Source organism: Silene latifolia, chromosome X (genome assembly GCF_048544455.1).
Source record: "Silene latifolia isolate original U9 population chromosome X, ASM4854445v1, whole genome shotgun sequence".
NCBI lineage: Eukaryota > Viridiplantae > Streptophyta > Magnoliopsida > Caryophyllales > Caryophyllaceae > Silene > Silene latifolia.
Genome location: NC_133537.1, coordinates 269,257,017 through 269,329,105, shown reverse-complemented (window position 1 = coordinate 269,329,105; position 72,089 = coordinate 269,257,017). Strand labels below are relative to the sequence as shown.

General features: G+C 40.5%; 1 protein-coding gene and 1 non-coding gene across 2 annotated transcripts; both read right to left on the bottom strand.

Annotated features, from left to right (window-relative positions):
• Positions 1–5,683: 5,683 nt before the first annotated feature.
• Positions 5,684–5,790, bottom strand: LOC141625026 (small nucleolar RNA R71). Its single transcript, XR_012534825.1, has one exon. It is a non-coding gene; the product is annotated as a small nucleolar RNA R71 (small nucleolar RNA).
• A 41,695-nt stretch (positions 5,791–47,485) lies between these two features.
• Positions 47,486–50,900, bottom strand: LOC141621802 (uncharacterized). Its single transcript, XM_074438020.1, has 3 exons — positions 50,800–50,900; positions 47,819–48,742; positions 47,486–47,717 (listed from the first exon to the last, which is right to left on the bottom strand). The coding sequence occupies exons 2-3, from the start codon at positions 48,726–48,728 to the stop codon at positions 47,683–47,685; spliced, it is 945 nt and encodes a 314-aa protein (XP_074294121.1). The 5' UTR covers positions 48,729–48,742; positions 50,800–50,900; the 3' UTR covers positions 47,486–47,682.
• Between the last annotated feature and the right edge of the window lie 21,189 nt (positions 50,901–72,089).

Here is a 72,089-nt window from a genome sequence, read left to right as displayed (position 1 = left end):
CTCGTTAAGAGCAGAATGTCATCTATGTCATGTTCCTTGACCATACCAATGTATCTGTACGGAGGAATAGAGACTCTACCCGACCTCCTAGGTTCCTCAGGAATACTAACCGCAGCCGGGATTGAAGGAACTGGTTCCTCCAATGGTTGCTCGGCATTTGGTTCTGGAATCTCCGACAATTCGAAGGTTCTATTACTCCTCGCGTTCTCGAGAAACTCCTTCTCTAAGAATGTCGCACTAGCCATAACAAATACACGTTGTTCGGTTGGCGAATAGAAGTAATGACCAAATGTTCCTTTAGGATAACCTATAAAGTACGTCTTGACCGATCGCGGGCCGAGCTTATCCTCCTGTCTCCACTTGACATAAGCCTCGCAGCCCCAAACCCGTATAAAGGACAAGTTAGGGATCGTTCCTTTCCATAGTTCGTATGGAGTCTTGTCAACAGCTTTAGACGGACTTCGGTTAATTATTAGAGCAGCTGACAGAAGAGCATAACCCCACAATGAATCAGGCAATACGGTGTGACTCATCATGGATCGAACCATATCAAGTAGTGTTCGATTTCTCCGTTCGGACACACCATTCAACTGAGGTGTTCCAGGTGGAGTTAACTGTAAGACAATCCCACAGTCCTTAAGTTGTTGATCAAACTCGTGTGAAAGATACTCGCCACCACGATCTGATCGTAGTGTTTTAATCTTTCCACCCATTTGGTTCTGTACCCGATTCTGGTATTCTTTGAATTTCTCAAAGGACTCACTTTTATGCTTCATTAAGTAGACATAGCCATATCTACGTAAATCGTCCGTGAAAGTGATGAAATACCTATAGCCTTCTCGTGCGGTGATTGACATAGGTCCACACACATCCGTATGTATGAGTCCTAATAGGTCAGCAACGCGCATTCCAACACCTTTGAAGGAAATACGAGTCATCTTACCAATGAGACATGATTCACACGTGCCAAATGATTCAAAATCAAAGGCCGAGATAGCTCCATTCTGTATGAGCTGTTTAACGCGTTTCTCATTAATGTGTCCCATACGGAAGTGCCATAGATAAGTTTGATCTTTGTCACCAACCTTTAACATCTTATTCATTACGTGCAATATTTCGGTGGTCTGATCTAAAACATAAATTCCATTCATGGAGACTGCCTTGTCGTAAATCATATCGTGTAACGAGAAAATGCAGCTATTATTCTCTATTACAAATGAAAAAGCAAGTTTGTCAAGTGCAGAAACTGAAATAATGTTTTTAGATAAACTGGGTACATAATAGCAGTTATATAAAAATAACTCAAATCCGCTAGGAAGCTGGATCACATATGTTCCCCTCGAGACAACAGCCACTCGTGCTCCATTCCCGACACGCAGGTCCACCTCACCCTTTACGAGGGGTTCGATGTTTCGGAGCCCCTGCACATGATTGCATAGATGAGAACCACAACCAGTATCTAGTACCCAAGTTCCGTAACTTGCGTGGTTAATCTCAATCATATGAATAAAAGAAGAAGAAGAAGACATACCAACAGGAGTAACGCGACCTGCTTTTATGTCCTCACGGTATACAGGACATGTACGCCTCCAATGCCCAGTCTTGTGGCAATGATGGCATTCCATGTCATCGACCTTGCTCTTTGTCGCGCCTGGTGAGGTGCTCGACTCACCAGGCCCACTCTTACCTGATCCCGACTTCTTAAACTTCGGCTTACCTACTGCTAGGTCTGCCTGAGCTTTGCCCTTACCCTTGCCCTTGTTTGACACAACGAGAACATCTTGTTTCAGGCTCCCACTAAACCTCATGTCCTTCTCGGTCTGTACGAGAAGGGAGTGTAGTGCATGAGGACTTTTCTTCAAATCATTCATATAGTAATTGGCTCTAAAGAGCGCAAAACCATCGTGGAGTGAATGAAGCATGCGGTCAATCACGATGTTCTCACTGATCTTACAATCAAGTGCCTCCAGTTTCTCGATATTTTTAATCATGCTGAGAATGTGTGGGCTAACCGGTTGGCCCTTCTGGACTTTCGCCTCAAAGAAGCGACAGGTATGCTCATAGGTCACGATTCTCGGTGCTTTCGAGAATTCCTTAGTGAGCGTGGTGAAAATCTTGTTTGCACCTTGGGCTATGAAGCGTTTCTGCAAATTGGATTCCATTGCAAAAATGAGTACGTTCTTTATCGCACCCGCTTCCATGACGAAATCGCTATACGTGGCGATCTCGTTAGCTCCAGCCGTGGGGCCTGGGTTTGGCGGGATGGGCTCAGTCAGATATTTAAGCTTCCCGTCAGCAATGGCAGCATTCCGTAATGCCGCCTCCCAGTCCGCGAAGTTTGATCCATCATTCTTCAGTCGAGTAGACTGATTCATCTGATTCATGAAGATCCGAAGCCAGGACTCACGGTCCAATGTGGCACTTGGCATTGGGTCGTCCGTACGGCCAGCCATTTTGTTATTAGCAGTTTAAAAGATCGTGTTCTTCACTGAAAAAGAAGGAAAAACAAAACGAAATAAGCAACTCATCGAGGTGATTTAAGTCTATTTAAAATTCATTTTAACGCGTAGACTCATTGCACTTGTATAATCAATCTACCTCAAGAATTATACAAATGATCCCAAGACTCAATTTCCGTAAATTGATAAGCCAACTGTTTGGCTAGTTCTACCGTTAGAACTCTTGGTCGATAGATTTCCGTAAATCCTATCTTTAGTCCACCATAATCACAGGATCGTACGAGTGACCATAGTGTTGAGATACAATAGGTCAATCAGTTCCAACTTACCCGACGTAGAAGGGGTCATATTATGCCTACCGACGAAGAAGGGATTCATTGGAGTTTGACCTAAAAAGACTATTCTCAATTTTTGGTTATACGAGGAAGATCCCATCAACTTATTTTTAATTCATTTTAAGTGAACGAAAAACTAGCATTACGTGAATGAATTAACTTAGGCGATGGCTTATAAAGACCGTGTGACATCTGTATGTCAAAGAAAACTAACGCGTAACCTCTATATGAGTCAGTTTTCATGCAAATAATAGGTGGTTTGGTTTTAGGCGGAATATGATGCAAACTATCGTTACGATGAAAAACATAAAAGGAATGCAAAACGTAAATACAAGTCCTAGTGTGGCCTGTCCTAGCAAAATGAACATAATACAACTTTGGAATCCACCGTTGGACCCGAGAAGCTTGTCTTGATGTTCCAACTTGGTCCATGCAGCGGGAGTGAGCATCCGATCCCCATCTTTGGTCTTCTCAAAATTACAATTTAAAATTTACAAAATATAAACCTATTTACATTCTAAATTAAAACTGTAATTACAAGGAAAAATCCAAAACGGAGATGCGAGATCTCAAAATACAACCAAGACCGTGTTCCATCATTACGGTAACACGTTCTACTAAGGCCACACTAAGATACAACCGTTTGTAAAATTAAATACGTAATAAAAACATTCATGGCATTCAAAAGTAACGATAAATAAAAGATGCAACAACTAAAACAAAAATTTATTCGTGACATAATTCCGTAATTATGTTAAATTTATCCAAACCACCTTTTAACGATTAAATTATGTGACAAAACCGCTTTTATCAACTTAATTTTAATCCATAACAATTCGTTACTTTAAACCGCTTTAAAATAACTAAATGGTACGTGTGTGAACCGTTTCACAATCAAGCGAGTGTACAAAATCCGTATAATGTACATTTTATGGCCAAAAGAAAAATTAAAACACGGAAAAATAATTTTAAGCGCAGCCAAAACACATTTCCGCGATCGAGACACTAAAGTCCTCGATCGAAGAACAAAAAGGCTCGATCGACTGATACTGCCAGTCGATCGAGTGGTTTGCCAAACAGAAATTGCTCGATCGACTGATCTCGTGGTCGATCGAAGATTTTTATTAGCAACGCTGTTCGATTGAGTACGAGGACTTCTCGATCGAACAGTTAGGGTTTTAAAAAAGGTTGATCAAGTACTGCGATTACTCAATCGAGTAAAACAACACAGAAAAGCTCTCGATCGAGTAGTATTACGCTCGACTGAGAGCAAAACAATTCTGAAACATTAATACCTTCGTGAAAACGATTTGACAAAACAAAACCAATTGTATATTTGACCTAATCCGTATAAAATTAAATCTACAATTGACAAAACCTTAACATATTGCTATAATGACCGTTTAAAATAACAATATGCAAAAACAAATCGAAAACAAAACCAATCGATCGAGACACTAAAGTCCTCGATCGACTGATCAGCCGTGAACAACATATCACGGTATCCAAGGCAGAAAAATCGATTCAAATCGTTTTATGAAAATCACGATGAAAAAAAAATTACGTAACCTGGCTCTGATACCACTTGTGGGGAAATATCCGTATAAAACCCCTTAAAATTAAGGACTATAACGTAATTTATCATGTGATTAATGGTCATGAACGAAAAACAAGAGAAACGATAAAAGATTAAGAATCAACCTCGGGTCATGTGCAAAAATCGGCCTAAGAACAGAAATCAACGCAGATTTCCTCCTAATCGTTGCACCCAAGATCGTCTGAGACTATGCCCCTTGTGCTAGAAATTGCTCTCTGATTGCCTTGCAATATTGAGAGAGCTTTTGTGAGTTATTGATGTGAGATCTAGAATTTCAGAGAAAAAGACTCCAAAACCTTAATTTTTACTTCAACTGAGAAGGATTAGGTCAAAAGGAGAGAAGGACTCTCCTTTTGTTCTATTCGGTCGATCGACCGGTTGCTCAGGGAGGGAGTGGGCTTTCCACTTTCTCCTTATTTAACTCGTGGTCCGACTCGTTTTGCTAAATGTATATGACGGGTTTTAATTATAAATCATCATCCGTTATCGGATATTAAAATATCGACTAGTAACATGAATCAGTCGACATATTAATACTTGTCCGACAATGACAATATTGTATAATTAATTAATTCAATATACATTAATTAAATACAACCGTTTATATTCAATTTACGAATTAACCGCTTAATTCACCTTAGCCAGTATTATTTAATCCGTATTAAATAATAATCTCAACATCGCGTTTGACTAATTATTAGTCAATAACTCCGACTAACCGCTTAGTCATATTAGGCATCAAACTGACTGTATTTTCATACCGTCACATCTCTCAAACGTATCCTATAGGTGTTACTTTTAGGGACCAGTTGATCACCGTCATCTGTATGACAATAACGTCAAACTTATCTAGCAAGCCAATCGTTATTGATAAACGTGGACCAACTGATAATAATACGAAAGTATACCCTTTGATCCTTTTAGAGATTTATATGTCATTGCACTAACTGTGGAGGACACCAGCCCCAAACAGCAATCCGATTAACTTTGGCACCTTGGCCCCAAACAACTTTGAAATGCATCCCGCTCAAGTTGGCCTTATTGAGAAGGATAGTTTTGGTGGACATATTGATGAAGATGCTCATGCCCATCTAAGGAAGTTCAAAAACAAGGTTGCCATGATGAAGCGGAATAGAGTGTCCGAAGACACATTAAGATTAATGTTGTTTCCATTTTCTTTAAGAGATAAGGGGGACCGGTGGTTGAACATTCATCCACCAAATACCTTCATCACATGGGATGACTTGGCCAAAGCATTCCTTGCCAAGTATTATCCTTCTTCAAAGACCGCTATGCTCCGGAATGAGATCCATACATTCCAACATGAAAATGGGGAGTCCTTGGGTGAAGCATGGGATAGATACCAATATTTGATTTCTAGTTATCCTCACCATGGAATACCGGCTTAGTATATCACTCAAAACTTTTTCCACACTCAGAGATTCCGATGGCAACGCTTTGATCAAGAAAATGGTGGCCTCTGAGGCAAATTATGGCACAAGAGGGAATGTCTTGAGAAAAAGTAAACCCCCTTCCGAATTCCTAGTGAATGTGGAGACTAATGCCAAGCTTGACATGGTCAACAAGAAGCTTGAGGAGTTAAGTAAGAGGAAGTGAACCAAGTAAACCAAGCTACCACATCTCAAGGGCCACACATGGAGGAAGTGATGCAAATACCAACATGTGAGTCATGTGGATGGATGGGGCACATTTATGAAGTATGTGCAAATAACCATTATAACAACTTTGATGGGAACAATGTGCAAGAGGTGAATGCTTTCCAAGCATTTAAAAAATTCTCCAACCGTCCACCTAGGCCCTCATTCAACAACAACCAAGGATCCAACCAAAGCCTTGGCAACCAACCTCAAGCATACCAAGAATATGGGGGTAACCAAGAGAACCAAGGTAATCAAAACTTTTACCAAGGAAACCAAGCCAACCAAGAGTTTGGTCAAGGGTTCAACCAAGGATACAATCAAAGCCAAAATCAATGTTTTAACAACAACTATCAAGGGTACAACAATAAGCAAAGGTACAACCAAGGGCAAAATCATGGATTTAACCAAGGGTACCAAGGGAACAACCAAACTTCCAACTTTAGAGATCAAGGATATGGCTTTCCTCTTCCAATTTCCAACCAAACCTTCAACCAAGAGCCACCACCCCAAGCAAGTAATTCCATGGGAGATGCTAAATATAACAACGTACGTGGTAAAGTTGATAGGGGATTTGGCAAGTAATATCCAACAACAATTGAAGAACCTTGAAGCTAAAGTGGCTTCTAAAACTCTCATTAATCCTCAAAGACCGCCAGGTGGATTTTTACGATAAGGGCAAAATTCAAGGGACACTAGCTATGAAGGCAAAGGAATTTAATGCTATCATGGTGGGAATTGAAGAGAAACAGAAAAGTCATATGGTTTGCCAAGGCATGAAGAGTCATCAAATGCTACATCTCTTTCAATGGCAAAAGAAACATTTCAAGAAATTGACCATGAGCCCAAAGAAGAAAGCATCGGAGATCACCTTGTGATTGAGCAAATAATGACAATTCATGATACAAGCTCGGATGTTGAAGTTGACCCGGATAGGGGTGGGATTATAACGACTCTACCAACCACTCCCAAAGTTGGTGAATCAAAGATGTGTGATATGAATGAAGAATTTGTGCTTGAGGAAATTGTGGAAGAACCAAATGTGAGGGTAGAAGTTGAGAGGAATCCGGAAAAAGAAGAGATGATCATAGTGGAAGAACACACTTTGGCCAAGCAAAAAGGGGCCAATGATACTTTAAGGTATGACAAGTTTATGAACTTGGTAATGAAAATGGAGACCTCCAATCCCCTTTGGTAGATATGTCTCATTACTCCGAGTTTCTAGAAGAAGTCATTTCAAGAAGAGTGAATATTGGTGACCGTGAGCTTGTTGCCTGAAGTGAGGGGTGTAGCTTGATCAAAGCTAGTGAAATCCCCATCAAACTTGAGGATCCCGAGAGTTTCTCAATCCCATGCACCGTTGGTGACCAAAAGGTGGATAGTGCTTTGTTTGACTTAGGAGCAAGCGTTAGCGTCGTACCGCTTTCCGTTGTGAAGAGGTTGAAATTTAAAAGCCTAGCCCACACTTCTATTACAATCAAGCTTCCCGACGGGACAATCAAATCTCTGATTGGGATTCTCAAAGATATCATGGTTCAAATTGGCAGTCTTTCAATCCCTACCGATTTTGTGGTGTTGGACATCCCTATGGGAAGACGCTCTCGTATCATCCTTGGTAGGCTATGCTTGGCCATGGGAGGAGCCATCATAGATGTTAAAAAGGGACGATTGTTATTCAAAGTCGAGAAGGAAAAAGTTGAACTCAAGCTACCACATTGCTCCAAAGAAGATCGTCAAACAAAGCATCTTTGTCGTTGAAACTTTAGAGCTCTACATGGAAGAGGAGGAGGAAGGAGATAGTGCTATCTTGATGATGTCTGATGACAAAGGTGAGAGGGAGTTGAACATCAAGGTTGGAGATACTCACCCCGACATCCTCCCTCCCGGGCTTGGTCCATGCACCGATTTTTCCCCAAAGAAAGTGCCCAAATCCGACAAGAAGAAACCAAAAATATGGAGAACGAAGTCCAAGTGAAAGAAGGGATGTGACCCTAAGCTTGACAAGAAAGAAGAGCCGGTAAATGAGGCTAAAGAGAAGCTTGAAGAAGAAATGAACCAAAAATTGCAAGAGATTCAAGATGCCATGAGTATGTTACATGATTTGATGATGAAGATTAAGGGTTCGTGTTGTTGATTCTTGTGTTATGGAAGGTTGGTGAGATCTCGGGATGTTGACCTCGGTTGAACGAAGTCTTTAAATGAAGAGGTTTTGTGGAGTTACTTAAGAACCAACACAATGTATATATTTTCCTTCTCTTTAATTAAGTTTTTACCGCATTTTGCATTAAGTGACATGATCCGAATAGGAGTTAATCTAAATTAGCTATCTTTGCATTCATATAGTGTAGTTCACATTGTACTTTCAATTTTGCATTTAGAATTGAACATGCATTCCATTATTTAACTAAAAACCATTAAAAATTTGAAAAATAAAAAAAAAACCTTCAAAAACTTGTATTTCATTTCCGAATTTACTCCACACATTTATTTCCATTGGAAATAAGTAAATAAATAAATGTGTGGAGGAAATTCGGAAATGAAATACATGTTTTTGAAGATTTTTTTTGTTGATTCTTGATGAGTCATAATTATATGCATATCTATGCCTCCCCTTAATTAGTTTTGATACGGTTTTCGTGCTAGTTTATATTAATTACATGCCTTTTATGTTAAAATGTCGATACTTTTGCTTTTTGATGTTTAATGCAGGAATGATACATTTGAGAAGCAAAGGAATGAAATGGGCATCGCGGAGCAGGCATAAAGGAACACACTAAGCACGGCACGGAAATCCATAAGAATTAAGGGAGAGAAATAAAGAAGACAACACGGAGAAAGTGGATATTGAGCAAGTGCCTCGATCGAGTACCGTGAGGATTGATCGAGGAACTAGGTGCTCGATCGAGTGATAATGAGGATTGATCGAGGATGTGTACTCGATCGAGTATCTTTGGGCTCGATCGAGGAACCTAATATTTCCAACTTTTCCGCAACTTTTCTTAGGTCGGTTAGGTAATATTATAAATACCTAAATCGTACCCGACGCTTGATTACGCTTTATTTTCCGAAGGTTTAGTATAGCTACTCTAAAAACTCTCTAAAATACTTAGTTTAGTTTATATTAATTGTTCTTCCTTCCGGATCTAAACATTGCTATTTTACGGTATTGTTCTAATCTTTCAAAAATTATTATTTCAATTACTTTTTCGTCTTTTATATTCTTAATTATAAATTCTATTATTGTTATTGTTGTTATTGTTATTAGTATGAGTAACCTTATCAAATTTGGCGCCGTCGCCGGGGAGGCAACAATTTTTCTGTTTGTTTTTAGTTTAGTTTTGTCTTTTGTTTCAGGGAACTTCAGTTCCTTGAGACAGTTTTTTCTTTTCTTGTTGTTTTCGTGTATGCCCCGGTCTCATAGGTCGGAGATTGTACCTTCTGATCCCGAGCCAGAGAAGACATTTCGCTACAGAAGAAAATTTCAAAGAGAAGTAAGTCATGTGGAAGACTTGAGTACACTTGACTACGAGCGGTATAATTTGCAGAAGATTTATCCGTAGAAGAGGATACACTTATATCTCCAGCTGTGACTTCTACAACAGCAAAGATGCCTACATTAGCAAGTCACTCCGAACCCACGGTTGCTTCTATTCCTAAAGGCTTCAAGCTCCCTACTACTGATAAAGGGACTTTTGAGATCAAGCCTTCTTACATAAGCTTGGTAGAGAGGAATATGTTTGGAGGAAAAGCTGGAGAGGACCCCGCAAAGCATATGGAGAAATTCGTTATTTATTGCTGTTCTATCCCTTTAACAGCTGGGGTGACCCAAGATCAGGTGAAACAAAGTCTCTTTCCTTTTTATTTGAGAGATGATGCAGCTGAGTGGTTAAGGGACTTAAACATGGAAACCGATGCAGTTACTAATTGGATTCTCTAGCTCTTGCATTATACAAGAGGTACTTTCCACCACAGAAAACCAATGCACTGAGAAGTCAGATTACAAGTTTTAATCAAGGTCCTACTGAGGATTTTAATGAAGCTTGTATACGGTTCAAAAGACTAATTCGGTCCGTCCCTCACCACGGTTTTGATATTTGGTTCCTTTGCAACCAGTTTTACAATGAGTTGTATGATGATCATCATAGAGCTTTGCTTGATTCAGCTGCCAATGGGAGATTCTAAGATAACAGTAATGGCGGTAATGCTTGGAAGTTGATTGATCAAATAGCTACTCACATAGCTGAGTATGGTAACCCAGAGGAAGTAAGAGAGGAAGTGGGTCAGAAAGTGCGGTCGCGGAACAGTTGGAAGCCATACTTGCTCAAATAGCAGAATTGAAGACTACCCTGTCTTTGGGAAAGCAAGAACAGTTCACATGGTTCAACAAGAAGTGTCCTGCGAGAGACGTGGGATATATGGCCACACTGCGGCCAAGTGTATGAGTACAATTGATCTAGTTCATGCCTTCCAATCTTTTAAGCAAGGTACTCCTTGATACGTGCAATTTATATAGGTATTTTGTACTTCATTTGCACGCATTTCAATGCATTTTTTGTGGTGTTTGGCTACAAATGTCCCCCGAATTGTCTACTTTGGTTTCTCTTGTATTATTTGCAGGTATGAACCGGAAAGTGCAATCAAGCCTAAAACATGTCCCTATGCATGCATTTAGGAGATGAGTTGATTCGGAGCTTGTAAACTACTAATTATGATGCGCAAAGAAGTAAGATAGCTAGGCGAGCAAAGGAAGAACTTCAAATTTATAGTGCCTACTTTGAAGAGCCATATCTCGAGTTCCACAACTTATTTTCAGGTGATTCTAATTGGAGATGAAAGCTTGTCCTCTTAGATTCCCAACGCCACCGGAAACGCCCTGTTTGCCTAAGTAACGAAGAAATGGCAGCCGTTTGAAGTTCAGTGCGCGAAGCAGGAATTGTGCGCTGGAAAGTACTCGATCGAGTACAATTGTATTCGATCGACTCCTTTTAGCTTGGATTTGTTCGATCGAGTGATATAAAGTTACTCGATCGAGTGATTAGCTTATATACGCGGGATTTTTAACCCATGTTAGGTTTATTTTATTGGAATAATGACTTCCTTATATAAAGGAAGTCGGGATTAGGTCAAAAACTCTCTTTTTCTCATACACTCTTCACCGTTAATCACTTTTTCTCTTCCCTTTAATCTCTTGCTTTGCTATTGGATTGATCTTTACGCCGGATTGCTTTAAATTGTAATCACTTTTCTCTCTTAATCTTAATCTTTTTGTTTGTTTGCTTTAAATTCTTGCTTTCTCTCTTTAATATTTCTGCCCTAATTTAGTTTATGCTTAATCGTCTTTATTCCATCATGCTTTTGATTAGTATGCTCATTATTATTATTGTTGACACCATTAGTAGTATGAGTAGCTAATTTCTTGTATGTTAGGAGTAGGGAATCCATGGTAGGATTGTGACGATGTAGCGAGTAGACTAGATGGTTTACTTGTGAGAATCTGTCCCATAGCAATATAATTGTACACCAATTTAGTTGAATGCATGCTTCTAAATTACATTAATCTGGTTAATTTCGTTCCTGGATCGGAAGATTGGAATGAACAGACCTGCTATGAACACTAGACTATCCTAATGAGGACAGAAGTTAAGTTAGCGGAAATCTCGGATAGAAAGTGGACCGGAAGGACCTTTCCTGTATCCTTATCACAGTAGATTGTCTAGGCTATTTGCAACTGAGTCGATAAACTGCCATGGTGAACCGAAATCCTGACATACTCTCTTTTATCTGATCACATCTATCATTTTCTTCCTTTACTGCTCTTACTTTATTTCTCTTACCCTTTGACTTCCAGTAGTTTAGAAAATTAGATATAAAAACCCCATTTGTGACTTAGATAGACGGATTACAGATAGATACCTTGCCTCCCTGTGGAGATCGACTCTACTTATCACTAGCTTCTGTTAGTTATATTTAGGTTTATTTTTGGTACAGAAACGACCGTATCAAATTTTGGCGCCGTTGCCGGGGAGGCAATTGGCCTATTTATCTTTTTAATTTGTCTTCCGCCTCAAGGGATTTATTCCTTGAGGCAGTTTTTATCTTTTTCCTTCAGTGTTGTTTTGATAGGTCCTACCTAGACAGGATTCTAGGAGAAAGATCGTCAAAGGGAAGGCTTGAGTATCTTTGACCCTTCTACCAAGATGTCTAGTGTCTCCCAAATTATAGCACAGTTTGAAGCTCAAAACGCAAGATCTGGCAAGCTGGAGAGTAGACAGTCTTGGAGTGGTCCACCTCAGCTCCCTACTACGGCACAACGGGTGGTCCACTATAAGAGATGTGGTACTGCAGGGCACGAAGCTGTCATTTGTCTAGCTGATGATGATGTAGTCTATGCATTTAGGCGGCATAGACAAGCTAGTCATTCTTTCGCATATGTGCCGCCACATCCATTTCAGCAAAGAGGCTATCAAGAGTCTCCATTTGTTTGCCCGCCGCCACAACAAACTCCTCCTCTTAATAAGCAGAAAGAACTAATTGCTGAGTTGACATCTATAGTGAAGACACTAGCACTGCAAGTGCAAGAAGTTATTCAAACTAAAGACGCCACTATCAAGTCACTTAAAGCTCAGTTGGCTCAAGTATTGGCCGAGCAAATTTCTAGGCGGTCCGAGACCGTCTGTGATATGCACGCCCGGACTGAAACTCCCTGCGAAGGGCCGGTTCTGCCTACTAATGTTGCAAACACTGTTCAAGAGGAAGGATACAAAGCAGTCCCGCCTGCCACTATTCAAACACTTGATTGAGAGCCTTACTATACTCGATCGAGTGAAATTACTTAGGAAGTACTCGATCGAGAGGGTGAAAGCTCTCGATCGACCAATGAGGAAAATCAAGTCCTCGATCGAGTGACACAATTTGCTCGATCGAGTACAAATGCTGAAAAAATACTTCGATCGGGTTACATAAGTGCTCGAACGAGTAATTTTTTGGCTAATAACAATGAATGGTCGTTTAAATTTATTTCAGACGATCTTTCTGCAATAAAGGTTAATTCCTTTGTTACTTCTTCTGCAGGTACTGATAGGTTGACGGACCCGGATGCTGGGCATCATACGTTAACTTTGGAGACTGGAACGGTGTGGATTGATGACCCAGGCAGAGGATTGGACGAGGCTAGGTCGTACAAGAAGAAAGCGCGCAAGAGGGCAAAAAATGGAGGCCAATACGCCGCAATAAGTTGTTGTTCTCCTGTTGCTCGGATGGTATGGATACCTAAGGTCAAGCTGATGGATGCTGAGAGAACCTCATTCAGTTAAAAACCTTGTAGCGGGCCATTAATTTCTGTCGGTGGATGATAAGAAGAAGGTCGAGCTGGGACCTATCTGAAACTAGCGCTGTCCGGGAGGCAACCCGGAGTTCAAACTATTTAGTTGTTTTTTTCAAACAATTTAGTTTTGTTGTGTGCCTAAATAATTAGCCTACTCGGCTATAGACTGTGAACAATTTAGCCCTCTTTGCTTTGGCAGTATTTTTGTGCGGTTGCTATTTGCGAATTTGCAGGTACTCTTGCATTCTGTTCGCAATTTAGCATCTCTGAAGCCGCTAGCTGTGACCTCCCATGTTGCTGGCTAGTTTGGGGGGGGGGGGGGTCCCTTCTTCGCGTTATCTTGTAAGTTTTCCGCTTCTACACTCTCTGTCCTTTTTAGTTTGCATTTCCTTTCCCTGTTTTAGGTACAATGAGGGCATTGTACGGTTTGGTTTGGGGGAGGTTATGCATCCATATCTGCGTCTGCATCTTATTTTATTGCATTTCTGCTATCACGTTTAATTTCCGTATGCATTGTTGTTTATTTTCATAAAAATCAAAAATCTCAAAATAATAGAAAATTTCAAAAAAAAAAAAAATTCAAAAAATTCACGTTTATGTTTGCATATAGGTTGAGTCAGAATGGTAGATTTCCGTGATGAAATTGCACTTTAACTTGTCATTTTTACGTAAGCTTTGCATCTAATTGATAGTTATTAGTTGAGTCTTGCGCATATCTACGAGTTTTTGTTCAAATTTAGCTGATTGTGTAGACTTGACCTGATAAATTGGCAACCTACTTACAATTTCTGAGATTTAGAGCCTTATAACTGGTAACATTCATGACCGGTTTACATAGGAATTGAGAGTAGTATTCCTTGCATAGCATGTTTATCAATTTTGCACATTTATGACATTCGATTTCTTGTCAAATGCATACATTCGGGTTTGTGGTCGGTGTCACATGCATGGAGATGCTTGCAAATTTCCTTTTCTTACATTTTTCACCCATCTAGCTCCACTTAAGCCAAATTTAGCCTTTTTGACCCATTAGCTACATCCATAATTAGCCTGCCTTGTCAAGCTAGTTTAGTGTGACTGTTATGGTATTTTGATCCATGTTGCGAGTTTGGCTCATTTTTATTGTCTGGAGTTGGTAGGAAAATGAGAAAGGATGAAGAAAAGAAAAAAAGAAAGAAAGGAAAAAAACGTGAAAAAAAGAAAAAAAAAAGAAAAGGACACGTGAGAAAAAATCAGAAAAAAGAGTTGGAAAAAAATTTAAAAAAATGTGTGAAAATCCCACGTGAAATCAGAAGAGAAAAAGTTTGGAAAATTTTGAGTTTGGTTGAATAATAGACACCGACTGTGCTTATTTTTATCTTGTGACGGTCTCACTCCTCCGTTTTGTTCCTATATTTTTGAGGAGATAGTATATTTGGTTAGTGAGTTATGTGCCATGAAGGGCACTTGTGTTTATTTTTCAGTCAGTTGAGATTCAGACGGTCTTATATGGTCTTGTTTAGGAGTTAGCTTGACGCTTTACCTTCACATTCCCATAATTTATTTTGCCTTTTCTCGCCTGTAGCCTCACTTTCCCATACTATTTGTAAGCCCTCGGCTGTGACGGACATTGTTGATTGGAGTGTATGCATAGTAATTGAATCGTCTATCATTTTTGTTGCATGCATGCTATGTAGGTCGCAGTTCAGGTGAGTGACTGTATTCTCTTTCTCTCTTACATACATATTCACCCTTTGCTTCATGAGAGACGAGTGACCCGTGAGAGTCTGATTTTATCGGTCTTGCAAGGTCGATAGGCCAGCTTTATTTATGAATATCATACAACTCGTTTGCGTATTGACTACTGTGGCTATGGTTGTTGATTTTTGTTTGCATTAAATGGGATCGAGTAGACAGGTTATAGCTAGCTCTGAGTTTTCATATCCATTCCATTAGTTTGCATTTAGTTTGCTTGGAGACAAGCAAAGGTTTAGTTTGGGGAGATTTGATACGTGCATTTTATATAGGTATTTTGTACTTCATTTGCACGCATTTCAATGCATTTTGTGTGGTGTTTGGCTACAAATGTCCCCCGAATTGTCTACTGTGGTTTCTCTTGTATTATTTGCAGGTATGAACCGGAAAGGAGTGTAATTAAGCCTAAAACATGTCCTTATGCATGCATTTAGGAGATGAGTTGAGTCGTAGCTTGAAAACTACTAATTATGATGCGCAAAGAAGTAAGTAGCTAGGCGAGCAAAGGAAGAACTTCAAATTGCTAGTGCCTATTTTAAAGAGCCATATCTCGCGTTCTACAACTTATTTTTAGGAGATTACAATTGGAGATGAAAGCGTGTCCTCTTAGCTTTCCAACGCCACCGGAAATGCCCTGTTTGCCCAAGTAACGAAGAAATGGCAGCCATTTGAAGTTCAGTGTGCGAAGCAGGAATTGCGCGCTGGAAAGTACTCGATTGAGTACAATTGTGTTCGATCGACTCCTTTTTCTACTTGATCGAGTAGTGCCTATTTAATAAGTGTTCGATCGAGAGGTTTTAGCTTGGATTTGTTTGATCGAGTGATATAAAGTTACTCGATCGAGTGATTAGCTTATATACGCGGGATTGTTAACCCGTGTTAGGTTTATTTTATGTGAATAATGACGTCCCTATATAAAGGAAGTCGGGATTAGGTCAAAAAATCTCTTTTTCTCATACACTCTTCACTGTTAATCACTTTTTCTCTTCCCTTTAATCTCTTGCTTTGCTATTGGATTGATCTTTACGCCGGATTGCTTTAGGTTGTAATCACTTTTCTCTCTTAATCTTAATCTTTTTGTTTGTTTGCTTTAAATTCTTGCTTTCTCTCTTTAATATTTTTGCCCTAATTTAGTTTATGCTTAATCATCTTTATTCCATCATGCTTTTGATTAGTATGCTCATTATTATTATTGTTGACACCATTAGTAGTATGAGTAGCTAATTTCTTGTATGTTAAGACTAGGGAATCCATGGTAGGATTGTGACGATGTAGCGAGTAGACTAGATTGTTTACTTGTGAGAATCTGTCCCATAGCAATATAACTGTACACCAATTTAGTTGAATGCATGCTTCTAAATTACATTAATTTGGTTAATTTCGTTCCTGGATCGGAAGATTGGAATGAACAGTCTTGCTATGAACAGTAGACTACCCTAATGAGGACGGAAGTTAAGTTAGCGGAAATCTGGGATAGAAAGTTGACCGGAAGGACCTTTCCTGTATCCTTCTCACAGTAGATTGTCTAGGCTATTTGCAACTGAGTCGATAAACTGCCATGGTGAACCGGAATCCTGACATACTCTCTTTTTTCTGATCACACCTATCATTTTCTTCCTCTACTACTCTTACTTTATTTCTCTTACCCTTTGACTGCCAGTAGTTTAGAAAATCAAATATAAAAACCCCATTTGTGACTTAAATAGACGGATTACAGATAGATACCTTGCCTCCCTGTGGAGATCGACCCTACTTATCACTAGCTTCTGTTAGTTATATTTAGGTTTATTTTGGTACATAAACGACCGTATCACTCCTTATTCTAACTTCTTCCCTGAAAGGAGTCAGAATGCTTATGCTCAAGCTCCGTCGCAAGGTACTTATGTTATTTCTCCTAATCGTGGTAACCAACCACAAGGAAGTTTTGTTCGGCAAAATCTAGGAGGTTTTCAACAAATGCAACCTCCTCCTCAAGCTCGTATTAATGAGATGGCCGAGTTCAGAGCCCTCTTACATCAAACTTTGTCAATGCAACAAAAGCAAACGGCTCAAATCTCTGAACTCATGGCTCATAACAAGATGTTGGATACCCAAGTTGCTCACATGGCGGCTCAAAATCCTTCAAAACAGTCTGGTCTTCCTCCTCAAGGTAAACAAGCACATGAGCAAGTTAATTCTATTTCTTTGAGGAGCGGTACTTCTTATAACGGTCCGGACATGCCCATTAATGATTACGAAGTTCCCTACATGCATCCTAAGGGATTGAGAAATCTGGAGCTAAGTGACGATGAAAAAGAAATTAACGAAAGTGAAACACGGGATTTGAAGAAAAGCAAGTAAAGCAAAAAAGATGGGTCTGACATGGTGACTCGATTGAGTAGGACAAGGCTCGATCGAGGAGCCAAGCCACTCGATCGAGTACACCTTGGGCTCGATCGAGAAACCCCCCCTGTTGATGATTTTTCGCCGTTTCAGCTACAACATTGGAAAAAAGTGGCTTCCTTGATCGAGTGGCTACTGGGATCGATCGAGGCACTCCTACAACTGACGTTAATACTTTCAAACCGTCTCCGAATGCAAAAGAAGCCGAGCCAATCAGAATTTAACTACCTTTTCCCTGAAGATTGCAGAAATCCAAACTTGAACAACAGTTTAGAAGGTTCTTGGAGGTAGTAAAGAATATTCAAGTGACAATGCCATTTACTGAATTGGTAACACAAGTGTCGGTTTATGCTAAGATCTTAAGAGAAATTTTTTTAAAGAAGCGGTCTTTTGATGAAGAGGATACTGTCGCATTCACTCACGAATGCCACGCCGCGTTACAAGCTAATTCTCCACCTAAGCTTAAGGATCCAGGGAGTTTTTCTATTCCTTGTACTATAGGCTATTTAAATATTGACAATGCTTTATGTGATTTAGGAGCAAGCGTCAGTGTCATGCCGTATAAAATTTACAATCAATTAAATATGACTAAGCTTAAATGTACTAAAATGACTATTCAATTTGCTGACAGATCCATTAAACATCCTATGGGTATCTTTGAAGATGTACCAGTTAAGATAGGAAAATTTTTCATTCCAGTCGGCTTTGTAGTGATAGATATAGCTGAATATTCTCGTGTTCCTATTATTCTAGGACGATCATTCTTGCATACTGCGGGGGCGGTTATAGATGTTAGACATGGGAGTCTTATGTTTAACATTGGAGATGATACTATCACTTTCGGTCTTGACAAAGCATTACGTCCTCCTGATTTAAAATCTTCTTGTCATATGATTAATCCTCTTGATTCTACTTTTGACAATTGTCTTGCTTTGTGTTTTGACAGGAATCTACCTGACGCCCCTGCTGCTGCGTCATATGCATGGAGCAAGGAAGTGGATGAAATTGAAAAGTTGATTTATGGAGATGAGCCTCCTCCTGAGATGGTTTACAATTATGATGGGAGTGTTGACATAGAAGCTGAGTTGGATGCTTTAGAGGCAGAAATATTCGAAGAGGAGCCAGTCAAAGTCCCTGATGAAGATCTTATGACGGATGAAGTGCCCTATCTCCTACCAAGTGATGATGACTTGAAGAACAATGAACATTGCTCATATTTTACATTAGACTTTGAGTTTGATGAGCAAGAACTCTATTTGTCATTTAATTTCTCTTGGACTATTTATTGGTGCTACTTATGCTTGTGTTTAGCACATGCGCTACTTTTTGATTTAGTGTTACGAGCTTTAAGTTATATTGATTGTAATTTGTGTGCGCATTTATTTTAAATGCAGGAATCTGCTCGACAGGATGGTGACTCGATCGAGTGCTGGCAGGCTCGATCGAGTAACCAGGTTTTTTGGCTCGGTGACGTAGCCAGACGATGATAGGATTTGCGTGGTTGATTATTTTCCCCTGTTTTGCAGCTGGTTTGGGGGAATTTCTATGCTCTTACCCGATATTCTCTTCCCTTGTACCTTCTTTTATTGTATTATTTCTTTTTCTTTCCCTATTGCCTTTGTTAGTAGTGTCCTTTAGGTTGCTGGATTTGTGTGTGATTGTTATGCTGTAGGCGTCACAATGAGGACACTATGACATTTAGGTTTGAGGGAGGAGTTTAATTATGTTGTGTGCTTTATTTATTGTTTTGTGCTTTTATATCAAAAATATCCATAAAAATTAAAAATTCAAAACACAAAAACATGTTTTTCGTTTGTTTTAGGTCGAGTCTTAGTGAATTTCATAGCAATGATGTTAAATTGCATTGTTTTTGCATTTGAATCCCAAATAGTTGTCTATGTACATTGTTTTGACTCGTTAACCATGAAAACAAAGCTCATAATTCAAGTCTTAACCATATTGACATGCCTTATATTGATTAGATTTGACGATATTATGTTGGTAAACTGCTTAAATTCTGAGGTCTATAGAGCTTCCTTGGCCAGGAACATCAATAAACTGGTCTCATTGTCAATTAGGCTTGGGTGTGGTTTCTCCTTACGGAATATGTAATATCAAACTGCATAAGTGTGATATTAATTTCTTGATACTTTTATTGCTTTCATTTGACTAAGTACATGTGGATAGGCGATTCTTACCGTTCAAATAAGTCTTACATTATCCTTTTGTTAGCCCGTTTGAACCCTTGTAGCCGTTTTATATCCTACATTTATTAGCTAAAATCCAAGAATTTGCCTACCTTATCGGGACAGTCGCAGTTGCTTGTTTATCGTGTCTATTTTACTACTATGGTTGGCATTGGGACTTTTATTGTCAATTGTGGGTGTAGTAGAATTATTTAGCAATTGTGTTGTATCCTTGTGTTAGAAAAAGGAAAATATGAAGCAAAAGAAAATAGGAAAAAAAAAGGAAATAATCGAAAAAGATAGAAAAAGAAAAGAAAAGAGAAAAGAGATTTCTTCATTTGGTTTTGTCAAGGATCAAAAAGATGATTGTTAGAGTCTAATGCATATTTGGAGAGTACTTCATTCGTTCTTATATGTTGTAAAGTTGAGATCATTTCTCTAAGTTGGGTTTATTTGTTATTTTATGAATTGGTTTTGGTTTAGCGCTGCGACTACCGTCTTAGCTCCACATATCCATAATGTGCTTTGGCACAAACAATTTCTATCCCTTTAACCCATTTGCCACCCTTATTGTCCTTGATACATGTACTTTTGTCTACATATGGTGATTGCGTATTAGTTAAGGAAATCTCTCTCCCATTAGATTGCATGCATGTTTCATAAGTCGAGTGAGTGTTCTACTTCTTTCTATCTTCACATATAACTCACCCTTACATACTTATGAGTGCATGAGTGAAATCCGCGAGAATCTGACTAATTTGTCTTGGAAGATCAAAACGTATTCGGCATTTGTCTCTAGTATGGTGACTTGAGACTTGAGCTACGTTTTCTATTTCCCGTACCTTTGAATTTGTTTTATTGGTACAATTTGGTCATTGCTTTGTTACAGATATGGATAGCTTGGGATTTGTATGTGCATCAACATTAGCTCTGAGTTGTTTATTCGCCATTTGTATGATTGCCCTTTTTGTATTGTGTATTGCTTTGCTTGAGGACAGGCAAAGAGATGGTTTGGGGGAGTTTGGTGAGTCATAATTATATGCACATTTATGCATCCCCTTAATTACTTTTGATACGATTTTCATGCTAGTTTATATTAATTACATGCCTTTTATGTTAGAATGTCGATACTTTCGCTTTTTGATGTTTAATGCAAGAATGATGCATTTGAGGAGCAAAGGAATAAAATGGGCATCGCGGAGTAGGTATGAAGGAACACACGAAGCACGGCACGGAAATCCATAAGAATGAAGGAAGAGAAGTTAAGAAGAAAACACGAAGAAAAGAGCTAAAGACAAGTGATGCCTCGATCGAGTACAATGAGGCTCGATCGAGGAACTAGCATGCTCGATCAAGTGCACCAAGGGCTCGATCGAGGAACCAATATGTTCTATAATTTCCGCAATTTTCCTTAAGTCGGTTATATTTTACTATAAATACCTAAACTCGTACCATATCTAGGTTATTTACGCTTTATTACGCTTTATTTTACGTAGGTTTAGTAGAATTCCTCTAAAACTCTCTTAGAAAACTTAGTTTAGTTCAATTATTATACTTACTTTTGGATCTATCAATCTTTCCTCATTAATTGTTAAGGTATTTAATCGTTCCTCATTAATTATTATTCAAGTTTATGCTTTTAATTCATTGTTATTATTTCATGTCTTCAATCATGCTTTCATCTACCTTTATTGTCGTTATCGTTATTAATATGGGTAGCTAAATTTATTATCTAGGGTGAAGGGGAATCTAGGTTGTTAGAGAAGGGTTTATTATGTATTTATTGTTAAATTGCTTTCTATTGTTGTTCAATTATTGTTCTACTTCTAATTAGTTGATTACTTATCAGAATTGATTAATTAGTATCGCATAAACTAGGATTATCACCGACATGGTTAAGACTAGTATTGGTCACGATAATTGAATTAGACCGACTTAATGATGGCGAATGCATGTTAATTTAGATCTAAAAAGACATATTAGAATCGACCGATCATATGACTTTCAACAATATAAATTGCTCAATCAATGAATTAAATCCTACCCTTCGATGACTACCTAGTGAACCCGAATCCCTAGACTCTTTAATATTATTTTTATTCATCTTTTATTTACATGCAATTAGTTGTTAGATATCAAATAAAAAAAACCCCCAAAATTGTTACTTTAAGACAATCTAAATATAATTAAACTAGAATAATTACCTAGCGTCTCTGTGGATTCGACCCTGACTTACCGCTAGCTGTTTTGTTAGTAGTAGTATAGGATTTATTTTGACTAAGGCAAACGACCAAAAATAACCTTGTCAATTCTTGTGTTATAGATGGAAGGTTGCTTGGATGTCGGGATGTTGACCCCGGTTGAATGAAGTCTTTGAATGAAGAGGTTTGGTGGAGTTACTTAAGAACCACCGCAATGTATATATCTCCTTCTCTTAATTAAGTTTTTACCGCATTTTGCATTATATATTCTCCTCTCTTATTCTCTTCACTTTCTTCACCTAAAATCACATTTAATCAGCATTTCCATCATCAATATTCAAGGGTTGTTCTTCAATCATAAACAACAAGTATGTTTTCATCTCATTTATCTTTCATTTCATCCAATTTAATCAATTAAAACCCAATTTCTCAAACCCTAACTCAATTTGGGGGAATTTGATTTGTCACTTACCTAAGCTAGAAATTGGTTTTATTGAGTTCTATTATTGATATTAGGATTAATTAACTTGCTAATATGTTCTATTATGCTTGTTTGGATAATTTTTTTTGTTTGCGTTAAGATAAACTTTTTGTCTTAAATTTCAGAAATTCCATGGCACCTAAGAAAGATAGCTTGCAAGGACCTTCTAAGAGGAAAAAGGGTGAAGCGGAGGCCTCCAATGCTGCGGACGATGTCAAAATGAGAGACACACCGAAATGGCTAATCCAACATTTCCCAAAGTCATCTTTAGTACTAAGAAGCAATGGGAAAATTGGGTTTGTTTGAGAGCCAAAGGTATGAAGGCCACCAATTTATCAATCATGATTCTTTGAAACATATTGGTCTTGAAAAACATGTCAAATCTTTGTTTAAGGGTCTTGATATGAAGTTTGCCTAAACTATGAATTACAAAACCTTCCCCGAACTCGCCCTTGAGTTCTTGAGTTCATTTGTGTTTCACAAGTCTAAGAAGAAGGATTTTATTTATGGTTTAAGTTTCCGGTTGTTTAATAATGACTATAGGTTGAGTCTTGGAGAATTTGCGGAAATTTTCCAATTGAAACATGAGAAGTTCCATGTTGAGTAACCCAATACTTTTAACCCCAAAAATACATGGCAAGCAGTTTCTAAATTCCCATTTGTTGATTGGAACCATGTACCCCACCAATACATTGACTATCCCGGTATTCGTATATGGCAACGATTCATGGGTTGGACATTCTTGGGTAGAAATAAACCTCATTCGGTGAGGTTGTTGGAGGTTGAAATTTTGGGTACCTTTTTGAATGTTGATGGTGATGAGAAATGGGGGATTAACATCCCTTACCACTTTGCTACTCATTTGACCAAACAAAGTAACCCTTCCACTAGTGTAATTGTCTTGGGTGGGTTGGTAACTAAGATTGCAAATAAGGTATGTCGTTTTAACCAAGAGACCACACATTTGCAACCTTTGCTTTCTTCGGGGGAGGCCGGTGACGTACTTGACTATGAATACTTTCTATCCTTGAATTGGTTTAGAAACTCTCATCCTCACATGATTTGGAAAATTGGTAGACAAGATTCAATTAGTCTACCGGATGAGGTTTCCGAACTAAAAGCCTTAGTCCACACCAAAAACCGTAGATCGGATGCCCCCTTTGAACCCGTTACCTACCATTTGACTTTGAGGGGTGAGACACCCAATGCACCTATCATTGAGCGATGTGAGAGAGATCAATCCTCTTAAGCTCGTCATTCTACCTCTAGCATTGATATGATAGATATGATGAGAGACCTTAGCCTTAATGTGGCCGCCATTCGTGACGACCAAAGACTTGCCCTACACCCCATTAATGATCATTTTGCTAGGCAAGGGGTTATCCAACCCGAGGGCCCTCACCCATCATTCTATAATTATCCTCGGGTGGGTTCCCTTCTTCTTCTTTTGGTTATCATGCAGGTACTTATGCTCCCGATCCGGATTATTGTGGTTCGGATTATGGAGTGGAAGCTTTTAGTGGTGGCTATGGAGTATATGGTGGTTTTGGAGGCTATGGTAGCTATCAAGTGCGATTCTCAACATGATGGTGCGTCAAGATCCGGTGAGAGTCAAGTACCAAAAGGTAGGAAAGGCTTCAATTTTTGGCCCTTTTCTTGAATTGATGATGAATGGAAGAATCCCCCGTATACATACTAGCTTGGGGGGAGGCTAGCTAGTCTAGTAAGCATGCTTTCCTTTGCATTTTAGTTATATTTCCCACAACCCATTAGATATAACTTCTTGTCTTACTTGTTTATGTGCTTTAAGCCGTTTTTACAATTTAGTTGGATGCTTTATATGTTGACACATTGAGGATAATGTTGAGTTTACCTCTTTTTTTTTGGGGGGGGGGTAGATTGCATTTACATTTTAGTGTAGTTTGCATTATAGAAAATCTGAAAATTTTGAGAAAATTGTGTTGCTTTTTGCTTCTTATGCTTGGTTTTGCCTACTTTTTGTCATGATAATATGCTTATGCCCTCTTGCTTATCCTAATGATAGCTAATAGCTAATGATTCTTTCTTATTTGATGGGATAATTGCTTCATGAGGATATCTTGACATAGTAGATGGAAGATGAAAATTGAACCAATTAGGCTTGATCTTGACTTTGGGAAGCCACAAAATGGTAAAGTAGAGCCTCCTTGGACAGGTACATCTTTTTCCAGTCTCACATAGTTGAGTGTAGGTCTCCTTATGGTGTGTGTTATATCAATAACGCACAAGTATGGTCTTTGTTTCATCTCTTTCAGCATTACTTTCATAATTTGTTATGCATTTGAAGCCATTCACATTGACTTTGTTGCCCATTTCTAGCCCCTTGTTACACATGTTTGCAATTCATCTATCTACATTATACACTTGCCTACCTTGTTAAGCTAGTAGCTATGTCATTGGTGTTAGGATGCTCATTTGGGATATGCTTTATTTTGAGTCTTTGTGAGCTTGGTTATGCCGGAATTGATATTTTCCGGAATTGGTTTATGAAAGAAAGAAGTGAAAAAGAAAATTGAGAAAGAAAGAAGAGTAATGAAAAAATGCTGAAAAAAAAAAGATGTGAAAAAAGAATGAAAAGAATGAAGAAAAAAAAAGAAGAAGCATGAATTGAATTGAGAAAAAGAAGAAGTTAAATTAAGAAAACTCTCATATTTTATCATGAATTTTTGGGAGAGTATTCTTATGATTTGTATTGAAATTTTGGGTCTATTGTTGCTAGCTTGACTTAGCTTCACATACCATAATTCATATGATCCCCTTTTTTACCCATTACATATTTTTTTTTCTTACCCATTGGTTTCTTTTATATGCTTGCATTTTGATTGTTTTTTACTTATGATTTGAAATAACTACCCATATTAGATTGCGGGCACACTCTCATGAGTCAAGGATAGGTGAGTGCTGCACACATAAAAATCCTTTCACATATAATTGAGTATTGAGTGAATCGTGTGTAATACCCGCCCCGTTAGGGACCCGTTGACTAGCTGTTGACTGACCTTAGACTCATGTTTGACCTACTAAAACCATTACTATTTCGGTCTTGCGTTATAGTAACCTTTGGGATGTGGGAACTCGATCTAGCGTAGGCTACTCGATCGAGTAGTCTAGTGACTCGATTGAGTAGAGGCTACTTGATCGAGTAAGTCACATACTCGATCAAGTATGGCGAGTTCAGCGTAAGTATATAAGTCGTGAGTGGTAAACCCAAATCAGTTTTCCTTTTCTTTCTCCCTAAACCTAATCAACGGTACACTTTCTCCCTCACATTCCTTCACCCTTTTGAGATCCCTTACACTTGGTGACACCATGGAGATAGAGACTTGAATCAAGTCGCGGTCTTGTCGCTGAAGTGCCGAGCATAGGTAAGTCATCATCATCATCCTCAGGTTCCTTTGTGGTTATTGTTGTTAGTAATAGAGTTTTCCCTACTGGTTGTAATAGATATGGATGGAGGTTGTCTTGTCTTCGTATGGATGTATGCGGTGTTGCTACTGATTGCTAAAGGTAGGTTTTCCTACTCAGTACTGTTGATTAGTTGCCAAGTGTGATGCGTGGTGTTTCTGTTTGTGATTGGTTGTAATTGTCTGTGGTTCGCGAGGTGACCCCTCGGCTGACTGGAGTCACTTGCGGGAGTAGCTTCACGCCCTTGATTAGCCCCTTGTGGTTCCCTTCACAAGGGGGATGTGCACATTAATGGACATGGTTATTCGCTCGATAGTGTTGAGCGGGGCATAGGTGGTAATGTTGCGGTCCCCACCGACGGTGTGGAATATCTATTGCGATTGATATTCTGGCAGGACTTTACCTTCAGGTTAGTCAGGTGTTTGATGGAGTATTGGAGGTAGAGATTGGTGTGTGTGTGTGTGTGTGTGTGTGTGTGTGTGTGTGTGTGTGTGTGTGTGTGTGTGTGTGTGTGTGTGTGTGTGTGTGTGTGTGTGTGTGTGTGTGTGTTGTTCCTTGTCTTGTGTTGTGTGGTGTGGTGTTGTCTATGTTTCTTTCTTGTTATGTGTTTGTCGTGATTCATTATGGTGAGAAGTCCATCTTACCAGTTGCTGATACGTAGAGCTTATCGGGGTGCGTTGGAGGGACGAGTCTTTCACCGAGTCTTGGCATGGATAGTATCACCGTAGTTGGTTGTTTATCAGTTGTATCTTTCTTTTGAGTTAAACTTGTAATAAACCTTAAATAATTCTTTTATTGACATTATAATATACTGTTCCTCGGGCAACCGAGATGGTAATGCCCGTATATGCTGGGGAAGGTCTTGTTAAGGCTCCTTCGTAGATGGGGGTGTTACATCGTGAGAGTCCAAAGTCAAAAAGATCATGCAAGGACCGAAAAATCCATTTGAAGTCATTCATGCTACGCCACCATGTAAATCTCATCCATGTTTTTGCATTATCCTTATGCCCATGTTATTTCGGGATTTGAATCATGATGCTTATAGCTTGTTTTGGGATTATGCAATTGATGGGATATGTTTGCTTGCTTGAGGACAAGCAAGGGTTTAGATTGGGGGAGTTTGATGTGTCCATTTTATATATGATTTTATCCGTTATTCTAGCTCGGTTTTGATTGAATATCACACTTTTATTAGTGTATTTGTGACCTAATTCCGTGTTCTAGTGTCTTTGCTTGTTTTTATTGTATTTTGTAGAAAATGTAGCTTTTATAAGCTTTTTCTTGTTGAATCCGCAAGCACTAAGAGTTCACGAGGCTAAAAGAGATGAGATCATACAAAAGGAAGGGCATATTAGAGAAAACCGAGTAAAGGAATCCCGATCATAAAGAAATGTGAGCATAGGTTGATACAAATGAAGAAATGAAAGTCAAGCCCAAACAAAGTCCAAAGACCAAGTCAAGCTTGGAAGCATAGGATGTCAAATGATGCTCTAAACCGGAAGATTTAAGGAGCTTAATGACGCAACATTGGATACCATATGCCATTTAATCAAGCAATTTAAGGGAATTAACTCGAAATCCTGCATCCCCGATCGAGGTGGCCTGTCCTCGATCGGGGTTATTATCCCCAGGAATTTTACGGTTCACCCTTATTTTACTATAAATAGGGGCTTTAAGCCGTCATTAGGGGATTTATTTTACCATCCTTTACACTCTCCATATACTCTTAAGCACAGAATTCTCTTAGTTTTTCATATTAGTTTACATTTTGTTAAGCATTTCCTTTGTTACAAACAATTTACTTAAGCATTTGGTTCTTTATAATACAATCTTCCCTTTGAAGTTACTTGGGTTTGTCACCTGTGTTCTTCTTATTCAAGTTCTAATTTTCTTGTTACGGTAATTTTGATTCTCGTTTATTTCGTTATTGCATTCTTCATTATCGTTATTTCATAGTTTATATTTTAGTTATTAGTAATTCCATATTAGTTTGTTATATTTCATTATCAAGTCATTAGCATCATTAGTTTACTTCTAGCATTTTATTTACATTTCTCATCATTAGCAATTCTCTTTTACTAATATCTTCTCATTATTTAGTATATTCATAATTCTTATAATTTCATTAAGTTATAATTCCATTGTTATCATGTTTATCATTTCATATATTGTTATTAGTTTAATTTCCATCATGAGTGAGTAGTCTATTTTGTCTAGGGATTAGGGAAGCCATGCATAATAGTATTTGTAAATGTTAAAATAGGAATATGTAATATTGTTTGATAAGTTTCTATCACATGCTTGTTTTATTTGCTAATCTTTGATAATTGATCACTATATTTGATTAATTTGTTAATTCACTTTTATAAGTCGAGAGGCACGAAAATGAATTAGACTAAGCATGTTATAGTAGACCGATCTACCCATAGGAGAGCTCGTTAGGACCCGTTCCATGGTTGACAATAAGGGCGAGAGGTGATAGTCATAAGACTTAAACAAATGAAATGTCTAATCTATTTCTAGTTTAATATGAACATCTATATATTTGCATGTGTTACCCGACTCCCCTAGACTCTTTTATCATAATGAATTCACGTCATTTTAATTTCAAATTATCAAACCAAACCAATCAACCAATTGAATCGACCTAGATAGATTTCTACTCATAGCAATTCACTACGCAATTCCCGTCTCCTTGTATTCGACCCCTACCTTACTTCAGTAATTTGTTAGCCAAGTTTAGGGTATCTTTGATTAGGTTGCAACATCCTATGAGGGTGTCATGAGATTAGGCAAGAAAGAGATGTTGAGCCAGAAGTACATTGGACCGTATGAGATTCTTGATCGTGTAGGCGAGGAGTCCTATCGATTGGCCTTGCCACCGGCGCTTGATCGGGTGCATAACATTTTTCATGTGTCTCAACTTCGGAAGTATGTGACTGATCCTTCTCACGTACATCAGGTTAAACATATTGAATTGAATGAAGCACTTACTTATGTCAAAACACCGAAAAAGATATTGGATAGAAAAGTACGCAAGACAAGGGAGGGCGAAACTGTGTTACTTAAGGTGTTGTGGTCTAGTCATAAAGTTGAAGAGGCTACATGGGAAGCGGAGGTGGCTATGAGGGAGCATTATCCTCATCTTTTTGATCAGGTATGGTTGGTTACGGGGTGGTAACCTGTTTCTTTTGGGGGGGGGGGGGGGGGGTATGAGATAACCGCATGAGTTTTAGGACAATTTTGGGATGTTTATTGATGTTTATAAGTTTTCGAGTTAGTTGTGGGTTGTATTTTGAGTCGTTTTAAGTTGTTTTGTTTTGTGGTTTTTGCGTTTGCGTCGGACTTAGGTGAACTTCGGGGACGAAGTTCGTTTTTAAGGAGGAAAAACTATAATACGACATGTTTCTGACCGTGGGGTACTCGGTCGAGTAGAGCTTATTCGGCCGAGTAGGCTGTCGGGTGTGCTAAGGTTGGGTTCTGGAACGTCAGTACTCGATCGAGTATGTTGGCACTCGGTCGAGTTGGGCTTACTCGGTCAAGTAACCGGTCTGAAGAGGTTAAATCCCCGGTTTTGATTAAAATAATGGGAGAAGTATATAAAGAGGTGTTAACGGTTTCTTAATCATTCTTTTGAAACCTAAACTACGTACAACTTCTCCAACTATTCTAATCCCTGCTAGTGCTAGATTGAATGGTTTTACATCTTTCGTTCGCGTAGATTTCGTAGGTAAGCATCGTAGTGTTATTATTATTGTCATGAAATTATTGTTAAACCCTACTCAGATTTATTGGGAGGTTTAGGGTAGATTTTGATTATATGATATGATTATAGGGGACGGGTTCGTAGAGGAGCCTTTCTGATTTGTTGTTGTGATTGATTTGGACTGCGAATAAGTTAGGGTTTCCCTAATTAGTTGGTTTTATAATTGATTGGTTTCTTGCGATTGATTGTTGGTTTGTTATCCTTGATTGGGATTATTGGAGGTTAATTGGATTATATTGTTGGTTGGTTGATTGTTGTGGAACTATGTCGGGAGATGGTTTCATACCCATGTTCGCCCCTTGTGACTCCCGTCACAAGGGAGATGTGAACATTAAGGAGGTGGGATCACTCGTTGCGATGAGTGGGCTTAGGCGGTACGGCTGTGGTCCCTACTGGCGGTGTGGGTTACCTGTTGCGATGGGTAACGTGGCAGGGCTACACACTTTAGTGTGTAGTCAGTGATTGGTAATTGTTGGAGGTGGATATGGACTGATTGTGTTTTTATATTTGTTTCCACTGCGTATATTGATTTAGTTATACAGTTGACTGACCCCGTTTTATGTTTTCAAAACTGTGGTGATCCATTCGGAAATGTTGAGCAGTTGAATAGCAGGTGATGGATGTTATGATAGCTCGCGGGATATGGACGGGCGGAGTAATCACTGTTTTGTCGATTAGTTGTAGCCAAGTTAGCTTTACGACTTTGTTTGGTTGTACCGTTTGGAGTTTTGGACTTGCAACCTTTTCTTTAGAATTGTTTTTAATAAAGTTGTTTCATTATGGTTTCTATGATGCATACTACCTCGGGTAACCGAGATGTTAGCACCCTTATGCACGCCCCTAAATCCTAGCCCATAGCCCACTCCTTGAAAAATTGTCGGGAGGGGACCCCATAAGCACCTGAGCCTCAAATGCCCTTGTTTGGCCAATTTATGTCAGATTTTTGCCGGGTTCATTGAAAAGTCACAGCAAGTTTGGTCAAATCAGTACAGAAGTCACTAAATGCTGAAAAAACTCCGCTTTCATTAAAAAGTTTTGTTCGAGAGTCCATTTTCTAAGGAAAAGGCTGTTTAGTCGTCAAAACACCGCTTTGATTAAATAAAGATTTTCTTTTTACCATTTCTGAAGGCAAAAGCGCTTTTGTCAGAAAAAATACCGGTTTCATTGACCTTTTTCATCGTCCTTCTATCCATTTTATTTTATATAAGCTATCACCTACACCTAAAAGGAACCAAGCATCCAAAGTTCAAAGGGAGCTTCGCTTCCTTCTTTCTTTCCAGTTTCCAGAATCGGACGACGAGGCAGAAAGAGAACGAGCCGAAGCTTTAGCTGCTGCTGTTGGAGATCGAGGTACCACATATCTATAAAAAAGGATATCTGGGAATCTACATCTTGACTTTTCCTGTCCTTGAGATTAGGGTTGAGCAATACCGGGTACCCGACCCGGTTTTGAAAACCTGTTCTGTCCCCGGTTTTAAAAAACCTTAAATTTCTTAAACCTCACCCGCACCTCTTTTAATTTGGGTAACCGATTTTTCTGGAATTTTCAAACCGGATTTGAAAACCGGTTACCCGAACCGGTTTTCGAACCTGGTTTTTGGTTGAATGCTCTTGATTTGCACAATAACCATGCTGTCATTTTGAATATTTGAAGACCTTGGTTGTCAAATGTTAAAATTACTTCATAAAGAAGTCATACATATTAAAGTTCAAAGAATCATAGACATGTAAATGATGTTCAAAACTACAATTAAAGAGTCACAGACATCTAAAATTACTTCAAAGATTTTTTGGTTTTTTTAGAGATGATAGAGAGGGGTTGAGAGACTGAAGGGCAGGAGATGAACGAGAGAAATAAGGTTTTGATGTTTTGGGCTTATGTCTTGGCTTGGGTGTGTTTGATTCATAGATGAAATTATGTTTTTCAGAAAAAAGTCAATCCATTTTTAAAAGCGGTCTCCAGTTTGGTTTTATTTAGACCTCCACCTGCACCTCATTTGTGCTTAAAAATTCGGTTCAGGTCCCGCACCAGAAAAAACCTGAATTTTTCGGTCTCCATTTTTTTTTTGGGAAAATGTAAGCTTCTCATTAAAGATCATAATCTCCAATCACATACAATTAGAAGCCATAGTGATACTAACTTCCTTCATGACTTCACAAATGCATCTAACCAATTCAAAACATTAGCCGACTGACACTTAGACTGGAATTTTTTAACTCTATTACAAACATCAATCTGAACAAGTTTAACAAGCTTTTCTGGACGTAGCAAGGCCTGATCCACCCTGCACTTGTTCCTAGCCATCCACAAGTGATAAATCAACCCTGCCAAAATAACCCCAACAATTTTCTTCTTACTGAGACTCCTGTAGCGTTTACTGCACCACCATCTGATGCAGTCTTCATCAGGTAACACCTCAGCACACCAATCTGAAACCATTCTACAGCATCGTCTACTGTACTCACACTTTAAGAACAAATGAGTATGAGTTTCCTGCTATACCCCACATAAGAAACACAAATTAGACTGAATAACCTTCATGCTCATCAATCTATCTTGAGTAAGGAGTCTATTATGACCCATTAGCCAACTGATAAACCCATGTTTGGGAACTACCCACGCATTAAGAATCAAGGGGTACCAATCACAAACAACATCCTGAGATTGTAACCATTTATAACTCAAAGCAGTAGAATAAGGTGCAGTCACTCCAGAGCTAGGCATTAAAAGCTCCTTGAAAATAGATTTAATCTGGCAAACTTTTCTCCATGCCCAGCTCGAATTAGAAGTTGGTTCATAATCCTTCCAAGCCCTGTCCTTTATATAAATTGCGTGCACCCACTTCACCCACAGGTGATCAACTTTAATCTCAATCCACCATACATACTTTGCAACAGCTGCCACATTCCAAATCATCAAATTATGCAACCCACACCCTCCTTGTCTCTTAGGCCTACAGACTCTGTCCCAAGCTACTAGGGCTGGGCTAGCACTGTCTGTTTGCCCATGCCAGAGATACTCTCTACAAATGGAGTCAATCTTTTTCAGAACAGTTTTGGGGAGAATGAAAATACGAGCCCGGTAGTTATGAAGAGTGCTAAGGACAGCCCTAATAAGAACTAACCTGCCAGCATAAGAAAGATGTTTGGCCCCCAGACCTCGTATCCTATCCACAACATTATCAACCAATCTAGAACAATCCAGTACAGATAGCCTCTTGGGTGATACAGTCACCCCCAGATACTTAAATGGAATAGTACCCAGTTGCATGCCAGTAGCCCTGCCTATCTCATTCACCAACCAGTCATCCATACCATTACAATAATAATTGGATTTCCCCTTATTCATTTTTAAACCCGAAGCCTTGGAGAAGAAACTGAAGGCTTGCAACAATAATTCAATAGACACCCTTTCTCCTTTACAAAACAAAATCAAATCATCTGCAAAGCATAAATGTGAAAGCTCAATTCTTTTGCAAAGAGGGTGAAACCTGAACTTTGAATGCCTCTGAGTTACCATCAAAGTCCTACACAAATATTCTAAGCACAAGGTAAAAATCAAGGGGGATAAGGGGTCTCCCTGCCTCAGCCCACGCTTGCCTGGAAAAAAAACTAAAGACCTCCCTATTTAAGGCAATAGAAAATGAAGGGGTAGTGATGCAATTCATAAGCAAGGTTATCATGTGCTGAGGGAAATCAAGTGCTCTCAACATTTCCTCCACAAAAACCCACTCAATACTATCATAAGCCTTCTGGAGATCTAACTTCATTAGCATTCTGGGTGAGCAACTTTTTCTCTTGTATAACCTGATGAGGTCCTAACAAATGAGTATGTTTCCCACAATATCTCTCCCCTGAACAAATGCACTCTGGGAAGGATTGACAATATCTGGAAGCACCCTACTCAATCTGTTACAAAGCACTTTGGAAACACACTTATAAATAGTATTACAGCAGGCTATGGGCCTACCTATAATACAGTCTCAGGGATCTCCACTTTGGGCACAAGGGTAAGAATAGTATTATTGCATTGCCTAAGGAGCTGCTCAGACTGGAATATATTTTGAACTGCTGTAATGACCTCCTGCCCCACAATGGGCCAACAGTCTTTAAAGAACTGACTGATGTACCCATCTGAACCAGGGGCCTTAGTCCCTGGAATAGAGAAAACAGCTCTCCTAATCTCTTCCCCAGTTACAAGTTCCATCAAAACCTCACAGTGATGCATTGTAAGGCATTTTCCTGACTTGACAATCTTCTTATTCACATGGGAGACTGGCAGAGAGGTGCCCAAAAGAGAGACATAATACTCCTCAAAAGCCTGCTTAATCTCATCACCTTTAGAACACATCCTGCCCCTCATGTCCTTCACCTAGAACACCTTATTCTTCCTCCTTCTCTTTTTTATACTAACATGAAAGAAAGCAGAGTTTTCATCACCATCCAAGGCCCAAGAAATCTTAGCTTTCTGTTGCAAGTACTCAGTTCTAGCCTGTTGCAGCAATCTGGCCTCCTTGGCACAGTCACTCTCAGCCTGGCATACCCTCACATTGAACGGGTCATCTATGAGCAATTTTTGAAAATGCTCCAAGGATAGTTCAGCAAATCGAGTAAGGTTCTCTATGTCACTAAACTGTTCTTTGTTCAATGCCTTCAAGTCTTTTTTCAACCTCTTGAGTTTTGTCACCACTTTAAACATGGCAGTACCCCTGACTTCAGGTCCCCAACTATGTTGCACAGTTTCCAGAAAATCAGGTGCCCTTGCCCACATATTAAAGTATTTAAAAGGAAGCTTTCTATTATGAAGAGTCTCCTCAAGACTAATCAGGCATGGGCAGTGATCAAACAACCCTTCAGGAAGGAAGTTTGCATAGCTGCCAGGGAAAATGTTCAACCAATCTTCATCAATAAACACCATATCAATCATACTATACACCTTGTCCCCAACTTCATGTTTGTTTGTCCAAGTATAGAAGGAACCACAACCCTTAAGCTCATACAAATCACAATCCTGCACCAATTGTTTAAGGGGTCTGATGTCAGCCAAAGTAACTGGTGCCCCTCCAATTCTTTCATCAATTGCCATCAAAGCATTAAAATCCCCACAAGTAATCCAGGGCCCCCTAATGCTCTGATGATACTTCCTAAGCCTATGCCATAAACTTTCCCTCTCAGCAGGTTTATTTAGGCCATAGATCATGGTTAACCAAAAAGAGATATTCCTTCCCCTATCAAGAATATGGGCATGAATACATTGATCAGTAATCTCCTGAATAGACACCAAAATCATGCCAGGATCCCAGATCAGCCAAACTCTACCACCTTTATGACAGCTATAATTAGTGCACACCGACCAGTCCTCACATAAACTACTCCTAACTTTATTCCAGTTCAGAGACTTAACCTTAGTTTCTAATAAACCAAACAACCCTACTTTATTGTGGTTCAGAAACCATTTTATTTCATTCTGCTTACTAGTCTTATTCATACCTCGGACATTCCAAAAACCCAAACTACCCATTATCAGTATGATGATGACTAGATTCTCCTTTTTCAGACAACACCCTTTCAATCAACCCAGCTTTAGACTTTTGAAGAGATAAAGTAAGGTACTCCATGAAAGATAGCCCCCCTAGAGTAAACATCCTTTTTTCACCATTGTCTCCCCTCATCAATCTAGTCAACATTTTCCTGGGCATAGATGGCTCAGTGACAGGTCCCTTAGATAACACCACAGGAGGAGCCCTCTGAACCACATGAGTAACCACTGGAGTGGTGACACTTGGTGTTGTAGATACCCAGTATCTGCTGAGACTCCAACAAACACCCGATGATTATCGGACTACAACATGTTTTGGAATCGCGGCGTTTGATCGACAGTTTGTGTACAACTTTACGTCGGAAAACTTAAAACGATTTCGAAAATAAAACATTTCAAAAATACCTGGAGTGTTTAATGCACGACGACGGGGTCGCAATGACACTAACTAGAGTCAAAACCGACACCGGACCAAAAACCGACTCAAAAATTCAAATCCCGACTCCAACAACGAGTCAAACCGAGTCAAACACAAAAACCAAACATTTCAAACCTTCTACCTTAAGTTTTCCCAGATTCATGTTGGTCAAGTACCAAACATGTGACTACAAAACCTAGGATAGAACAAATCATGATTGCGTCTGTTGTGAAAGTGACAACACAGCTCGAAGACCCGCGACGTGGCTCGCGCCTCTTTGAGCAGCCCAAGTGGCCACGTCGCTCAAAACTCACACAACCACTCATTCTCCTATAAATACCCCTCAAATGCCACCCATTTGAGACTTACGCGAGTGTCCGCCCTCTCTTTTCTCCCTTAAAATTCTCGACTCGACTTCTTAAGTCACAATCCGACGCGTATTTACGACCTACCGATCGTAAACACGAGCCTTACACATTGTTTGGTACCGTCATCGTGCATTAAACCACTTGACCGACCACGTCGACCACTACACCATCACTTAACTTTTAAAACACTCTTTTTACTTACCAAAACGGTATTAAACCGAGTTTTTTCCGATCAAACGAGTTATTACACTTACGTCGGTCACTCGCCATAACCAAACATGTAAGTATGAGGGTGTAAAAATCCTCTTTTATTATGTTTTCATTCGTTTCATGACTATAACATGCTAAAACATGCATAACATGAACCAAAACATGGAATAAACGAGCCAAAACAGATTTTTGGTATGAGGCAGAAGCCCCTAAGATCGCCAACTAGCTCGCGCCTAAATGGGGTATTCAGACCAGAGATCAACCGTGTTTGTTCTCGTTATTTCCCTTAATCCATTTTTCATATTTGTAATCGGTTTTCACTATTTCAAGTATTTTCGAACCTTTGTTATTTTATTTCACATATTTTAACCATAAAGCATTTTTAACCCTTGGTTCCTCATACCATGACGGTTATGTGACACCCTCATTTTTAACGATAAATAAACACGTAAATTCTACAGAAAAACTGACAGGATATGTTTGTAATTGGTTCAACTAGATAAAACCTGTAATTTTAAAAACTTTTCTAAACCATTCACAAACATTTCCAAATGAAGAGTGCCAAAACCTGCAAAAACTAACAAACTAATTTACATAACATAGCTAAAGTCGCGAGAATAAAGTGATACAAACCAAAGTAAGAGAGGGAGACATATGTCCCTCCAAAATATAAACACAACCATAAGTTTAAAGGTTTACTACAAAATATAACCAAACTAGGTCCAAGGTTCTTTTGCTCGCTAGCTCGTCCATGTACCCCATCTAAACATCATCAACCCACAATCGCATTTTATACAAACACGAAAGCCACAATTCAAAGGTGGGGAGTAACTTGAGTTCTCCCCTACCACGAAATATCATAATTAATATAACATGTAAACATAAGAATATAAATATGAAAACACATAGCCTTAGTATATAGATGCTAGACAATCATGCTTATCATGTGAACAACAATATAACAACACGTAGTCCTAGCATGCGAATACTAGACCGACTCATACTACACTATCATGTGAATCACATAACATCCAGGAATCCAAACTCTATCAACCATAGCCGGCTTGCATCTCACCTTCTATGATTCATAGAATCATCAAACAAGAAAGGACAATATATCAAAGACAGGCATAAGTTCTTAGCACGGTCAATAGTCACTCTGTAACTCGAGTCTATACCACGAGGTAGGGAAGGTAATCGAACCGGTATCTTGGCTCAGAGGTTCTATCAAAACATGGCCAAGACACAACACAACCCTAACCTAAAATCTGCGCAGACCTAGACATGCGGATACACACCACCGCACCCAAGACCCACAATTTTTTTTAAAACAAAGTGAATACCCTAAGGAGTCCACCAAAGGGTTGGCTAGTATTTAAGCTGACCACTTACTCTCAAAATAAGTAACGAGGTCATGCCCCAACTTGGATATAAACCCACCAAGTCAGGAACACAAAGGCTATTGAGCAGTGAACATATACTCGTCAAAGACTATAAAGACCTATCTATGACAAACACAACAATACCACACATATAAGCAGCAGACCAACAACACAATCCCCAGTATTAATGGTACTCATAACCTTTATATATTCAATTACCCAAATTATAAGAATGAGAAATCAACCTGCAAGAAGTATTCAATACCAGTTTCATTTCAAGCACTATTAACAATATTAAAGGTTTCAGGGAATCTAGGGCCGTTTTTACAATATAAGAAACCATTCAAATCAACCAAAAACACATGTGAAATAAAAACATAATAAATGGCCTAAAACAAGAATAAGGCCAATTATCCATTTCACACAATAATTTCATCCAACCGAATTTTTACCCGCAACCCCACCTGCGGCAGTGCGGGTTCAATCGCGGTGACCAATCACACAATTGATCGACATCGATTCACAAAGGGACCAAGGCTCGGTTTTAGCATAATCATCCAAACATTGCAATTATCGCTATAAAATTCATTTTAAGCCTATTCATTACAATTTTCATATCATAACCTATCCTAACATGTGCCAACTACCAATATAAGCATAACTTTACCATCAACATTATATTTACTATTAACATTATTCAATTCATAAGACTACCCATATGTTACTTATACTAAATATAACGTTAATAAACCCGAAACTACGAACAACGCATGAAAAATCGCGAAGACAAGCAACGGGCCGACCCGGGCCAACCTGTGGCTACCGTGGGCTGCACGGCTCTTAGCCAAATGGGCCGCCACCCCCAAACCCTCCATTTCTCCATTTTTGTTCATTTTAACATCGATTTAAGCATCAATTATTCATTCCCATTTCATTTCCATACTAATATGTGAACTTAAACTTACACAAGACATAATTTTAACCCATATTTTCATGTGAAATAAACCACTCAAATAACATTCACAAAATCATACAAAAAGCAAAGAATGTGACATTTATTCGTCGAGTAACTCGAAATATGTTACCTTAAGCTAGAAAAAGGCAAAATAACCCTTGAGAAAACCCTAAAAACAGTAGCTACCCATCATCCTCTACTATATAGGAGTCCCCTATATCATCCTCATAATCTTCACCTATTAAAAACAACAAAAACACCATAATAATTACTAAAACCGAAATTATGCCCAAAATCATCTTAAATCGACATAATGAAAACTGAAATTAAAACATACTAGGATGTAGATCTTGAAGAGAGGATTCCGAAAATATAAATTTTGCGAAAATCGGATTAGAAACGAAGAAGTTATGATGAAATTACGATTGTAAGTTTATTTGTTTTTTTTTTGTGGATTTCGGTCAAGAGGCAAAGGAAGCCTTAGGAAGAAATAGGAAGGAGGGGGAAGAAGGTAGGCCGTGGAAGGGGAGAAAGGAGCGGGAATTTGGCGGAATTTCATTAGTCGGTTTTGGCTCGTTTCGACGATAATTTCGACGATAATTAGAACCGTTTGTCAAATGCAAATTTCGACAATGCCAAAGTTCTTAAACACGAGATTACAAGAAGATTGAGTACTCATATGACCCATTTCCAAAATCGTTTGCCCAATTTTCACAAGAATTTCCATTTTCCCCGATATGCCCTTATTTCGAAATAAAAGGTTTTTACATGGTTTAAACTATTTTTAAACATTTCGAAACTATCAAAATAAATAATTTACTTCAAAATATAATAGAATTATATTTCATTGAATTATTATTACTTCATATACATTAATATTAAATTCAACTTGATTAATAAATTACTTTCGCAATATAATAACGGTCCGAAATTACGGGGTGTTACAGTTAAATCCGTGTTTCGGTGATAATATTTGGTTAATGACATTTAGAAGGTATTTTAAAGCCTTTTATTTCATTTCTTTACATTTTTCAAACAAACATATTAGTCACCAACACAAAGTCATCCTTGGTTCTACATACTATGCCGGATTTTAACCCGGGTACGATGACGAGTATCGACTAATAACATTCAAATGGACTTAAAATAATTAGTCCATAATCATTTTCAAAACTATTCATGTTAAGTTTGTCAAAACGAACCCGACACCGAATATTATCAAAATAATGATGATTATTCGAGTCTAGTTCTTCAAATCAACAAATGCGGTCTAAACGACCCCTTCAAGTCAAACCGGGTTCAAATACCCATTTCCAACACGTTTTATAACGTTTTCTAAAAGGTCAGAGCACGGCACATAAACCGTGGGCTAACCCGCGCCTAAGCAGGCTCTCCTTTTCTCATTTTCAAAACCAGAGGGAGGCCCCTTACACCGCTGGCTGGCTCGCGCCTCATATAGCCGTCTGGTACAGGGCCTGTTCCTTTCCAGCATTAGTCTAAGACGATCCCGACTCCGGTTAACCCGGATATAGGATGGATCAGATGACTATTTGATTATCCAAAACCATATTTGCAAAATGCCTTACTAAGACAAATGGATCATGTTATGCACCCTAAACCTAATACGGTAAATGGATGTTTAATTTCCGTCTTGCATACAAATCAACCATTAATCCAACCCGATATCTTATACTTGATACTTGGATTAAATCAACCGACTTAGAAAGCTCTCACATGGATGCACATTCATGCATTTAAACCGTTTTATCAACTTTTGCATTCAACCAACCAAGATCGATCAGTAGAGGCCGCTAAACGCGGGCGGGATTGGGTGTCTGATTAAAGGGCTTCCCAATACGTACCTTCACCTCTTATTCAGAAACTTTGGATAGTAGACGACCTTATCCAGGGCGTACGAGATTCATTCTAGAGATATGATGCTAAAGAGGGACGATTTCCTTATCTTTTGTACCTATGTCAAATGCTGCTTTGTGCTTCGAAATGACCGAGGTATAAAGTGGAATTCGAACGGGTTCCAGGCATCCCACAAATGCTTGATGGCGACTCCGAATATCTCTAATCGTTTCGAGACCCTTACCGAGACGAAACCGACCGATCTAAAACGATCCGGTCAAAAGCATCTTTACGCCGCCGAGCGTGGCTTTCAAAAGACCGCTGCATGTCCACAGATTGGCTTGGCGTGCAGGTAGCCCGTGACTACGGACCGGTAGGTGGCCCAAATCCACAGACCGAGACGTGGCCCATGTCCACTGATACGTGCATTTTGTATAGTCTTTTTAGCCTATTTCAGCACGTATTTCCATGCATTTTTATACTGTTTTTATAGTATTTTGCCCCGAATTGGCTACTTTGTTTCGTTTTGTCCATTTTGTAGAAATGAACGCGAAAGTAGTGGAATCGTACCCTTTTTCGTCCTTTTTGCATGCATTTAGAGGAGACGTGATTTTCCAGAGTGAGATACTGCGTTGGGAAGCGTCAAGGCACGGTTTACGAGGCAGTGGGGCATGGACTTGAGCTGATTTGAAGACAGAAGACTCGATCGAGCAGTTTTACCACTCGATCGAGTGGTTTTTACGTCCCCAGTTGGTCAATCGAGTAGTTTTCTACTCGATCCAGAAGTTGCGGAAAAGAGAGTTACTCGATCGACTAACTAGTCTACTCGATCGAGTAGATATTGCTGAGGTCTGCTTGATTGAGTGGTTTTAGTCCACTTGATCGAGTGGTTTCTGCTGTTATGGGCTTTAATTAGCCCGTGATTTGTTTTATTTCGCAAAACTTATCTATTTTCCAATTTAGGCACGCTTTACTAGGTCATTAGGATGGATCTTTTTTATCATTCTACACATCAAACTTTACTGCGTACTACATTCTCCTTCACTGTAACCTTGTTCTCGGGATTGTTTTGCTCGGATTTTGTGTTCTTTACGCCGGATTCGCACGATTGTAATCCCTTTCTCTTTCCTTAATAATAATCTCTCTTTTGTTTGCTTTAATTCTTCGTTTAGTCATACTTAATTTCTGCCCTAATTTACTTTTATGCATCTTATTTGTTATTTCATAATGTTTATTGTTAATTCGTTATTTGTTATTAGTTTTGATATTAATAGCAATATGAGTAGCTAAATTTAATGCATGTTGGGATTAGGGGATCTGCGGTAGGACTGTGACGATGTAGTAAATGAAATAGATGGATTAATTGTGAGATTCTATCACCATAGCAATTTAATTGTATTTATCGACTTAGTTGAGTGCACGCTTCTGAGTCATCTCTTTAATCTGGCTAAAATTAATACTAGATCGAAAGATTGGACTAAATAGCCCTGCTATGAACAGTAGACTACCCTGACGAGAATGAAAGTTAAGTTAGTGGTATTTTAGGATAGAAAGTGGACCGAAAGGACCTTTCCACATCCGTCTTGCATTGATTCATCTGAGTTGTTTACAGCTGAGTCACTGGACTACCGTAGTGAACCGAATTCCCGACATGTCCTTCTCTATCTGATAGTTTAATCCTATTTTCTCGCTTTACTACTCTTGTCTTTATTCTCTTCCTTTAAACTTTGTAGTTTAGAAATCAATTCAAACAACCCCCCCATTTGTGACCAAATAGACGGACTTCTACAGATATCTTGCCTCCCTGAGGAGATCGACCTGACTTCCTTAGCTATATAGTTAGTTTAGTTAGTTTATTTTTGATAGGTACACGACAGACATATCAAATTTTGGTGCCGTTGCCGAGGAGGCAATTTCCCTATTTGTCTTTGCTTCGTTTATTTTATCCGTCTCAGGGAATTTTTATTCCTTGAGGCAGTTCTTACTTATTTTCCTTCAGTCTTGTTTATGCCCAGGTCAAACAGGTTTGAGTTAGTTTCAGCTGATTCAGAACCAGAGAGATTGTTCAGGCATAGACTCCGTCTGCAGAGAAAATCACGAAAGGAAGACTTGAGTACTTTCGAGCCAGAGCTAGATCATTCTCTTTTCGCAGAAGACATTCCTATTTTTGCCGATCAACCAGTAAAGATGCCAAAGCTTTCTAGTCATTCGGTACCTAAAGCAACCTCGATTCCAAAGGGTTTCAATCTCCAGACTGAGGATGGGAATACATTCGACATCCGTCCTTCCTACATCAATCTGGTGGAGAGAAATCTTTATAGAGGTGTGGCAGGTGAAGACCCGAGGAAGCACATGGAGGTCTTTACAGACTACTGCTCTACTTGAAAGATCATAGATCCATATTAGACTCTCTAATAAAATAAATTTATCTCATAAATTGTTGTTTATGTGATCTATGTAACATGCATGCTAATATGAAAGCATAAAAAACAAAGTATAAGGAAAAACAATTTCCTTACATTGAATATGAGGTAAAATGGGCACAAATTAGTTCTCCTTACTAATTTGTTCTTGAGCTAAAATGATGTGGATGATCCTCCTTGAAAAACCTTCAAATAGAAAGTCTCCTCCAAGTAGCACCCAAGAACTACCCAACAATATTAATAAGTATGAACTAGTAACTTATTAATATGTGCCCTTGATAATAATACTAGTAATATTACTAACTATTCTTAGTAATAATTGTATACTAGAGAAATGTTGTAGAGAGATGGAAGAGGTTTTTGTTCACATGCAAAATGAATAATTTTTGTGTAAGTAAGGTGGAGTGAACAAATGACCAAATATATGGAGTGTAGAATTGGGAAAGGAAGTGGCGGGTGGGTTGGTGCTCTAGTGGACAATTTTTGTTTTATATTTTTATCTTACATCACATGCAAAATGTAGTATAAGACATATATTATGGTAGTATACAAAATAAGGTAAAAATGATTATGTGAGTAATCATCCATTACACTTATTTTACACGGTCCACATGACCATATACGGGTCCATGTTGGTTTTTATATTTGTCGCACAAATCCGTGTAATTTTCATTTTAAACATCGTATCATGTTTAAATGCTTCCATAATAAATTCGTCCAATTCACTCCGTAAATATAAGTGTACCACTACACATATTATTTACGTACTAATATTAATCACATTAATCAATTAGTATAATTTTAGTAAATTAACAGTTAATTAACTAAAACCCGTTTCCCAGAACTTATTATTTAATTATCGCATAATTAAATAATAACTGCCGCTCCTCGAGTTCGCAACTCGAAATCTCTCTAATAATAATCGACTAACCTCTTAGTCTATAAATCAAGGGACTAAATGAATTGTATCTCATACAATTAATTAGTTATCAATTGGGGTTCGTTCCTTTAGGTGTGACCGAAAGGGGTCAGTTGATCACCGCTGTCTCACGACAATAACGTCAAACTCTAGTCAGCCAACCGTTATCGATTTACGTTAATCAACTGACGAGGATCAAATAATTAAATATCTGATGATATTCTATTAATGAGATTTATTATGTTAACGCACTATTGTGGAGGACACTAACTCCAACAATCTCCCACTTGTCCGACACAAGGTGTGCGCTACCAATTCTCTTGTCCGTTTTAATCTCCCACTCAATGCAAGGTGTCTTTCAGGTCGCACTTGCACATGAACACATCGCGAGTGGTTTTCTCGATCGGGAGTGTGACTACCTGACCGGAAAAATCTCTCACAGACATTTCTTCGAGCGTGGCCACGCATTTGTAGTCATTAACTCCTCGAGTGGCCTTGAGATATAGTTACCCAACGTGGGTGGACAATTTCTGTATGCCCTATCTATCCTATTGCACAATACAGCTCACCATGACCTAGTAAATGCCCTTTTGGCCTCCTTTCACGGCACGACGTAGGACAAAACCAAAGTCACTCGAAACGCACTGCTCGTATAATAGTCTCCAATCAAAAGAATCGACTCATTAGAACATCTTAGAGATCCCCGCCACGACCAGGCGCCTATAATAGAAATTAGGGACTCTCTAAATGGTCACTGTCCGGCAAAGTGTCACACACTCTGCCTATGTAATCGACCAGTCATCACATATGACCTTATGGTGTTGAACAACCATCAATCGACTCACAATCTAGTCACTCCGAGACGTCACCTCATTAAGTGACTAGGGACAAGATACAATGTTCATCTTATTCACTTGAATAGTGTTCAACATTGTCTCCACAACTTATTCAGATAAACAAGGTATTAAAATTTAGTCACACTAAATAAAAATTCATAAAAGAATTAATACGAAAACAATGAATGTGATTATCATATATATAATAAAAGATACACTATCCAATTATTACATATCCATAATCTAAAGAAAATCCGGTACTCGTCTCAATCCCATAGAGACGACATGACCATCATGCTTGGCCTTTGATAAATGCTTGGTTAAAGGATCAGCAATGTTGTCATCTGTCCCAACCTTACAAATGTCAATTTCCTTCCTTTCCACATAATCTCTAATTACATGGTATTTCCTTTCAATGTGTCTAGATTTGTTACTAGACTTAGGCTCTTTGGCTTGAAAAATAGCTCCACTGTTATCACAATATAGAGTGATAGGATCTTTGGCGGAATGGACTACTCCTAGCCCCTTCATGAATTGCCTAATCCAAACAGCTTCCTTGGCAGCCTCAGACGCTGCAAGGTACTCATCCTCTGTTGTAGAATCCGCAGTAACACTTTGCTTGAAGCTCTTCCAGCAAACAGCTCCTCCATTTAGCATAAACACGTAGCCGGATTGGGATTTCATGTCATCCCTATCGGTTTGGAAACTTGCGTCCGTATAACCTCTTACACACAACTCAGTTTCTCCTCCAAACACTAAGAACGAATCCTTAATTCTTCTCAAGTACTTAAGGATGTTCTTTACGGCTATCCAGTGACTCTCACCAGGCTTGGCTTGATACCGACTTGTCATGCTCAAGGCATACGCAACGTCGGGACGAGTGCAAATCATAGCATACATGATAGACCCAACAACGGAAGCATAAGGGACGGTCTTCATGTGTTCAATTTCCTTAGGGGTAGAGGGAGACTGTGACTTGCTCAAAGTAATCCCTTGGCCCATAGGTAGAAATCCTCTCTTGGAGTCTTTCATATTGAACCGGTCAAGAACTTTGTCAATATAAGCTTCTTGACTCAATGCTAGTATCCTCTTGGACCTATCCCTATAGATCCTGATACCTAAGATTCGTTGTGCCTCTCCCAAGTCCTTCATTTGGAAGTGTTTCCCTAGCCACTCCTTAACGGAAGTGAGCGCTGGAATATCATTCCCAATGAGCAATATGTCATCCACATATAGGACAAGGAATGCAACCTTACTCCCACTAAACTTCATGTATAAACACGGTTCTTCCACACTTCTAGTGAAACCGTATTGTTTAATGACATGATCAAAGCGATGATTCCAACTCCTAGATGCTTGCTTAAGACCATAAATGGACTTCTTGAGCTTACACACCTTCTTAGGGTTAGATGTATCCACAAAACCTTCGGGTTGTATCATGTACACCTCTTCTTCTAGAATCCCATTCAAGAAGGCGGTTTTGACATCCATTTGCCATATCTCATAATCATGAAATGCGGCAACCGCTAAGATTATCCTAATGGACCTTAGCATAGCGACTGGAGCAAAGGTTTCGTCATAGTGTAAACCATGAACTTGGGTGAAACCTTTTGCCACCAATCTAGCTTTGTAAACATCCACATGTTTATCCACGCCGAGTTTAATTTTGTATATCCATTTACACTGAAGAGGTCGCACTCCCTCAGGTAAATCCACCAAGTCGCATACTTGGTTCTCATACATGGAATCCATTTCGGACCGCATGGCTTCTAGCCAAAGCGAGGAGTCGGGACTAGACGTGGCCGATTTGTAGGTAGTGGGTTCATAACTCTCAAGAAGTAACAAAACACCATCCTCTTCGATGTTACCAAGGTAGCGATCAGGTGGATTAGAAATCCTACTGGACTTTCTAGGAATAATTACCGTTTCAGAGGAAGAGGGAATGCTTTCCTCCACGTTCTCCTCTACCTCATTCTCGGTTTGTGGCTCTCGAACTTCTTCAAGTTCAAATTTTCTCCCACTCTGTCTCCTAGAAATAAATTCCTTTTCTAGGAAGACAGCATCACGAGCCACAAACACTTTGTTCTCGTGTTTATTGTAGAACTAATAGCCACGTGTTTCCCTTGGATATCCTACAAAAAGACATTTGTCAGACCTAGGTGCAAGCTTATTGTCAGACTTGATCTTAACGTACGCTTCGCAACCCCAAATACGCATGAATGACAAATGAGGGACTCTCCCTGTCCATATCTCATATGGAGTCTTATCGGCCGCTTTAGTCGGGCTTCGATTTAGTGAAAATACTGCAGACAAGAGGGCAAAACCCCAAAATGAACTAGGAAGCTCAGTTAGACTCATCATTGACCGAACCATATCAAGTAAAGTTCGGTTTCTCCTTTCGGCCACACCATTTAATTGCGGTGTGCCAGGAGGAGTCCATTGTGATACTATACCACAATCTTTTAGGTGTGAATCAAATTCAATATTTAGATACTCACCACCACGGTCGGACCGTAGAGTCTTTATCTTTTTATCCAATTGGTTCTCTACTTCCTTTTGAAACTCTTTGAACTTGTCAAAGGCTTCACTTTTGTTCTTCATTAAGTAGACATACCCATATCTACTTAAGTCATCAGTAAAAGTAATGAAGTAGAGAAAACCTCCTCTAGCGGTGATGGTTAATGGTCCACACACATCCGTGTGTATGAGAGCCAAAACCTCACTAGCTCGTGTCCCTTTTCCCGCAAAAGGTGCACGAGTCATCTTGCCTAAAAGGCAAGACTCGCATGTACCATAAGATTCGAAACCAAATGGTTTGAGCACTTTTGATGAAGCAAGTCTCTTAATGCGTCTTTCGTTTATGTGGCCTAAACGACAATGCCAAAGGTAGGATTCATTTGGATCACCCTTTTTGAGCTTTTTAGTTTCCATATGATAAACGTCATTAACATCATTTAAAACATAAATGCCTCCAATTGAAATGGCCTTGCCATAAACCACATCATTTAAAGAAAAAGTACAACACTTGTCCTTAATCATAAAACAAAAGCCTTCCGCGTCTAACGCGGAAATGGAGATGATGTTCTTAGTTAAAGTTGGTACAAAATAACACTTATTTAAATACAACTCTAAACCACTAGCTAAAGTGAGCGCATAGGTCCCTACGGCAACGGCGGCTACTCTAGCTCCATTGCCCATGCGGAGATCCACATCACCTTTTCCTAGTGCTTGCACGTCCCTTATACCCTGCAAATGGTTACAAAGGTGAGAGCCACATCCGGTATCAAGTACCCAAGTGGAAGTACAAGCATAATTAACGTCTATCACATAGAGAGAGGAAATCATACCAATAGGCGTCACACGCCCTTCCTTGAGATCCTCCAAGTATTTGGGACAACTCCTCCTATAATGCCCCTTCCCATTACAATGGAAACATTCGGCCTCGGAGAGCTTGACACTTTTTGCCTTGGGATTGCTATTCTCAACGGCCTTCCCCTTTCCCTTGTCAATTTTCTTTGACGATTTCTTGAATTGGGACTTTTCTTTTCCCTTTCCTTTCTTGACTCCAAGAGACATGTTCTTTAACTTCATGGTTAAAACATCTCCCTTTTCACTCCCACTTGCCTCCATATCCCTCTCCGCTTGGGTGAGGAGTGCATGAATTTCATGGTAACTCTTATCCATGTCATTCATATTGTAGTTTACCCTAAAGTGGGCAAACTTGGTGGGGAGTGAGTGAAGGATACGATCCACCACAAGAGTCTTAGGAATCTTACACCCTAGACGCTCTAGGATGTCAACATATTCGACCATTTTAAGGACATGGGGACCAACCTTTTGGCCCCTCTCAAGCTTAGCTTCAAAGAAGCGTGCCGCCGCATCGTATTGACGGACTTTTGGTGTTTGTGAAGACATAGTGATCATACGAGTGAATATCTCGTAAGCATTTAAAGAAATGCATGAAAGCTTGAGCTTTGGCGATATTGACCATATCAACACATTCTTGATATCATTCAACATCCTCACATAGTCATCATAGGCGGTCCGCACCGCCGATGAAGCTCTTGCACCGGGCTCAATAGGAGGAGCATCGGTCAAGTAAGTGAGCACATTGTCGGACAACGCGGCACTTTTGATGTTGGATTCCCATTCAAGAAAGTTACTACCGTCATCTTTTAAAATACATTTGTCCATTACGGACCTTAGCCATGAATCTTTGCCTAGTGAAGTAGTCGATGGAGTTGATGAAGTTGCCATTGCGAATTAAAATGCTACAACAAAAAGGAAAAATTAACATTCATTTTTTTAAAAATTACTTGTAAAAACATGTTTAGCAAGTTTTAGCATTTATATAATGACCTCCCACTAAATTATATAAATGATTCCAAGACCCAAATATTAAACAAAAATGAGCATCGCTTGGGCGAAACATCCCATAATTGCGTAAATTCGGTAAGTCACGTTGACTAATTCTACCTCTAGAACTCTTGGTCGACAAATTTCCTCAAATTCATCTACTAGCCCCGGAACACAAGACCGTCTTATATCCCGTTGAGTCCAACCAATTTTGGCGTGTGATAACCGCTTACCACCCTACTTACCCAAGGTAAAAAGAGAACACCCCGCTTGGGCGAGCGTGGCTCTAATGAACAAGAGATTCATAGGTGTTACTAATTGGTAAGGCTAATCTCAATTTTAGTTATGTGAGAGATCTTGTCAATTTAGTCATAAATTCCTTATAAGTGAATTAATTCGGTGAATGTAAATGACGTGAATTGACAACCGCGAAAATAAAATAAAATGCATGTGAGTGGCGATTTTGGCATGCGCGAAAATAAAACAAGCAAACATGCAAGCATATGAATAAATCCTAGTATGGCCTCCTAGTTAATAAAAACTAGTCTATTACATTTTGGAAACCACCTCCTTGGTCCCTTGCCTCTTCATTGTGGGATTTGGAACACCTTCCAAAAATAGACTCCGTCTCGTTGTAATCCGTCTTTTGGAAACGCCGGTAAAATAACTATTACAAATGAATTACATAGCTATTCCTATTATACATTAATTAATAAAATAAATAAAACTATTAATTAATTACAAACCGACGATACGAGATCGTATTTAATTACAAACAAATCGATATTCCCATTCATTTCGGGTAATAACGATTAAAATTAACTAGGCCATACTAGGTACAAAAAGATAAATACTTTAAATAAATGACAATCCTTCATTCAACTTAAATAAATATGCTTAAAATGCTGTAAATTATGATGCCAAAATCGCCCTACCTATCATTCATTGGTATCCATCTCGGTTTTGTGGATTTAATCGATTTTTAACATGTAAAAATCAATAATTAACTCTTAAATCTCATTTAAGTCCAAAATAATAGTCCAAACTGTTTTGAACCTCAAAATTAGTCCTCACTAATTTTATGACAAATTATTAGTTTGGTTTGGTGATAATTTGCTAATTAAATCGGAAAAATCATAATATTTAAGTAAAAATCCAAAATAATTGAAAAATTACCCAAAAAATTGAAACAAAAATTTTTAGTATTCTAGAACACTCCCAAGAACACCAAAAAGTCATAAAAATTGCCCAAAAATTTCGGATAAATTTTGTGAAGAAAAAGATCGATATTTATCGGTTTTTAACCACTAAAACCAATAAACATCAAAACAAAGTGAAAACACACATGCAAAATTACTTTTGACATTTAAATAATATACTTAAATGTACATAAATTTATCATGGGCAGAATCCAAAAATTCGAAATTATGATTAATTAATTGGACTTTTATCGACTCTTTACTCAAAAAATCAATAAACATGCAAAAATTCGAACCAACCTTCAACCTTTTGCATACAATCAGTAGAAAACATGCATGAACTACCATAAAAAACCTATGCACCGAATCAACATTTAACTAATTTTAGTCAATTTTTCACTAAAATGCGACATTTTGACTCGGTTTTCTACCAAAAATAATTAAAATTAGCAAAATTACTTGACAAATCACCAAAAAATTCCGCAAACCTTTTGAGATCAGTAGGTATGCATGTCCCAAAAATTTCGTGCCAAAACCTCTTCTAACACAATTTTTGAGTTTTTACTAATTATCTCATAATTTATAAAAATGCTTAAAATCAACATGCAAATTACAAGCCTAAGCTCTGATACCATTTGAAAGATCATAGATCCATATTAGACTCTCTAATAAAATAAATTTATCTCATAAATTGTTGTTTATGTGATCTATGTAACATGCATGCTAATATGAAAGCATAAAAAACAAAGTATAAGGAAAAACAATTTCCTTACATTGAATATGAGGTAAAATGGGCACAAATTAGTTCTCCTTACTAATTTGTTCTTGAGCTAAAATGATGTGGATGATCCTCCTTGAAAAACCTTGAAATAGAAAGTTTCCTCCAAGTAGCACCCAAGAACTACCCAACAATATTAATAAGTATGAACTAGTAACTTATTAATATGTGCCCTTGATAATAATACTAGTAATATTACTAACTATTCTTAGTAATAATTGTATACTAGAGAAATGTTGTAGAGAGATGGAAGAGGTTTTTGTTCACATGCAAAATGAATAATTTTTGTGTAAGTAAGGTGGAGTGAACAAATGACCAAATATATGGAGTGTAGAATTGGGAAAGGAAGTGGCGGGTGGGTTGGTGCTCTAGTGGACAATTTTTGTTTTATATTTTTATCTTACATCACATGCAAAATGTAGTATAAGACATATATTATGGTAGTATACAAAATAAGGTAAAAATGATTATGTGAGTAATCATCCATTACACTTATTTTACACGGTCCACATGACCATATACGGGTCCATGTTGGTTTTTATAGTTGTCGCACAAATCCGTGTAATTTTCATTTTAAACATCGTATCATGTTTAAATGCTTCCATAATAAATTCGTCCAATTCACTCCGTAAATATACGTGTACCACTACACATATTATTTACGTACTAATATTAATCACATTAATCAATTAGTACAATTTTAGTAAATTAACAGTTAATTAACTAAAACCCGTTTCCCAAAACTTATTATTTAATTATCGCATAATTAAATAATAATCGCTACCTTCTCGAGTTCGCAACTCGAAATCTCTCTAATAATAATCGACTAACCTCTTAGTCTATAAATCAAGGGACTAAATGAATTGTATCTCATACAATTAATTAGTTATCAATTGGGGTTCGTTCCTTTAGGTGTGACCGAAAGGGGTCAGTTGATCACCGTCGTCTCACGACAATAACGTCAAACTCTAGTCAGCCAACCGTTATCGATTTACGTTAATCAACTGACGAGGATCAAATAATTAAATATCTGATGATATTCTATTAATGAGATTTATTATGTTAACGCACTATTGTGGAGGACACTAACTCCAACACTACTATCCCCACCACTAAGGGGGTAGCTCAAGACAAGATTAAGGAGGTGTTATTTCCTTTCTCTTTGACCGATTCAGCCAGGGAGTGGCTGACTGACTTGGACCGCACAACTGCAGGGGTTACAGATTGGGAGTCTCTTGCTCTTACATTTTACAAGAGATATTTCCCTCCACAGCGTACCAATCTGCAGAGGGCCAAGATTACCAGTTTCAGGCAGGCTCCCGATGAGACTTTATATGAGGAGTGGTCATGATTCAAGAAGTTGGTGAGGTCTATCCCTCACCATGGTTTTGACCCATGGTTTATAGCTAATCAGTTCTACAATGGGCTGTATAACGACCACAGAGCCATACTTGATGCGGCATCTAATGGGAGATTCCAGGAAAACACCGATGATGATAAGGGATGGGCCCTTATTGAAGAGATGGCGAATCACAGTGTTGAGTATGGAAACCCGAGGGATAGTATAAGAACAGTTCATGCAGTCGATAAGCAGGTTGTGGCTCAGCTGGAAGCCATGAATGCTAGATTTGACAAGTTGGAGTTACAAGCTGCTGGGGAGCCTCAGACGGTCCATGTTCTTACTAGAGGAGAGACCGTTTCGTGTGAGATATGTGGGAGTAATTATGGCCACACTGCTGTTGGCTGTCTTGTGGAGAAGGAACAAGTCCTTGCCTTTCAACAATATAGGCAAGGAGGGGGTTCCTATTACAACAACCAAGGGGCAGTCCATCCCAATTTGAGGTGGACTAGTCAAAATGTGCTCAATCCTACCCCTCCTCCGCACCAGCAGCAGCCGTATGTTCCTCCACATAAGAATCAACAAGGCTTTCAGAAGCCTCCTTCCTTCGCTCCTCCCAATCACGGTTCATCATCTTCCGGTGGGGTGAGTGAAATAGGTGAGCTTAAGTCTATGTTGCAGTCCTTTACAAAGCAGTGGCAGCTGAGTGATCAACAGAAAGATACATCCATCAAGGCACTTGAAACTCAAGTTGCCCAACTAGCCACGAATCAATCCACAAGAAAGCAGGGTGAATTACCGACTCAAAATGAGAAAAATCCACATGAGACGGTAAATTTAATCAATTTGAGAAGCGGTCGTTCATATGAGGGACCGGAAGTGCTAAAATCATACCCAAGGAAGGCTATAACTGATGATGAACAATGTTCTGTCGAAGGAAATGAGCTGACGGCTAAGAAAGTGCTCGATCGACTGGTTTCTGGAGGTCGATCGAGCAGTTTTGATGATCAAAGTACTCGATCGAGTGGATTTTCTACTCGATCGAGTGAACAGGAAAAGCAGACTGTTCGATCGAGTGAATTTTCCACTCGATCGAGCGATATTGATGAAGATTCTACTCGATCGAATGGGCATTTTGGTCGATCGAGTAGTTTAGATGACGGGAAGCTTGATCGAGAGCCTGCTAGTGCTCGATTAAGCGAGAAATCACCTGAAAGACCTCGTTCGAGAGGTAAGAAGCGTCCAAAGGATACAGAACTTGCTCCGGGTGATACATTGGAAGAGAGAAACAAGGGACTCGAGATACCCATCACGGTTCCCTTCCCGAGGCGTCTGCAGAATACCAAAGCCAATCAACAATTCGGCAAATTTTTCGAACTTATGAGAAGCTTAGAAGTCACTGTGCCATTCACCGAGTTGCTGACAAAGGTACCCTCTTACCTTAAATTTATGAAAGAAATTTTATCGCGTACGAGGAATATTAGTGATAATGAGACAGTAGCTTTAACTGAGGTGGGGTCAGCCCTATTTAAAAATAAGTTACCTCCAAAACAGTCAGATCCGGGTAGTTTTTCAATTCCGTGTTATATCGGTACCCATTTGATTGATAACGCGTTATGCGATCTAGGCGCTAGCGTGAGTGTCTTACCGTTGTCTTTGGCTAAGAGACTTGGTTTGACAAAGCTGAGTTGCACCAACATGATTGTCCAGATGGCCGACCGTAGTATATCACGGCCACTAGGTATAATAGAAGACATACCTGTTCAGATCGGGAGGTTCTTTATTCCCGTTGACTTCGTCGTTTTAGACATCCCCGAAGATGCACACACCCCTATTATTTTAGGGAGACCATTTTTGTCTACTGCCCGTGCAGTAATAGACGTCGGGGGTAAGACGTTGACTTTCCAGGTAGGGGACGAGGAGCTGATATTCCATCAGTCTAAGTTCCGGAGGGCTCCCATGCAAGCCCAGCCTTGCAATGCCCTCTCTTCTATTGACCCTATTATTGACACTCCAGATGAAAATTTGGAGTATTGTCCTACTATTGTTACCCCTCTGCCTCAGATTGAGAGCAAAAAGGAGGAAAGTTCGTCTGTTTTCCTTGCTGCAGGTACAGATGAAAGCAATGAAGGAGCTGTCAAAGGACATTGTGCAATTAATGTCAATCAAATTGGAAGTGAGGATGCTAAAGACGGTGATAAAGGAGCAAGGATGAGGAAAGTTCGTGCATATGTGGATGTGAATTATTCCCCTCCTAGAGAATTAAATGATTCAAATTCAAGCTCATGGAAGCTGAAGATGACAATCAATGTTGTTGAGATAACGTCCTCCAGTCAGGAGCCCTCCAAGGGGCTACTGAATTGCATTGGAAAGTGAGCGGGGAAATGCCCCGTGTAACACCTTGTAAAAACAATTTTTGAATTTTCCGTTGAATTTCTTTTATTGCTTTTAATTAGGAAAATTAGCTTTTAGACAGTTTTTAGCGTAGATTTAAGACTATAGACTGTTCTCATATGTATTTGGTATTTTGGGATATTTTTGCACGTGTTTTTATGCAGGTTTGGGGAATTTTTACGCATTTCAAAGGAAGGAATGATGAAATTAAAGAGCTTATGCGAAAAAGAGCTCGATCGAGTACTTTTTGTACTCGATCGAGTGAAAAATGGTCGATCGAGTGCTGCTTTTCAGTCGATCGAGTAAAGCATATATGGGAGGTTCTCGACCGAGTAGATTTCTACTCGATCGAGTAGATGGAGCATAAAAGTGCTCGATCGGCGGTTCTAAACCACTCGATCGAGTGAATTGGGAAAGACGCAGGGAGTTTCTTCCTTAACCTCTATGTTTTTGATTCTAACTTCATTTAACCCCAATTATTTCGTCCCTCTTCCCCTAATTGCGATCAAAACTCCCCCAAATCCCCATTTTAATTGCTCTAATTACCAAATCCGTCACCTACATTCTCTTGCTTGCTAATTAATCTTTCAAAGCCCCTTATTTTCCCCTTGATTTGTGCTCGTTTACACGGTCTATTAAAGGGTTTAGGGTTCGCGGTTTTCGAACAAAGAAATCGCCATTTTCGCTTGTTATTTGAAGATTAATTGCATATTGTAGGTTCATCCCCATCAAGTAAGTGATTCCTTCATCCTCTATGCATTTTAATTTCTTTATTTTGAATTTTTATGAGGTAAATTCGGAATTAGGGTTCGAAATTCACTGTGCAGTCGATTTTTCGACTTTAACTGTCATTATTGGCCCTTACTTGTCTTGCTTGATGATCATTCCCGCTTCCTCATTGCTTTAACATGCTTCAATTCGAATTTTACGCAAAAATTTGCGATATGGGTTCGGGTCAGTCGAAATTTTCGACTGTCATTATGGTTCTTGCTGCTGTAATTTGCCTAGTAACTTCATTGTTGCTTAATTGCTGCTGTTGTTGACTGCTATTCCCCGCCTTATCGCCATTTCATGCTGTTATTCGAAATTTTTGAGGAATTTGGGAATTTTTCGGGCTGAAGTCGATTTTTTCAACTGTTTGGGGACTGTAATGCTGTCATATGCTGGATTTCTTGCTTTTCTAGCCGCTGTTATCTTATCATGTCCCCTACCCCTTTGTACACAGGATGGATTCTAGCTCACTACCTTCCACCAGCTCGTCTTCTAGTCCATCCCTGTCTGAGACGGTGGCCCCGCTGTTGCCACCGCCTCCGCTTTAGTTAGTACCGCAGCCCATGTTTTCCTAGTTTCACCGGGCCGGTATCCGTGTTTACCCTGACCTAGCTCGCTGCTAGCTCTTTATTCTACCGCCACTTCATTACGGCCACCACCACTGCTAGCACTTCTTCTAACCTTTCTTCGTCAGTGGTGGCAACTGCAGCCACTACTTCTACTCCAGTCGCCGTTTTCACACCAGTGGCAGACTCGCCAGCAGTTGCAGCTGCCTTTAGAGCGGCCCTAGTCCCTCGCACCGTCACTGAGCGGGCTTCTACTTTGGGTTCTAGGGGCCGGGGCCAAGGTCGTGGACGTTACCGTTCTACATCAGCCCCTGCTACTTCCACTTCTGCTGCTCCTTCTACCTCAGCTGCTGCTCCTTCTACTTCTGGCACGGTCACTGTTCGAGGGGACACCTCCCTCGACCCTCACCCAGACTATCCGCAGGTAATTTTTGTAAACGCTTTACATCGTAAGAAGTTTTATCACCTGCTAGGCTGAGAGTTTGTACCTTCCCGATTTTTAGAGAAATCGGCACTTGTGAGACTCGGCATTTACGAGTCGGTTTGTTATTTACTACGGGGCACGGGGATGGCCGGACTCATCACTATGAGTGGCCGTACCTTTTTGGAGCTGAGCCTTGAGTTTCTCAGCTCCTTTACCTTCTCCTCAGGGGCACACGATGCTGACCCCACTAGTTCTTCAGTGTCTTTCCGGTTGTTTAACCGGACTTTTCAGATGACTTTAGAGGAGTTTGGTAGGAGACTTGGCCTCTCCTCTACGGGAGAGACTACACCCCCTAGGAGGGTCTTTCGTCAGCTTTGGCGGACCCTGGCCCAGACCACTTTTACCGAGCGAAAGCTCCAACAGGTCCACCTTCCCCCTGTCCGTTATTTTCTTAGATTGATGGGGAGCACTATCTTCGGCCGAAAGGAGCCGAACAACATCACAAACACCGAGCTCTCCATCCTGGGCGGTTACCTGAACGTTGACTGCGAGGGTCCTTTTACCCTCAACATTGCTTACTTGACCGCCCAGTACTTTCAGGCCCAGGGGCTGAAAGAGACGGGATCTATTGCTTGCGGTGGCATAGCCACCATTCTTACCCGTTCCTTCTTCCCCGTTTGGCCTCGTGACTTGCAGTACCTCGAGGGAGAGAGGTATCTGAGTCTAGATGCCATGCTTTTTCAACATTGGCTGACCCCAGACTACCAGACATGGAAGATAAACGGCTTCCTGTCTGTAGACTATATGAGTCTGGATGCCATGCTTTCTCAGCACTGTCGCTAGGGGCACCCGACTTCCACCACTGCATGACCTTCACCTTCCACTCCGACCACCTCCCACTGCACCCGCCGCCAAGAAGCGGCGTCGAGTTGAGACTGGAGAGGGGTCCACACCTTCAGGGAGTACCCAGCCTTCCACGGCTACTCCCATCCCGACCCCTACTCCCACTATTACTCCCACTACTACTCCCACTCCTACTCCCACTCCGACTGACCAGACACAGGCACAGCCTGTCCAACCGGCTACTTTCGTACCACCTCCACCCTTTGTGGCGTCCGCGGTCATGGACCAAGGGCGCCGTGACGGTTTGTTGCTTGAGATTACAGAGCGACAGGCTCGTATGGAGAGGGACATTGCCCTGGCCTTGCACCCTATGTACGAGTACCACTTGCGGCGACACTGTCCGATCCCAGAGGGTTGGCCACACCCTTTGTTCTACCGGTACCCAGCTGAGTGGCACCAGGAGTCTACTGAGGAGGAGGAGGACGAGGACGAGGACCCTGAGGTGGCTGTGGAGAGAGCTCGAGCTGAGGAGCGGAGGAGGAGAGAGGAGGAGAGAGATCCTGAGTTCCGGGTGGAGGACGTCCGCGACAGCAACGACGACGCTGATGAGAAGCTACTGGTCTACTCACTTCCCCAGTTTTCTGGCTGGTTTGGGGAAGTTCACGTTTTGTATGTATTTATTACTCTTTTATTTTGTCTCCTTTTTATTTATTTATTGGTTGTATATTTCCGTTCCTCTGTATATATCTGCTGGTGTATGCTGGAGGACAATGAGGGCATTGTCCGTTTTGGTTTGGGGAGGGTATTGCATCCTTTTGAGTCTGCATTTGCATTTGTTTTGCATTCACGTTTATTTTTCAGCTTTGCATTGTTGTTTATTTCATTAAAAATTCAAAAATCACAAAAAAATTAGAAAATTTCAAAAAATTCAAAAAATTCAAAAATCTCACGTTTATTTTTGCATATAGGTTGAGTCGGAACGGTAGATTTCCATGATGATAATGCACTATAACTTGTCCTTTCACTTGAGCTTTGCACTTCTTTTGATAGTTATTAGCTTGTCAGACGCATAGTCTACGAGTTTCTGTTCAAATATAGCTGACTGTTTAGACTTGACCTGATATATTGGCAAACTACTTGATAAATTCTGAGTTTTAGAGCCATAACTGGTGACATTCATGACCAGTTCATTAGGAATTGAGAGTAGTACTCCTTGCATAGCATGTTCATCTTTTTTGCACTTTTATGACATTCAATTTCTTGTCAAATGCACATATTCGGGTTTGTGGTTGGTGTCACATGCAGGGAGGTGCTTGCAAATTTTCCTTTTTCCTTATATTTTTCACCCATTTAGCTCCACATAAGCCAAAACTTGCCTTTTTGACCCATTAGCTACATCCAAAATTAAGCCTGCCTAGTCAAGCTAGTTTTAGTATGTTCTTTTGTGGTATGATTTTCCGTCTGCAGTTTGGCCCGTATCTTTTGTATGGAGTTGGTGGAAATTAAGGAAGAAAGAAAGAAAAAAAAGAATTGAAGAAAAAAAAAAGAAAAAAAGACGTGAAAGAAAGAAAGAAAAAAATGATGAAAAAAGAAAAAAAAAGAAAGAGTTCACGTGAAACAGAAGAAAAAAAAAAAGTTTGAAAAAAAAGTTGATTTGTTTGTTGTGATTCACTTAGACGGTGTTAAAAAAGGGAAGTTTGTGACCTTTTGACTCCTCCATTCTTATTCTATATTTTTGAGGAGATTGTGTTTGAGTTTAGTGAGTTGTGTGCCAAATGAAGGGCACTTGTATTCTATTTTTCAGTCAGTTGAGATTCGGATGGTTTTTACGGTCCTGTTAGGAACTAGCTTGACGCTTTTACCTCCACATTACCATAACTTGTTTTACCTTTTCTTACCTGAACCTCACTATTCCCATATCATTTGTAAGCCCTCGGCTGTGACGGACATTATTGGTTGGAGTGTGTGCATTAGTACTTGAATAGTCTTTCATTTTTGTTGCATGCATGCTATGTAGGTCGCAGTTAGGTGAGTGACTGTCTTTCCTTCTCTCTTTTACATATAACATTCACCCTTTGCTTCATGAGAGAAGAGTGACCACGAGAGAGTCCGATTTTGTTGGTCTTGCAAGGTCGATAGGTTGGCTATATTTACGAATGACATAACTCGTTTGCGTATTGACTGCTTAGCTTTAACTGTTAGTTTTTGTTGCATTAAACTGGTTCAAGTAGACAAGTTAAGCTAACTCTGAGTTATCATTTCCGTTCCATTAGTTGCATTTTAGTTTACTCGAGGACGAGTAAAGGTTCGGTTTGGGGAGATTTGATACGTGCATTTTGTATAGTCTTTTTAGCCTATTTCAGCACGTATTTCCATGCATTTTTATACTGTTTTTATAGTATTTTGCACCGAATTGGCTACTTTGGTTCGTTTTGTCCATTTTGTAGAAATGAACGCGAAAGTAGTGGAATCGTACCCTTTTTCATCCTTTTTGCATGCATTTAGAGGAGATGGGATTTTCCAGAGTGAGATACTGCGTTGGGAAGCGTCAAGGCACGGTTTACGAGGCAGTCGGGCATGGACTTGAGCTGATTTGAAGACAGAAGACTCGATCGAGCAGTTTTACCACTCGATCGAGTGGTTTTTACGTCCCCAGTTGGTCGATCAAGTAGTTTTCTACTCGATCCAGAAGTTGCTGAAAAGAGAGTTACTCGATCGAGTAACTATTCTACTCGATCGAGTAGATATTGCTGAGGTTTGCTCGATCGAGTGGTTTTATTCCACTCGATCGAGTGGTTTCTGCTGTTATGGGCTTTAATTAGCCCGTGATTTGTTTTATTTCGCAAAACTTATCTATTTTCCTATTTAAGCACGCTTTACTAGGTCATTAGGATGGATCTTTTTATCTTAATCATTCTACACATCAAACTTTACTGCGTACTACATTCTCCTTCACTGTAACCTTGTTCTCGGGATTGTTTTGGTCGGATTTTGTGTTCTTTACGCCGGATTCGCACGATTGTAATCCCTTTCTCTTTCCTTAATAATAATCTCTCTTTTGTTTGCTTTAATTCTTCGTTTAGTCATACTTAATTTCTGCCCTAATTTAATTTTATGCATCTTATTTCTTATTTCATAATGTTTATTGTTAATTCGTTATTTGTTATTAGTTTTGATATTAATAGCAATATGAGTAGCTAAATTTAATGCATGTTGGGATTAGGGGATCTGCGGTAGGACTGTGACGATGTAGTAAATGAAATAGATGGATTAATTGTGAGATTCTGTCACCATAGCAATTTAATTGTATTTATCGACTTAGTTGAGTGCACCCTTCTGAGTCATCTATTTAATCTGGCTAAAATTAATCCTAGATCGAAAGATTGGACTAAATAGGCCTGCTATGAACAGTAGACTACCCTGATGAGAATGAAAGTTAAGTTAGTGGTATTTTAGGATAGAAAGTGGACCGAAAGGACCTTTCCACATCCGTCTTGCATTGATTCATCTGAGTTATTTACAGCTGAGTCACTGGACTGCCGCAGTGAACCGAATTCCCGACATGTCCTTCTCTATCTGATAGTTTAATCCTATTTTCTCGCTTTACTGCTCTTGTCTCTATTCTCTTCCTTTAAACTTCGTAGTTTAGAAATCAATTCAAACAACCCCCCCATTTGTGACCAAATAGACGGACTTCTACAGATATCTTGCCTCCCTGAGGAGATCGACATGACTTCCCTAGCTATATAGTTAGTTTAGTTAGTTTATTTTTGATAGGTACACGACAGACGTATCATCCACAGATTGGCGACTCCGCTGGGGAGAACTAGGACACTTACGTCTTGATGATCCCTAGATGGTGAGACTCGAACGAGGTCTTGGTTGGAATGCATTAATTGATATTACGATCACGGTCGGGTTCCTTGTCCAGGCCCACAACCTAACCCTTTTCGACCAATTGGCTCGTCTCGTCGGCGTGAGTTTTCTCATCCCCGCGTTTCGAATCCCGATTGAGTCAAGCATACCGTTGACGTTACACATTTCTGTTTCGCCAAAGAGCTTTTATCACTTTCGAGCACGAGGCTAGGGCACTCTCCTTACATATTTTGTTTGGATTGGTATCCCTCTCGCAAATCGGGGTTTGATTGCTTGGTGTGTAACCCACCCTTTTAAGCCAAAACCCGTGTCAGCATAATGCATAATATAATGAACTGCGAATGCTTATGTGCTATTTGATCATAAGTCCTTCCGTGTCATTTTCAAACTTTCAAAAACAACTTTTTGCGCCGTTATAATGGCCATTTCAAACCTCGTCTTTCGCCGACCGATGCACACCTTTCTAGGCCGTCGTAATGATGATTTTCAAACCCGGTTTTGTATAACCATTTGAACACGCCTTTCTAGGCCGTCATAATGACAATTTTCAAACCCGGTTTTGTATAACCATTTCAACACGCCTTTCTAGGCCGTCATAATGACGATTTTCAAACCCGGTTTTGTATAACCATTTCAACACGCCTTTCTAGGCCGTCGTAATGACGATTTTCAAACTCGGTTTTGTATAACCATTTCAACACGCCTTTTCTAGGCCGTCGTAATGATGATTTTCAAACTCGGTTTTGTATAACCATTTCAACACGCCTTTCAAGGCCGTCGCAATGACGATTTTCAAACCCGATTTTGTATAACCATTTCAAATCACCTTTTTACGCCGTTATAATCGCCGCGTCTAGACACGGATTTTAACCCGTTTCGCTCCGACAATGGCTTTCTTTCAAAACCCGAGAAAAGCACACACTCTTTTCTCGAGACACTTTCGGGATCCCGAGGACCATGCACCGTCCCCGAGACCTCTTCAAACATTTCAAACTCGATTTTCAAAACATACAATTTTGAATTTCAAAACCGTCTTGGGAAACAATGCACTGTTTCCCGAGCCGACTCAAACTCATACTGTCTTTTGCAAATAAACTTAAGACAACCCTTTCAACTGATCGACTTGCGGAGATCCCTATTCTTCGGAAGCAGCCCATTAAAGCGACAAATGAATCTTTTTGAAAATTCCTATTTTCGAAAACTTCAGTCCACCGTTCCAATTCCGCCTCGTGTCTATCGAGTCAAATCAAACGTACTTATGGGTCTTTACTTATGAGTCGTCTCACCACGAGACCCGTCCAATGGCTTCACGCCGTCATGTTGGACTCGTGTCAAAGGTTCGGTCAAACACCGTCATGTCATAAATCGAGTCAGCACCGAGGGACCACACACGGTCGCCCCGTCTTGTTGGGTCTAATCTCCGTCTCGTCCTTTGTGTTGTCTGCGTTCAGTCTTAGAACCGTGTCGGATTGAGTTGTAATGTGAGCCGTTTTTATGCCTCAGAACCATGGCCCCGTCTTCAGCTTCGTCCAACAACAACAATGATAACAACAGAGATGTCACAACTGATCAGCTAGCCAGCCTGCTTACCGCTCTTAAGGTCACCCTGGATTGCGTCGAGACCCGTATCGACGCCCTGGAGAATAAAGAAACTGGGGAACATAATACCCCACCTCTGACTGAAACTGAGAAGAGGCTGAAACTCTTGGAAGAACAGCTCCTAGCCCGGGGTAACAATATCCATCTTGAAAACAACCGAAGGTTCGAGCACATTGGGGACCGGTTACATCGACAACTTCACCCTGACTGATGTGCCTAAGTTCAAGGGAGTGGAGGACCCACTCAACCATATCCGTGCTTTCAAAGACTACATGGCCATTAAGGGGGTCAAACAGGAGCTTTTTACCCGGATCTTCCCATCCTCTTTGGAACCGATTCCTCGCCAATGGTACTACTCCTTGGATCCGAAAAACCTTACTACTTGGGATGAGATCGCAGTTGAGTTTGCCAAACAGTATGCCGACAATGTCGAGATCCAGGCCAACACCCGTACTCTCGAAGTATTAACCCAAAACGACAAGGAAGGGTTCACTGAGTTCCTAACCCGTTGGAGGAGGATGAGTACCCAATTGGTCAGTAAGCCGAGTGAATCAACTCTGGTGGAAACGTTTGTCAACAATCTCCGCCCGGTTTATGCCAACCTACTGAGGTATCATAATATCAAAACTTTTCAAGATCTGCAGATTCTGGGGACGCGTATTGAGGACGACCTCCGAAAGGGTGTCTTAGCAAAGACCACTGGCAGGGGTTACCAGGGATCCACCTCAACCGGGTCTCGCCCTTACGGTCAGACAAACAAGATTGATGAGGTTAACCTCGTCGAACCATCCGCCAAGAAAACTGAGCGCCCCCAGAGAGTGTTCACCAACATAGGGTCGACTTATGCAAGTGCCCTGAAAAGGCTCATGGACCAAGGGAAGTTACAACCGATCGAACCCACCCCGGATCCGACCGACGCCAAGAAGTCCCGATTCTGGAACCCCAATGCCTCAAAGATCATCGAGGGAAAGCGCATGATACCGAAAATTGCTTCAAACTCAAGCACCTCATTCAAGACATGATTGAGAAGGAAGATTTGCCTTTACCCCCACCAACTAAGCCGAACAACAAGACGAATCCTTTGGGAATTCACGCCATCTCTGACGATGAGCCGACCCTAGACCCCTCTCACCTCATCTTGCCAATTGACGACGAGGTGAATGTTTTGGAAAAGGATCCTTCAGACGGAGTGTTTGTGTTTAGTGCTGCCACTATGCTCACTATGTTTCAACAAGTTGAAGAGGCCATAGCCAGCCTCTCTGAAAGAATCAGCCGACTCGACGACGCCTAGCGTCTACTCATCTTCAATCCCCCAACACCGCGCCCAAGGGAGAATTCCCCAAGCATTCAAAACTACCCACCCCAGGATGGATTGCTCCCGCGACCATTCTAGCATAGACCTCACGAAAATCACCTTCAAAATAATCACCCTCAAAATAACTACCCTCAAAATAACTACCCCCATAAAAATCGCCCTCACAAAAATATTCCCCACAAGAACTACCCACCAAGGAATACCCCTCCAAGGTATCCCTGAGACTCTGAAATTAACGGCATATGGAGGGATGATGTTGAGGATGTCTATATCCTCCCAGGGAAGGAGAAGCGGGCGAAAGAAATCGGACATCTCACCCGGTTCGGACGTCATTATCAAAATCCGAACAACCCAACGGTCGTTCCAACAACGAATGACCAAATCGTCCCAGAGGTGGACACTCAACCAAGGGCCCCCGAGAACTCAATCCTGAAACAGCTCCAGAAAGCAAAAGCCGAAATCTCAATTTGGCAACTGATCGCAACGTCTTTTGAGCATCGACAGGCCTTGCTGCAGGCCTTGGGAAAATTAACCGTGCCCTCCACCTCTTCCCCAGAAGAAATAGTGGCGCACATGACGAGAGACGCCCCCGATCTGAGTAACCCGGTCGTCTTCTCCGACGAGGACATCCCTCCATTCGGAGCCAATCATAACCTGGCCCTGTACATCACCGTCAATGCCTCCAGAAAAATATACCCATGGTCCTCGTAGATGATGGTTCCGCTGTGAATGTCGTTCCTCTCAAAACTGCCCACAGGCTGGGTATCAAGGAATCTGATTTGCTCCCAACGAATTAAGGAGTGCGCGCCTACGACGGTACTCGTCGCAAGGTCGCTGGGCTAGTCACTTTGACCGTTGCAACCGGAGCACTAGAAAGACAAACCAGTTTTCAAGTGGTCGACATCGACGCGTCCTTCAACATGCTCCTGGGACGTCCCTGGATTCACGCCGTCAAGGCGGTCACATAAAATCTCCACCAGAAGATCAGGGTCCCCTTCAACGGGAAAACGATCACGATTCCCGCTTCCCCAATCAAAGCAGTTATGAGAAGGGGGATAGCCTCCCAAGCCATTGAGGAGGACGACAATGAAATGTGGGGTTTCCAAGCCGTGAACGCCATAACTGATGAATTGACGACCTCTGATTGTGACCCGTTCACCAACCTCACGGTCAACCGTATCAGGATGCGTCAGGGTTACTTCCCGGGTTTGCCGCTCGATCCACTAAAGGACCCATTGCCTCCCTTGAAGCAGGCTAAGGTCCCCAACATTCCTTTGGGCTGGGATACGAACCTACTGACGAAGATATCCGGGAGATGAACCTCATAGTCCGAAAACGCAAGAAGCACGGGGTTATCCTCCGTCACTACCACCTGACTCTCAACGGATACTTTATCCCCGAGGGAGAGTCCGAGCTCTACCACGGATTTCCGGAACCAATCTATGACCTGTGGCGAAGGCTAGGTACCCGGAAGTGGAAGTCTTCCAGGACTGCTACTTTATCCCCGACAACATCGAAGCTGCATCAACTGAGTCCAAGCCGTGACCATGCCTTGACGGACAAGCTGTCACACTCCTCTTTGGGGAAGATAACATCAAACACCTCGACTATGAGGACATCATCAACATCGCCCTAAAAGACAATCAATTTGATCCAACCGCCTTGATCTCCGATACTGACCCAGAGAAAGCCACCCAGGGCTGGAGGAAAACCATCAAATGGACTGATCGCCAAGGCCGCATTCTCAAGATAACAACTGAAGAAGGCCCTATGTTCAAGGAGGGAAGTGAAGGAGGATCTGAGTCCGAGTCTGAGTCTGAGTCGGAGTCAGAGTCTGTCATAGCTCCTAACACTCCTGATGTCCCAGTCAAGGTCCCCTTCCCACTATTTTATCACAAAGTCGTGGCTGATTCAGAGGTTGAGTCTACTAGGGTCACCCCCACTCCCATGAAAGGTGACAACCTGGAGCCTGTTCCAGGGGCCACTTCCTCTGTTGTGTCGCCTCTGACTGACCACGAGATGTCTGTCCTTTCCGAGCTTTTCGCTCGTGTCAACTTAATGAACGCTAAGTTTGCTTATGACTCGTCTCAATTTAACTACAATGCAATTCTGAATGACTATGAGGAATTTGACTTGAGTGACTACCCACCTCACTTAGCCAAAGAACTTGACAAACTGGAAACCAGAACCCCCATCATTGAGGAAACCGAGCCTATTAACGTAGGAACCGACAACACACCTCAAGAACTTAGGATAGGGACAACCCTGGACCCCTCGGAAAGATAACAGTTCATTAACCTCCTCCACGAATACAAGGACGTGTTCGCCTGGTCTTATAGAGATATGCCTGGGATTGACAGAGAAATTGCAGAGCACCGGATACCCATTAAACCCGGAGCTAAACCTGTGAAGCAGAAGCTACGCCGGATGCGTCCTGAATGGGCCCTAAAAATCAAGGAAGAAGTGGACAAATAGTTTAAGGCTGGGTTCATCAAGGTGTCTGAATACTCGGATTGGGTGGCCAACATTGTGCTGGTACCAAAGAAAGACTGAAGAATTCGGGTTTGCGTCGACTTCAGGGATCCGAACAAGGCAAGTCCAAAAGACGACTTCCCTTTGCCACATCTTGACATTCTGGTGGACAACACTGCCGAACATGCTCTCCTATCATTCATGGACGGGTATGCTCGGTACAACCAGATTAAAATGACTGAGGAAGACATGCACAAAATCGTTTCACTACACAAAGGGGGTACATATTGCTACACGGTCATGCCTTTCGGCCTCATCAACGCCGGAGCAACCTATCAGAGAACCGCTACCACTCTCCTACATGATATGATGCACAAGGGGGTAGAGGTATATGTCGATGACATGATCGTCAAATCAAAAGAACGGGACGGCCACATCAGCGCCCTCCGGAAATTCTTCGCTCGTCTGCGGAAATATAACATGAGACTAAATCCTCAGAAGTGTGCATTCGGGGTCACCTCCGGAAAACTCTTGGGACATGTCGTTAGCAAGAGAGGCATTGAGATTGATCCAACCAAAATCAAAGCCCTTCAGCAAATGCCTCGGCCTAGGAACGAGAAGGAGATTCGGGGATTTCTCGGTCAGGTCCAATACATCAGCCGGTTCGCTGCCAAGCTCACTATGATTTGTGAACCAATATTCAAGAAGCTTCGTGCCTCCGATCACACCGATTGGGACGACGACTGTCAGAAAGCCTTCGACAGGATAAAGGAAATCCTATCCAAACCTCCTGTCCTCATGCCACCTCAACCGGGGATTCCTCTATCCATATACCCGATCGTTACCAACACAAATGGCATGGGAGAAATGCTAGCACAAACAGTTGGCAACGAAGAACGAGCCATCTACTACATCAGCAAAAAGTTCATTGAGTACGAGACGAGGTATACCCAACTGGAAAAGACTTGCCTTGCCCTAGTATGGTCAACAAAGAAGATACGGCATTACATGCTCAGCTACTCGGTCCACATCTACTCCAAGATGGACCCGGTTAAATACATCTTCGAAAAACCCGTACTAAACGGAAGGCTGTCTAGGTGGACATTCATGCTGTCCGAGTTTGATCTCAAATTCGTACCCCCCAAGGTTACCAAGGGAAGGGCAGTCGCTGATTTCCTAGTAGAAAATCCCGTCAACGAGGATCCAACGACCGACACATGGTCACTTCCTGACGAAGACATCCTTTGTGCCGACTCCGACGCATGGGACCGATACTTCGTTGGTGCATCTAATCTGAGAGGCTTCGGGGTAGGAATCCTTCTAATTTCACCAGAGGGAGATCATGTTCCAATCTCGGTCAAGCTGGACTTTGCCGTCACCAACAATGCCGCTGAATATGAAGCATGTCTCATCGGCCTACAAGCAGCCATCACACTTGGCATCAAGAGATTGAGGGTCCATGGCGATTCCTCGCTCATCATCAATCAGGTGTCCGGACCGTGGAAAATCCGATCTGACAGCTTAGCTCCCTACCGAGCAAAGATCAATCAAGAGGCCGAGTTCTTCGACCAAGTCGACTACTTCCACTTGCCACGAGAGGAAAATCAATTTGTTGATGCCCTGGTAAAACTCGCCGCGCTTGTCAACATACCTGATGACATGTCATCGATGCCCCTATGTGTCGAGAGAAGGAGCGAGCCAGCTCACATTTGTGCTATTATCGACGATGAGGAAAGCCATGATGAACATTGGTACCAAGCCATCCTTGATTATAAAACCAAAAATGAATTCCCTCCCAACTCTGATCAAAGAGGACAAAGAGCCATCCGTTTACTTACATCACAATTCGTGATAAACCAAAATCAACTCTACAAAAGAACACCCCAAGGAATTCTCCTCCTTTGCATTGACCATCACAAAGCCAAGAAAGTCATGGGAGAGGTTCATGACGGAGAATGTGGCCCTCACATGAGTGCAATGATGCTTACACGGAAAATCATGCGGCTAGGTTACTGCTGGGCCACCATGGAAGCTGATTGCCGTAACTACGTCAAACATTGCCACAATTGCCAAATCTTCGCCAACATACAACACATACCCCCGTCCCTTTTATACACCATGACATCACCCTGGACTTTCTCAACCTGGGGCATCGACATCATCGGGAAAGTCAACCCGATAGGCACCAAGGGGCATTGCTTCGTCCTCGTCACCATCGACTACTTTACCAAATGGGTAGAAGCACAGTCATATGCAGTCTTGACCGCCAAACAAGTGGCCAAGTTCATTCAAAACAACATCATCTGCCGATACGGGGTACCCCATGAAATCATCAGCGATCAAGGCTCTCACTTCCGGGCAGAAACACAAGCTTTGCTGGACAAATACAAGATCAAACGACATCGATCATCCCCCTACCGTCCCCAAACCAACGGAGCGGTGGAGGCAGCGAACAAAACTCTTGTCACCATTATCAAGAAAATGCAAGACAACTACCGCGATTGGCCGAGCAAACTCCCATTCGCACTCTGGGGATACCGAACCTCCATTCGAACACCGACAGGTGCCACACCCTTCTACCTAGCATACGGTATGGAGGCGGTTCAACCGGTAGAGTTAGAGGTCCCATCTCTACGCATCCTACTGGAGAGTCAAGTCCCTGAGGCGGAATGGACCCGTCGAAGGTACGAACAACTCACTCTCCTAGACGAACGGCGACTCAACGCCTTGCACAACGTCCAGCTATACAAACGACGTATACAACGGGCATTCAACAAGAAAGTCAAATCCTGAAACATCCAGGAGGGCGACTTGGTCCTCAAGTCAGGTCGAGCACCATTACCCGTCGATCCGAGGGGAAAATTCAAACCCAACTGGGTCGGGCCATACCTGGTCAAGAAATTACTTTCGGGGGGCGCAGTGAGACTGAGTGACCTAGATGGGGACGACTTTACAAACCCGACCAACCTCGACCAACTCAAGAAGTACTACCCTTGAGCCCTAGCAACCAACAACCGAGCCTAGTTTTACAACTAGCAACGACCCCAACCCTTTTCAAGTCAAGTTCCTCAACGTGTTCTGATTTGAAATTGCATGTTTTATCGAGTCTAAGCTGCGGCACCTTGCCCGTTTCGAATGTCCTTTGATCTGTCAAAGGCAACGTCCATTTGCACTAAAACAAAAAAACCCCTGAACTACGAGCATGGTTTGATTTCGCCTCTTCAGGTGAATACGTAAGCAGTCCCGCTTATGCCTGAGGGATACAACAACAAAACCCAATTCAAATTCACAAAACATTTCGAACTACGATCATGGTTTGATTTCACCTCTTCAGGTGAATACGTAGGCAGTTCTTTCTTTCACGAGAAGGATACAACCATTCCCACAATCAAAAAAACATCACCCACATCAACTTCCAAAAAAAGAAAGGGAAAACCATTCCCTTTCCCACAAAAATACAAAAAATGAGCCTTTCTCCCTTTCCACAAAGTACCACTTTCCCAAGTGCAATTGTTTAGGACGATTTAAATTGAATTGCCTTTACAAAATGGATGGAAGAAACAAGCGTTCACAATTTTCGACACGAGCAATCCTCTTATTTAATTAATAATGGGAGGGATTACAATTTCAACAACAAATAAAGCTCCGCGAGTCTACGACTTGTCGAGGCTAAGGTGTCAACTAATACACCTCACATAATAAAACTAGCACAAAACACACAACAACTAGCTAGTACAACATAATTAAAACCTACAACAAGAATACAACATAATAATAAAGTGGGTAATGGAGGTCTTCACTCTTCCATTCTACCCTTGCCTTTTCCTTCGGTGTACATCTTCCCCTTGTCCTTCTTGTTGGCCCGCCTAGCATGGACTTCCTCTTCGGAACGGATCCTAAACGGATCTAAGACGGCGATGGCCTCTTGCCTAGCACAAGACCCCATATTCGACCCAAGACGAGCCAATGCACGGCCCACCATATTCTTGGGACCGAAACTCCTCCTCTTCGTTGGTCTCATCACATCGGGAGTGGCTCCATCAACATACTCCTCAAAGAAGGCACGGTTGGCCTTGCCAACCTCTCGGTACTTCAAGTCGACAACCTCGTCCTTACGAAATTTGGATCTCTCTTCCAAGGACGGAGCTCGTGACCACTTGACATAAGCGGGAGTCACCCATGTCGTGGCGACGGGGTTCGGTACCTCCCAAAGTGGCCGAGTGGCCCACCACCTTTCAAAGAACTCCACAAGCTCGGAGTTCCGGAAAACATTCTCTTGGACAAGAGTATATTGAGCGGGCACCTTTTGTTGACGCCCCATTTGTCTCATGAGCCTTTCGGGATAAATGAAGGAAACAACCTTCAAACCCACCGTTTGATTTGAGTAGGTGTGTATAAGTGTGAAAGTAGTTATAAGTTTAGATATTGTGGGTAAAATTGCCTCCCAATTGTCAAGTAAAGCGTCCATGGTATACATTCTGAACTTGTGGTTGTGTTCATTTGGGTGATGATGTTGTTGTTATTCCTTGAGAGTAATGAGTGGTTAGGGCCATGTCCATGAGGTAGTATAAGTGTTGTGGCTACCAACGTGACTGTTATGGTTGTTAATGACGGTATCGCCGGGTATAGGGGAATGCAATGCTTATGAAACGGGTTTGAAATACCATGTTACATCTCATTTTGTTTTAGTTGTAATAATGGCCATAAGGCCATGAGTTTGTTTTAATTTGGTTATTTGATGGTGTATTAGTCACCATCGGAGTCTATTAGCATGTGTGTGATGAAATAGGAAAGTTTAGAACTAAGTTGAGAATGAAAAAATTTCTGCCCCAGGTAACACTCGACCGAGTGCACCATGCCCTTGACCGAGTGGTTTCCTACTCGGCCGAGTGGCCTCCTACACTCGACCGAGTGGTCTGTTTTGACCCTTATTTTGTTGATATTTGACCAAATATTGAACATGCACCCTTACTTCGCAGTTTATGTTAGTTGACTTGTGTTGGATGACCATGATTAACCTTACAGGGGTGATATGTGTGAATTGTTTATGTTGACCATATGGTGTAGAATTTAACAAGTAATGGAAATCGTTGATTCAACACGAGAGGATTGATGATAGAAATGATATGATAACCTTGTTTTTTGTATGTTAATCGACGTGATTTTTTTTATTGTGAAAAAGTAAGAAGAAATATGCGAATTATGTGTCGCATGGTGGTCATTTGCATGATTGTGATTGTGGTCTACCGTATATGCGGGAGTGTTGATGATGAATGGGAACGGATATGAAAACACATGTGTGATCATGTGGTGGATTTGATGCGGTACGTGCGTGGCATGGTGTGTGGAAATGGAAGTGTTGATCATGGTAGAATCACATAATGAGAAATTTCATTATTTGATTGTTTCATGGAGTCCGCATATTTGTGATTGATGTGCATACGTGTGAATGTATGAGATTTGATGTGATATAGATACGTAATAATAATCGAGTTATACCTCGTGATAAATATGTTTACATATAACTAACATGAATTGGGAGTTGTTTATAGGATTTAGATTGGAACTGTGGGTTTGACCTCACACTTGACCTTTGGGAGGCTTGTAGATGAGGGATTAGATCGATGGCATTATGACTATATGTGATTTAATTACGGATTTGCAATGACTAAGAGAGAGTGTTGAA

What these genes read in the sequence shown, in the direction of transcription:
- LOC141621802 (XM_074438020.1), bottom strand. Translation starts at nt 48,728, where the DNA reads ATGGCAACTTCATCAACTCCATCGACTACTTCACTAGGCAAAGATTCA. An exon ending in AGGGCGTGTGACGCCTATTG is followed by an intron (nt 47,718 to 47,818) that starts GTATGATTTCCT and finishes AACCATTTGCAG; the next exon opens with GGTATAAGGGACGTGCAAGC.